This window comes from Neomonachus schauinslandi, chromosome 12 (assembly GCF_002201575.2).
Source record: "Neomonachus schauinslandi chromosome 12, ASM220157v2, whole genome shotgun sequence".
Lineage (NCBI taxonomy): Eukaryota > Metazoa > Chordata > Mammalia > Carnivora > Phocidae > Neomonachus > Neomonachus schauinslandi.
In genome coordinates, this window is record NC_058414.1 from 94,490,697 (window position 1) to 94,562,785 (window position 72,089).

The window sequence follows — 72,089 nt, forward strand, 5'->3', positions numbered from 1 at the left end:
GATTTCTTCCTGATTAGCGTCGGCAGATCTTTCCCATGTTCTGCAATAGTTCTCTCCTTCTATGCTTTCTAACTTACCCAGGACCCGTTTGTTTGTACACACACCCCACATCTATCCATCTTCCCAGATAATATGGAAGTTGATATATTTCTGCTTTCCACTTTCTTGTCGCCAGAGGTTTGTAGCATGAACAGAAGGGCAAGGGTCACCTGAGCCTACTGCTGTCCTTGCTGGGGGCTAGTCCCTCCACTGTCTGGGGCACTGAGGCTAGGCCTACTCCACCCACGGGGGGGGAACACGCCCGAGGGGTTCCATCCACCACCGTGCAGGGAAGACAGCAGCTCCAGCATCCTTTTCTGCCTCCACCAAATCCTGAAGCAGCTTTGCTGCTTTTGTACTTGTGTTTAATCTCACCCAATGCGTTCATTCTTCGAGAACATGAGAGGCATTAATGCTAGTTCTTGGATTTGTGGTTTCCACTTCTTTCTTGCATCTGGGGTGGGGGTGGGGTCAGGCGACGCCGCATACCTGCCACACATCAGTCACCTGTCAGCCTCGAAACCCCCGTGTTCAGCTCATTACTTAGCATTTTTCATTCATGTGGTCAGATTGGTGGAGAGGGCAACTCCAGGATCTAGCCTCATTTCACACAATCTTTACCTGGAAACTCTTCAGGATTGTGGTGAGGATCACATGACTGAACATGAAATCTTCAAGAGATGCATAAGCTGCTAGCGTATGTTTACTTTTATGTGAGCAGTTCCTAATATATTCTAGACTTTATAGGTTATACCACGTGTAAATGTATTGAGCTGTTGTTCTAGGAATACTGTTTTCACTATACTCTTCTGTGTCTTGGTATAAAAGCAGTGCGTACCTTTGGATCTGACTTTGCATATTAAAGCAAGTGCTGTGTCCTCCTCAGCTTTTTAAGCATAGGTGCGCAGTCAGTTCTTGCCCTTGGGGACAGGACACGGAGGGTATCTTCTCTTGGTTTTTAGAGAATGCCCCTCCCCTTGGCAGACAGAGTATTTCATGTCGCCAGCAGGAATTTGAAGTTAGCAAACCTGCTGGGTCACTCCAGTAGCATTTGACCATTTGCTGGCAGAAAACTTCCCTAAAAACCTCTAAGGGGATGCCAGGTGATGGAGGAAGGAATCTGAGCTGAGGGCCTGGGCTTAAAGTAATAGGGCCTTCTTAGACTTTAGAGCTGACCTGGTCCGCCAGCTTCCGCTCAGTTTTTGGCTAAGCGCCCCTGGCGGAACATTCCTTAACGTGAAGTTAACTGTGGGGTTAACACTGGTATACTCGACCACCCTTTCTTTTTTATGGTTTTGGATGTGTACTCACTTATGTATTCATTAATTTATATGGTGTGCAAATATCTCTTGCTCCCTACTGTGTTTCACACAGCGGGCACTGAGAGTAAGGCAGCAAACAGGACAGGCAAGATCAAGGCATTCATGCAGCTTTATGTTCTGGCGGGCTGGGCGGGTACTAGCAAGTGCACAGGTGGGATATGATGTACAGATTGTGATCACTGATGTTTGGGCCATAAATGGGGAAGAGTGACACTGGCAGGTCAGTCCTAGATTCAACAGGGTCATCAGAGAGGACTCGTCTGAGGAGGGGGTTTGAGCTGAAGCTGAGCAAGGAGAATGAATGGGCTTTTCAAGAGCTGAGGGAAGATCCAGAGTAGGAAGAGAAATTTGGAAACCAGGGTTTAAAAACAACTTTGCCATCAAACTGCCAATGTTATTTTTTTGAATAACTGGATTTGCAAATCTCTTGAAATTTTATAAGACAAGAAACCTAATGTTACACTTACGGTCTTTGAATTTGGGGGGATTTCTAAAATACTTTAAGATGTGTGTGGTTGATGTATCAGCTACAGCTCCTCCTGAAATACCCAAACTAGAAAATGCCTAAGTACTCAACAAAAGGACACAGTTAAACAAAATATGGCACATCTACTGTAAGTAAAAACTCTCATTAAAAAGCTTATTTCTAAAAAATAGAAAAATGGTTTTAAACAAATACAGAATAGCAGTACACAATCACAACTAGCAAAAATGATGGATGTGATGGAAGTTACAGAAAGGTTACAGAAGGTCAAGATTTTGTTGGGGACATAATGAGAAACTAAACATACTCAGATACTCCAATGTCATATTGTTATTTCAGTGAAAGTTTTACAAATAAGGAATGCCGATAACGTGGAAGAGTTATTTTCATACATTACCTGAACATTCCCAGCAATTCTGTTGGGTCATTCAAGTATAGACTAAACACTACTATAATAAACTATATAAACTATAGTTAAACACCACTGTAAGCCCAGTGCCCAAAATAGTGTCTGGAACTTAACAGGCACTTAATACATTTTATCTATCTATCTACCTACCTATCTATCTATCTACCTATCATCTATTTAATTTTTATTTATTTTGAGAGAGAGAGGGGGTGTGCGTGCAGGGGGGGGGGGGCGGGGGGAGGGGGGAGAGAGAATCTTAAGCAGGCTCCACATCCAGCAAGAGTCTGTTGTGGGGCTTGATCTCATGACTGAGATCATGACCTGAGTTGGAATCAAGAGTTGGAGCCAGCCAGAAGCCCCAAAATACATTTTAGATGAATGAAAGAATGGACAGGTACTAGAAAGAGGGAAGGAAAATTGATATGTTAAGGAAATTTGCTTCTTTATCCATTTTGTTGCCAAATTAATAAAACAATAGAAGATGTGAGGTTAAAGAAAGACATCAGGGTGTAATTTAAGGACATTTTTTTCTATTGTTTAAGATTTTATTTAAAAAAGGCAGAAAAGTAATATAAAAAAGTTTTTTCAGGTTATAATTACAGAAAATTTGGAGATTACAGAAATGTTTAAAGATGAAAATAATAATCACCTATCCCTAGAGATACACTATTAATACTTTATTTCCTTCTAGTGTTTTTTCTACTTATATATGTACATGTTTTAACAAATTTGGCATCATTTGAATATAGCTTTATATCTTAATTCTGTCTATTGTATTATGAGTATTTTCTCATTCCTTTAAGTAGTAAGTCTTTAAGGACCTGAAGAATAAGATATACCATAATAATTTAAGCAGTGTTCCATTTATTAGACACTTAGAGTTTTCCCAGTGTTTTACTTAATAGTGAAAATACCATTAAAAATATTTGCTACTAAATATCTGCCTCATGGCCCAATTTCTGCTGTCCAACCCTTCCATCTTCCCTTCCCCCATAGGCACTGATTTGGAGAATCCCTCCTAGTAAACTTCCTGTACACTGTGTCGGTCTTTGAGTTGGGTTCATGAGGAACCCAGTTCTGGGGAATTTGGTAATGTTTAGCAGAAATTACATTTGCAGTTCTCCTTTGACTCACCAATTCCATTTCCAGTGATATGGCAAAAATATGAAGACATATGCACATAGGCATTTATTGTAGTATAGATGTAATAGAATACTGGAAAAAAATTTAAATATTAAAAACTCGAATGTCTGTCATTAAAAATTAACTGGATAAACTACATTGCATCTATACATTTCAGTGTAATAAAATATGTAGTGCATATCTGTAGGCTATTATGGAGCCATATCCAGAAAATTATGTGTTTTTTTTAAAGATTTTATTTATTTATTTGAGAGGGGGAGAGAGCAGAGTGAGAGAGTGAGAGTGAGAGCGAGAGAGAGAGAAAGAGAGAGAGAGCACGAGCTGGGGGGAGGCGAAGAAGGAGAGGGAGAAGCAGATTCCCTGCTGAGCAGGGAGCCTGACACGGGGCTCCATCGGAGGAACCCGGGATCATGACCTGAGCCGAAGGCAGATGCTCAACTGACTGAGCCACCCAGGCGCCCCCAGAAAGTAATGTTAAGTAAAAAAGCAAGGTGGAGAAAGTATGTGTAGTATACTATTATCTTTTTCAAGTGTGTATGTATGCGTTCATATATAAACCAACAGTGGAGTAAAGGTATTTTTTTTTTTAAAAGGGAGAGAAGAAAATTATATAAAGGGAACGGGATAGAATACTGGCTTCTTAAGGTTTTACTTTAGATACACATAGCTATGTTACATAATTATAAAATAATTATTAATTCACAAAAGCAACTCCCAAAAGCAAAAGTAAAATATCCAAATGAATCTACATGTGTATCCACTCAGTGGTATAACCACAAAGAGAAGGGCTAGTCTAAATGTCGTTAAAGGATGGTAATTTGACTTTATATACCTCATAAAATATATCATAAGGATGGAAGGAACTGGACATAATCTTTAACTGTGCGGTAGTACTGTTATTTCGCAACTGTTATGTGTGTGTTGTGGCATAAAGCCAATGAGTCATTAAGTTGCTTTCTTTCAGAGCTAGGCTTTTTCATCATGGGAAAAAAGGAGACAGATACACGGTTGCTGAAATGAAATAAAACCCTGTAGCCCAGAATTTGAATTTGAAGCATCAGTACGAACTCTTGATGTGTTTATCTTTAAAAATACTTACTTCTTAGCTCTGCCCACTCAAAAGGCCTGGAAACAATGATCAACCCAGGAGCAGTGAGCACCTCAACAGACTTTGGCTCCTAAACACCATTTAACACTCAAAGAAGGGCAGGCTCCTTGGAGAAATGGCTGATCTTGGGTCTGCGGCAGGAATGTGTAACGTGAGACCGAAACAAGGAAGTCCACTAAGGTTGGGTCAAAAATTTCAGGAGTTCAGGAGACGTTTTGTGAATAGGCTCACGATGGCCAAACATCAGATGACCAACAAAGCTACTTCATCAGTAGCACTGATAAAGATAATAAATGAAACACATTTATTATGTGAGTATTTCAATCCATGAGTTCACAATGGAGACCTCTGGAAGATTCTAGGTATCCCCTCGAACCAGTGCTTCGAAAACTGGTTAAAAAGGGGAAGAGAGGGAGAATCCCGCATTTATCCTGCCTTCCCTACACAGACTGAACCACAGGGCGAGCAAATAGTGGAGGAAGGGAGGTTCATTTTTATAGGAGTATTCCAAATGCTAAATGAAAGAACTGCTAACTTTTAAACCTACCATTTTATAACCACTAATGAATTAACGGATCTAGGGCTAGGCAATGATGATTAATGACTGCTAATATCACGGTGAGAGAAACAGACATTGTGTCCCATCCTACGGGTAGAAGCCGGAAGGCAGGCAGGCAGAGAGAAGGAGCCGGGGTCTCTGTCTCGCTCTTCAGGCTGTGTTTCTGACAATCACTGTGTCTCCTCTGAGACCCCAGGTCCCACAGACAGGCCTTCCATCTGGGGTCCCATCTCCTGCTAGACAGTCCTAGCACGGCACCAGCGTCCACCCTGTGACTCACCCCTGGGCTCCAGGGACATTACCACCTCCCTCTGTCGGTTGAGCTGTTGCTAAGCCCTCAGTTACCGTGTGGTCTCTCATACAGGTTTTCAGCTCTTGCATCACCTGCTTAGTCAGTTCCTCGTATTAAGTCTCTCTGTTGAAACACCAGTTAGTCCTGACTGATAAGCCTTCCCTGATGACCCTAAATACCCTCCACTCCTTTCCCTGTTACTCTGTCCACTTATCTTGCTTTACTTTCCTGTTAATTCTTATCAACACCTGCTAGAGTTTCTATTTATAGGTTCCCTCAGTTGCTTAATTCTGCACTGGAATATAATAGAGCAGGTAGCTGGGCTTGGACTGCTGAATGGGGCCTGGCACACGGTAGTGCTCACACAAATAAATCAATGTTCTTTCATCTGTTTGAGAGACACCCATACACACTCTCACCAACCCAGGCACTAGACACGGGAGACAGAGAAGTGAATAAGATAAGCTTTTCTATTTGGCCACAGGACAGAGTAGCAGTCAGAACCCAGCCCCCTTTGGGTCTTGGTGCATTTTAATTATCCTGTTTTTGGTTTGTGGTGGTTCCAAAATAGAGTGGAGAATCACGTGTATTGAAATGGAAGCTCAGGGGCACCTGGGTGGCTCAGTTAGTTGAGCATATGATTGAGAGAACCAAGCAGGCTCCACGCTGAGCGCAGATTCCGACGCCGGGCTTGATCCCACAACCCTGAGATTACAACCTGAGCTGAAACCAAGAGCTGGACACTCAACTGACTGAGCCACCCAGGTGCCCCTGAGTGTCTGACTCTTGATCTCAGTTCAGGTCTTGATCTCAGGGTTGTGAGTTTAAGCCCTGTGTTGGGCTCCACGCTAGGTATGGAACCTACTTAAAAGAAAAGGGGGGGGGGGCGCCTGGGTCGCTCAGTTGGTTAAGCATCTGCCTTCGGCTCTGGTCATGATCTTGGGGTCCTAGGATCAAGCCCATGTCGGGCTCCCTGCTCTGTGGGGAGCCTACTTCTCCCTCTCCCTTTGCCCCTCTCCTGGCTCGTGCTCGCTCTCTCTCTCAAATAAATGAAATCTTTAAAAAAAAAAAGGGAAGCTCATCGAAGAGGGAGCTCGATCTACTGTTAACGCGTGTTGGACTCCCTGTTGGGAAATACCACTCACCTGACGTGGAGCGGGATCTTGGGTATCTTCTTAGAGACCTTGAACCGGCCTGTGTCCCCATAGATGTCGGTGAAGTACACTCCAGCCACACTTGTCACCTGGTTCCCGGGGAACCTGGACAGCATGTTGTCAGGACCATGCTGACTGGCCCAATGCCAGGCTTGGCCCCCGATGAGCAAGCCGCCTCCACATTTCACAAACTGGATCAGCTCTGCAGTCATCGTATCATTGTAGGCATCGATGCAGTAAACCCCCACGGGGGCCCCCACTTCTGGCTGAACTTGTGCCTGAACCCCACAGCCCTGCAGGATACTTACTAGTGACGTCAGGGATGGGTGCACTCCAGTGGGAGCCCCAGGTGAGGGACAGAGCCAACCCACCGCGTTACGAAGAAATGGAGCCAAGCCAGCATTCAGCAGGTAGCCCTCATGGGACACCACCACCAGGCGGCCTCGGCCATAGGAGGAGGCAGCAATGAGGACCTGGCCCTTGTCATTCACCATCACTGGGAAGGAGGCCTCTCCAGTAAGAAGCAGTTCACATGGGATGGGGCCTTTGGGGACATTCCAGCTGGTCACTCCATGCATGAGGGCTTCGAAAGCACGGGCGGGAGTTGTCGCCATGGTTCAACTAGCTGCTGCAGAGAAAATCAAAGACTCAGCTTGGTCAGAACTGATGAAGGACCGAGTGAAAACACACCAACTAAATGCATGTGAACAAAAACCATTTACTGGGTTCCCCACTGTGCCAACCACTGGGGGTGCAGCAAGGAACACAGCAGACAAGGGCCCCATTTTCATGAGTCTGATGTTTCAGAAGGGAAAGGACAGTAATAGGTAGAGAAACAAATAAATGAAATGCAGCAGTTAATAACTGTTATGAAAGTAAACTAGCGATGTGTTATCAAGCAACTGGAGAATTTAGATTGCATGACAGGAAAGGCCTAGATACGGACGTGACCGTGAAGCTGGAACTGACATTGCAACTGAGCTCTGAAGTGCTGCAGGGGAAGAGCACACCCAGCCCAAAGAAGCACCGGGCAGGGAGGCTGGAGAGTACCAGGCGGGTCGGAGCAGGACCTGAGTGGCCGAGGGAGGGGCTGGGTCCTGCAGGGCCTGGCATGAGGTGAGAGCCGGTGTGCAGGAGTTGGCTTAGTATTGGACTGCATCTCTGTCGCCGAAAAGGTCAGGTGGCCTTTCAGAAACTGCATTTTTGGGGATAGTTTTGACAAAATGAGTTGATACACCTGCCCTAACCTATGGGTAGCAATCTGTGGTTTCCAGAGGTCTTTTAAAATTCAGTGTGCCTAAAATTGAGCTCATTATTCCCTTAAAGCAGCTCCTCTTGGATAAATGACTTAAGCCTCAGTTTCCCCATTTATAAAAAGAGAATAATACACCCCTTGGAGGACTGTTTTTGAAGATTAAGAGAATGCAGAGAAAAACACCCTGTTGTGAGTACACAGTGAGCTCTGAGGAAACACGAGGGTCTGCCCCTATGCTGACCTTTCTAGCTTCCCCAAGTGACAAGGGCCATGCCCTGGGTCCCCTGTCCACTCCCCTCCTCCCACCTCTGACTTCAGCAGCCGCCATGGAGGAATTTCCGGAACGCTCGGATGCCCGCTCACTTGGGCAGGTGCACAGGGGCAGCCCTGAAGTGGCAGAGAGCCAACACCCGGGGAAGTGGGGAGCGTCAGGGACACATGCCATGGTGGCGGACCTCACGTGCGTTCTGGAGTTCCTCACAGGAGGAGCTGAGCTCCAGCTGCCTACGGTGGTAGACAGCTCAGCCATGTGCCCTTCACTGCCTTTCCCTTCTTCCTGGTCTCTCCCTCCCCAAGTCCTCAACCGGGCATTCTGGGCTCACTTCCCAAACACACTACCTGCCTCAAGTTCTTGGAGCAGGCTTTACTTTGGGGAAGAAGCTAAGACACCAAAGCTCACCTCTACCTTTGCCTCCTTTCTTCCTCTCTCCTGTTTCCATACACAGCCAGCCACCTACCTCACTTTGTTCATCGTCTGTCGCTGGGGTCTCTCAAACATCAGTGCCCTCAGTCTGTAGTCACATCTACACTAAACGGATCTGGCTTTAGTCCCAGGATGGATTCTCACCTACAATCTTCCTCAAGCCATCCCACCCACTTCTCTTCGTAATAAAACCCTTCAATTGCATCCACTCCCCATAAGGTAAAAGCTGAGTGCCTCCAGGGTCTGGGCTCTCTGCCGTTTTCCAGACTTTTTTCCTGCTACATTCTCCACAAACCTCTCTAGCAGGCTTGGCATCCCTGAGCCTGCCCGGTATTTCCTGTACAAGGCCAGCTCTTTTCCACCCCCTAACTTCTCTTCCCATCTAACCACTTGTTTCTCAGCAATGCTCCCCGGAAAGTGAATTCATAAAAGAGAACCAACACCCACATGGAGCATCATGGGGCATGTGGGTGATCTCAGCTTTCTGGTGTAGCAGTGGGAAAAAGCAGCGAAAGAGGTCAGGACGCCTGAGGTCAAGATCATGGTAACTACCTTTGAAAGAAGTCTTTTACTAATCTGGACCTCTATAGTTTAACGGGAAAACAGACCAAAAAACCCAGGAGATGAGTAATAGTTCCTCCGAACTCTGACTTCCACTCTCTAGAAGTAGGTGCCCACGAACGTAGACACGCACACATCCGTGCACACACCCATCAAATTCCTGACTCACAAGTCCAAAGAGGCAAAGAAACGTGTTTGGAGACAAACACCAAGTAGCACCAGACTGGCTAAACGAAACGAAATCCTGGACCTAATAAGAGAGAAACACGCCGACTGAGGGCACGCTCTTGGGCATGCTCTGGCACCCCGGGGCGCGCCAGCGTGCCCAGGTGCTCGGTCCCCGCCCCAACCGCAATGCTCTCGGATGGGCAAACTCACGATCAGTAGTCGGATGTTCAGCACTGGCTCGGGGCGTGTGGATTTTTGCAGTGGCGCAGCGGGCGGTCCAGGGGCTGGGCGGAGGGGTTGGGCCGGGCGCAGTTGGGGTGGGCCGGGTGCCTGGTTGGAGGGGGCGCGTGGGGCAGGGCGCGTCGCGGCGCGCGGTCTGGAGATGGAGCTGGCGGGCGCAGCAGGAGGCCTGGGGTGCCCTGTAGACGCGGCTCGGCGGCAGTCCGGAGGGCGGAGCGCGGCGGGAGGTCCAGAGGCCGGCGGGGCGGGGCGCGGGGGCTATTGGGGCGGTTCGGGGCGGGGCGGGGCGGGGCGGGGCGGGCAGGGAGCACAGGGCGGGGCTCTACGCCCAGGAGTCGCCTCCGCGAGGCTCCTTCCGACGGGTTGCACTTGGGGCGGTGACGCGACTCGCGGGGCTCCTTCGGGGTGCGCGGCTAGTCCTCCCAGGAGGCGAGGGTCCTCAATCTGCAGGGGTCGGGGCCGAAAGCGGCTCTCTCAGGCCCTCCGAGGGTTCCGAGGTACGAGAGGGAGGTTTGCAAAGTTGCTGTCACACTTGGTGCTGAAAGCAAACGCCAAGTTCCCAGTAAACCAGATTCGGGGTAAATAACGCCCAACTGCAACGTAAGCCGCGGCCGACGGTTCGTCGAGTGGAATCGCGCCCCTCCCCTCAGGTCGTGGGGTGCAGCCCCGGAGAACCGCGGCTCCTGCGTTGCAGGGCTGCCCCCTGGTGGTCAGCACCCGCCCGTGCACCCCGTGCGGACGGAGATTCAAAGCTGTCCAGGGAGCTCAAGCTAGAGAACTGGGTCTGGGAGTATAATAGAAATCTGTGCCAGAGATATTCTTGCTCCCGGAATTTCCTTTAAGTTTATTCAGCGCAACACTCCTTCCTATCAAAGTGAAATTTCCTTCTCCTAGAAAGCGACTCAGCCATCACTTGCCTAGAAAAGAATTTCATAACCTCCAGATTATACCAAATCCTCCTCCTGATTACACCAAATGCCTCTGCTTCTTATTCGTACCCAGGTTGTGATGCGGCACTTACTTGTATGACCACCGATTATCGTTGGTTTCTCTCATAGTCTCTCTTGCTGTGAGTGTAGTGTCTGTCTCCGCTGTACCCATCATTACCTAGTTTCATTTCTGTCACGTAGTAGGCTTTAGTTTCTTAATACATAAAAGTGTGTGACTGAATACATAAGCATATAGTGAATGTTCAAGAGATGTCTGCTGAATCAGTAAATAACTGAGTCTTGAAGGACTAGTGGAAATCTGTTTGGCAGAGGACCAAAGTGCAGTCAGGTTTCAGAAAGAAAAAGCAAGGAGAAACCTACACAATGAAGGCAATTTGGAGAAGACCGATCGGAATTTCTGGGAACTTCAGGATAGAAGCCTAATGCGAGCTGAGGTTAGTTGAATTCTTAGATTATAGGCGAGGAAACAAACCTTTGGGAAGCAAAGTGGAGTGGGTCGCTGAGGGAGTGTGTCAGGAGAGTTCCATGTCCAACGCTAAGTTTAGGGAGGGACTCTACAGTTTTAACCAGACTCTACCTACATCACTGTCTTTATGGTAAAGTACCACTATTCTAGAAAGACTCCTGAGAGTATTTTGGTGTTGATCTAATAGAAGAAAGGGTTTTAAACAAAGATGATTTTTCCAGGGCCAGAGAGCAAAAGGTACCTGTGGTCATCGAAGTATCTGCCATTTGGGAGCAGGAGTTGGCCGAAGAATGGAAACAAAACAACATAGGAAACTGCATGAAGGTACATTTGTTTATTTATTTATTTACTTATTTTAAATTTTTTATTTAAATTCAGTTCAGTTAGCATATCCTATATGATTAGTTTCAGGGGTAGAATTCAGTGATTCATCAGTTGCATATAACACCCAGTGCTCATTACATCACATGCCCTCCTTAATGCCCATCACCCAGTTACCCCATCCCCCCACCCACCTCCCCTCCAGCAACCCTCAGTCTGTTCCCTACAGTTAAGAGTCTCTTATGGTTTGCCTCCCTCACTGTCTTTATCTTATTTTATTTTTCCTTCCCTTCCAGTGGGTTCACCTATTTTGTTTCTTAAATTCCACATAGGAGTGAACTTGTAGGGTATTTGTCTTTCTCTGACTGACTTATTTCACTTAGCATAATACCTTCTGGTTCCATCCACATCGTTGCCAATGGCAAGATTTCATTCTTTTTGGTGACTGAGTCATATTCCATTGTATTTATATACACATACCACATCTTCTTTATCCATTCATCTGTCAATGGACATCTGGGTTCTTTCCATATTTTGGCTATTGAGGACATTGCTGCTATTTTTTTAAAGGTCCATTTAAAATGTGGCAAATGAAATGTGGCCCAGCATGGGCCTAACTAAAGGGTGTGAAGGTGCAGATCCCCAGGCCCTTCCTACAACCTGGGAGAAAACAGAGACTCCTCCATGAAAGTCAACATATTCTCATTGGGCAGGAGTTCTGTGAGGTGCTCTGGGAGATGGAAATGATACTAGAGTCAATAAATCTAAGAAGATAGTAGACGTGAAAGAACCATAATACCATTAGGATTTATGTAGGTGTCCAAGTCAGCTGCAAAATAAGTGCCAGGGAAGAAAAAGGAAGAAGCAGTGGTTTCTAGTCATCAGAGATGAACTTACAGGGAAGGGGACGCTAAAACTTAGCTTTGAAAAAACATAAATATTGTGTGTGGGCAGAGAAGAGTGGAGGGCATTACACCATGAGACCACATCATGGTCCACAGCATGGAGATGTCAGTGTGAAAGCTTGATTTGAGAAAGACATGAAAATGTTCCCTGTGACCGAAGCTTGTTAACAGCACTTGCAGGAGCGAATTTGGATGGCATCCAAGGAGTTGGGATTGGAGTTTATAGTCTGGAGGAAGGTTTTTAAGAAATGCCAGGTAGTAAACAATGAGATTCCCTCTTCAGCGTCTATATCCTACCCCACCTTCTACTGCCCTTTCTAAGCAGATCCCAGTTTTGTTCAGGTAACCTACCTGTCCCTTATGAGATCCAGTTCCAAGGGTAGGTATATATTAGCTGACGCCAAGCATGCTACTGTCTATCCTTTGTACTGCAATGACTGGCTCTTTCTGGGTTGTACATAATTAATATGCATGAACAATATGATACTTAATTGTCGGGTCTAAGCAAGAGGCATACACAAATCACAGCTGTTACTGTTACCAGTGGTACATCAGCCCATTTTTGTTAAACAGGAAAATCCTTACAGCAATTCTACTTTCTCACTAAGCCAAATGCAGGAGTTACTTCATACATAGGCTTTCTAATTATGGGCTAGCATTAAGAGTCACTGACTTCCTTCTTCAATTATTTTTAGTTATGAGTTATACTTAATGTGGCCCCATGTATTCTTTCCCTGAAGGGCCTCAAGAATCTGGAAAGGATTAGCCACAGTCTAATTTAGGAATAGGGATGGTTGAATCCACCTATGTGCATTTACTGGTATGAGTCACTGGGGAGGTTTACTTAGTCTTTATTTAAGATGATCCAAAACAGGTGCCTACAGCTGTCTTAAGAATAAGTACTGTGGTGGCCATGAAAATGCTCCGCTCAGATCTCCAACTGCAGGGAGTGGGTATGAACTTGACAGACAGCCCCAGCTGATGCCTCTGGAATCCTGGGGCCAGGGCCATGCTGCAATTCTCTTGGCTTCTCCTGACTGGTGATTAAGGGGACTAATGGGACTAAGGCAGGCCCATTCCTGGGAGACATGGGACTCTTCTGATGGGCGACTGGCTCGAGGACTCCCGCTGGCCTTGACGAGACTTTCTGAGACCTGCCCTGCAATGTAAGCCTTTCTTCCTTTGCTCTCTCCTTCCTGAGGATTACACCTACCTTGAGGTCTGTTGGCCCTCCCAGCCTCTGGTCCCTCTCTGTTTTCTCTCACAGATGTTTCCCTTAATAAATCTCTTGCACGTCTGATCTCATCTTGGCTTCTGCTTCTTGGAGGATCCAGGCTAAAACATATACTGTTACAATTATATCTCCTAAAGTTCAAACACTCAAGTGCATTTATTAAATTTGTGTTATAATGGGAGTGAAGAGGAAAGGCATTAACTTGAGAGTGTTTAGGAAAGCCTCACCCACTACATTTTTCATTCTTTAGTACATTTATGATAACCTTTGTTCAAATTATATCATGGTCTTTCTCTAGGGCAAGTTCCTGCCTGCCTATTTATTTAAAGCAATGAAGCTGGAGTTTGCTGCCACTCTTGACAGGTGGCCAGTGCTTAATCAGAGTCAGAAAAGCTTTCATAGTCTCCTTTGGTGTATTTGTGAAATTAACCTGGAACTCTGTTTTCTTTTTGGATCATAAGTGTATGGAACACATATGGTAGGAGTGGGTAATATTGCAATAAGGAACAAGCGAGGAGTCTTCTTCTGTTTCCAAACTTGTCCCAACTCCAGGTCAGATATAAAGTTTGGTTTTGTACTGAAGAGTTCAGTTGTCCGGGAGCCAGGGCAGCTAACTTAGCCAAGGCTGAATGTGGATGTTTTTCCTCTGGCTCTGAAATATCAGACCCATTGGGTAGGCACACAACAGATCCATTTTCTATAATTGCACCCACACCAGTGTGGTTTATATGTCTTCACACACAAACCCACAAATGTTGTCAGGATGTCAGAGGGGCTAGTGTATGGGAGTTGGGAGTGAGTGAAGGCCAATCTCTCTACAACAAAATTCCTACAGAGTCTCAAAGCTCCTAGTCCTATGGGACCAGCAACATTATTTTTTTATGTTTTTCTACAAATATAAACAATTATTTCCAAATTGATTATTCCAGAGTTATCTAACATCACGGTCTTTCTTCTCAAGACTTTTCATTTTATGTTGAGACTTGTGATCCAAGTGTCTTTTAATTTTAATCGAGGTCGAATAGATATTATGCAGCTTAATGGGGGAAGAGGGAAAATGGAGTAAGAAGCCAAGAATACCTGAGGCTGTTTCCTATGACTCCCTGCACATTTGTCCTGATGAACATCGATATGATAACTTCCATTGCTGTGCAAATTTAGTCAATTGTTTCCAAATCAATTTTCTCCATATGAATGTGATTCCAAATTCCACTTGTTACTGGATCCATCAGGCCATCGACAGGGGCCCAGAACTTAGGGGCATGTCTTCATTCAATACCTTTGGTAGAGGTCACAGAAACCACTAAGATGAGCCCCTCTTACTCCTAAATTCCAGAGGGAGAAACTCCTGTGAAGTGCACCTTGATTTTGAAGTTTGAGGAGAGATATTCACAAGTTGTGAGTTTCCATTAGGTCAGTGGATCCTATCATAAGGTTAAGGTCAGAAATCAACACTTACATCCAAGAGCGTAGCTACTGACTCTTAGAGGGATGGAACTCTTGTCTGTCTTGCGGCTCTCAATATGCCAACTATAGTTTTACCTGTCTTTGCCTTGAATTGTCTGCTTGGTTTGCTCCATCATTTTCTTCAAGGATTTGCCAAATGTCCCCTTATCAGAGAGGCTTTCCTGGACCTAACTACATAAAATGGCAAACATACTCTTTGTCCAGTACCCACCCCCCCGCTCACCAGAACGCTTACTTTCCTAACTTTATTTTGTTTTATATTCCTTCATAGCACTTATCATACTTGATATATGTTTATTTGATCATTTTATTTTATTTTATTTGTTTTTGTAACAAATGGTGTCTTATTTTTTTACATTAAAATTTTTTTTTTTTTGAAAGAGAGTTAAGTGTGTGTGTGCGCGCATCAGAGGGGAGGGGGGATGGGCAAAGGGAGAAAATCGTAAGCAGGCTCCATGCCCAGCACAGAGCCCAACCCAGGGCTCGATCTCACGATCCTGAGATCATGACCTGAGCCAAACGCTTAACCAACTGGGCCACCCAGGCACCCCTATTTGTTCATTTTAATGTTCAAACTGGAATATTTATGAGGGCAGGTGCTTTATTATGTTTATTGTGTATTTCCAGACCCTATAACAGTAACTAGCATTGTAGTAGGTGTTCAATAAATGTTAATTGAATGAATTTATAGGTGACCCAATGACCTGATTGGAAGGGGATGCCCAGATGATTTTAAGAATGTTTAGGAAACTTTTCCATGAACATTTCTTAAAAGAGGGCAGATAAAACACGAAGGATTTTAATTTAACTTGGGAAAGTATTTTTCTAGTGGCTTCATCTAGTTTTGTGCTAAAAAATATTTAAGATTCAGTGAGGCCCCAGATCTTTACTACCTTACTCTCTGTCCCACACGAGACTGTAAATTCAAAAAGGGGTGTTTGAGCGCAGGAGAAAATGGCTTCCGCTACTCCTTTCAGAAAAGCATTATGTATCTAATGTAAAGGCATCTTTAGTTTCCACTTTAAATTCCAGTTTTTCTCTGTGTGACTCAATTAGCAAGTGCATTTACACAGATTGTGAAGGTATATTATTGTTACGTTATTCCTGCTAGGTAAAAGCAAACTGCTGCCCTAAAGCCTACTTTCTATTCCTCCTGGAACGGCTCAGGGCATCTACATTCAGAAGGGGGGATGTTTCAGACAATAAGGAAGTGACCCGTTAGCATTGACTTGTGGTCCCAACTTCATTTTGAGTTATAACCAAGTTATAACATCCTGTCTAGGGCAGCATTAAGGAGTCATCCTTTGCAAGGGTCACTCTTGGGTACCCTGTGATATTAATTTTTTTCCCAATTTATCCCCATGTTCAGTCAAGAGGAATGCATATTTTAATATTGTGTAAGAGGAACAATGGCTCTTCATCCATTCTTTTGGGCTGAGGAAGAAAACAAAAGCACCTGTTGACATGCAGGCACTTGTCTGACACACTCACAGCTAGGCACTGTTTTTCCCCTTTGTACATGAACAATTTCATAGAACAACCACATCAAACAAGAGCACTCTGAGAGCATGATCAAGCAAGGCAAGAACAAGATCCCTGGGCAACCACACAATACCAAATATCCCTCTTTCTTGTCTAAAATGAGGACCTGCTACTTTTTCAGAAACCAATTATAGCTCTATGGGCACTTCAGTCATCCCCACCAATAGATGATGTTTACTGAGACAATCATAGAATTACCCTTGCTTCCTTAGACTCTCCCCAAAATTATCCACCCAAAGCCCAAATTCTCTAGTAGTGTCTTTTAACACCCTTTTACTGAGATGCCCAGTTTCCTGCAGTGTTTACTCTCACTGGGATCCAACTTGTTCAACTATGGGTGTGTTGCTGGTGGTCTTTGGCTGGAGCGCATGAATACCATCATCTGTCATACCTGAGCGTATTCTCTCCTCCCCATCCCATTAAACACTCTTCTTGATCCAGTACCAGAGATCCACTAGGCATTATCCAAAGGTCACTCCAACCCTACTGACACGAGTCAGCTGTTCGCCTTTTTATAGTTTAATCTCAGTTTCCTAGGAGCATTGAGACTTAAGTCTGCTCTAGGCTTTGACTGTTTGTTACCAATGGACAAGCTCACAGTGCCACAAGTCTTGTGAATAAATGTCAAAAGCCTTGGTTGAGGCTTAGTATTGTTTCCTTGGTAACAGTTTGGTCTCAAGGCTGCTCTGACAGCAAGAACAAAAGGAGAAACTCCATGTTAAAAAACAAAACAAAAAGTTGGAGTTGCCTCTCTCCATCCTGCTGGAGGCTGAGGGAAGAGTTTGTGAACTCTTTCAGGCACTTGGCTCTTATTTAAAGCACAGACGCTTTTCAGATAACAGGATGGGGCAGAGGTATAGCCTGTTATATATACTTGGCCCTGGGTTCCAGGTTGTACTGAGGAAGGGAGGGATGTCTTCTGTGTCTGTGGGGTCTGTGATTTCATTGTTTTCATGTTCTGCATTTGATCATTTTGCCCTCCTAGCTCCCACCCTCACTGTCTCCCTCTCACCTGTATTATTTCAGATCTCAAAATTATACTAAATAATTTTGGCAGTCTGTGAAAGTGAATTTTATGTCAAAATTTAGGCAGTTCATGCAAAGAAATTTTTAGTACCTACATGTATGTATTCCTTAATTATGTATATTTGAGTTCCTGTATAGTTCAGATGAACAGAAGTAACGTTTTAATGGCCCTCATGTACACATATTTGTGTTAACATAATCCTTGGCTCCTGGTACTGCCATCACTGGTCAATGCATGTTTTTTTTTTTTTAATTTACTCATTCATTTATTCTATTTTTTCCTAATATGCTGAATACTATAAAACTAATCATCCAACATGAGGATAGAACATTGACAGTAACTTAATCTACACAACCTTTCCTCACAAAGAAATGCTTCTTTATAGCATTCAAATGTATAAGAATCCACATGTATAAATAGCATTTCTATAGCTCTCTTGAATTAGATGTGGAGTGTATGTGTGTGTGTGTGTGTGTGTGTGTGTGTGTGTAGTTAGAAGATGTCTGAAAAGTAGAGGATCAATCATCATTCCTTCTCTACGACACTTGGAAGATTGATTTCAATGATGAGGGTCAAAGAAGGAAATCCTTTTCAAAATGGAAGCTGAGCAGGGGTCCAAAAGCTTTGAAGGAATAAAGAACACAGATGTGATGTAGTCTTGGAAGAAGGGGTAGCATGGGTTACTTTTGTCAGCAAAAATAGTCAACATCTAAGGCTATAGCTGGTTATCTGTTGGCTTGCTAGGCATATATATTAGATGAGGTTGGGACATCAGGTGGGGACATTGGTTTAGGGACTAAATATATCAGACTGATCTGTAAGGCCAATATGTAAGGATGTAAGGCCAATATTCCTTAGGAAGCTCTATCTGGCCTTGGGAGTTAGAAAATAGAAGAAAGTAAACTAGCAGAGAAAGAAGAGCCACCAAGAGACTAGGAATAGCAAGACACAAGAAATTTGGGAGCCTGAAGATCTCCCCTTTAGAGTTGACTGCTTCTCCAAAATATGGTGGGGGAAGCGGCGGGGGGGAACAGCAGAAAGCAGATTATGATGTTCAAGCAAAGTGGCAAGGAATATAACAAGGAGACTGATGGATGAAATCCTCTGACACCATCTGGTCTCATATAGGACTAAAACTTTCTAAAATTGTCAGATGAATAGGAATACAGGCAAACTTACAAACCGATATGATCTTGAACTACTTCCTGGAATAGGGACAAATATCATACACCTTCTTGGGAAGGAACACTGGTTGGCCATCTTCATGCAACACCTGATGAGTGTTCCCTCACTCAACAAATATTGAAAATCTGCTAGAGAGTAAGCTTAATCTCAGATACATGGTGAGATCAGGGGCAGGCTTTGCTTTTTGTGGAACACCTGTGGAAACGAGAAGGTGAGGTGTGAATAGCTCGAAGATATTTAGTATGGCTAGAACCAGAGAGTAATGGGGAGATACGATGAACCTGGACACATCAGGTGGATCCAAGTATCAGAGGGCATCATAAGCCATTTTAAGGGTTTTGGTTGGGGCATATCTTAGTCAATATGAGGTCACTGAAGAATTTTTATTTGAGTTTATTAAAAATTTTTCAAATACATGCACAAGGTAAAAAATTAAATAGTACAGAAGGACTTGAAATGAAAAACACAGTTTCCCACCCCACCCCTTTTAACCCTAGACCCATTCCCTAGAGGCAATGCATTTAACAATTTCTATTTTTAGATCTTCTGTTGACTAACTTGCTAACATTAAATAATATGTCTGAACAATAATTCTTGACTTATTAACTTTAGACAATCTTTAATAATTCCCCATTACAAAAGATAAGGATTTAACTTACACTATCCCCACCTTTCCTATGCCTATCCTTTCCCAAATTTTTGATAGATACGCCATTTTTAAGACTTCTATTGATTTAATTTATAACTTTGGACAATATACTATCCTCCGGTTCTTGTTCCATTAGCTGCGGACTTTATCTTCTCATTCCCACTGTGAATATCTAAGTAGCCCCGCTCTTCCTGACACCTCTCTTCCGCCAACCAATTCTCAACCTCTTTCTGCTCTCTTGTTTCTTAATTCGTCAGAATTAATTATTTTCAGTTTCATTCCTGAATAAAACAGTAAGCCTTTCATGTTTTGTCTCTAGGCTGATCAGAACACTGAATACCAACAAACAGCATCTGCATTACTTTGGCTAAGTAAATCATGTTTACTGAGAGCTGAGTAGAAGCTAGGCCATTTTCTCCCGTACATATCCAGTGTTCATGAAGCCCGTGCCTCTTGTAAGGAGATGTACCTACCGCCAATGTCCAATTGAGTCTCTTCTTATATCCTGTGAGTTTTTGTTGTTGTTTCACATTTGGACCCAAATGTCTTGACTTATTTCTGTTTTCTTTTTGCTGACTAAAGAATGTATGTCCTCCATATACTCATACATTCCAGCTTCTCAATGAAACTATCTATGGAACAGAATGCATACTTTCCCCAAAGAGCCCGAGACTGTGTACTCTCATCTGAAATGGGTCTGCTAGAGTGACACCTCCTGGGTGTGATCCATTGTTTTCTGGATTCTGTTTTTTCCTCTTTCCCAGTTTTCCTCATCATTTTGTCGGAGAACTTCCTCGAGGTACTTTCTCAGAAAGGGTGCAAAGTAGGTAGACTTTCTGAAAACTTGCATGTCAGAAAAGGTCTTTATTTTGACACTACTCTTGACAGTTTGGCTTGCTATGTTATTCTGAGTACAAAAATTTTCTGTAAGTGAAGAAATTGCTCCACTGGCTTCTAGCATTCAGTATTGCTAATGAAAAATCTGCTGCCAGTCTATTTCTTATTCCTGTTTTAGTTGAGCTAATTGTGATGACTTAACTTTATTTTCTCTTTGGGCACTTTTAACATCTTCCCTGTATCCTTAATATTCCAAAATTTCACAAGATTGTGTGTAGACGTAGGTTGTATTGGGGCTCCTCAATCTGGAGACGTGGGTCTTTCTGTTCTTCATTTTTTGTCCTTTTTATTTCTTCACCTATATTTTTTTATGTTCTCTTTTCCAGAAAGTCCTAATGCTTAGATATTGATTGTCTAGATCTTTTCATTTCTTTATTTTTTTCTGCTATTTCTTTTTGTTCTATATCTAAGGAGTTTCCCTCAACTATATTTTCCAGCCTGTCCACTGAATATTTTGGGCAGTTTTATTTCACTTTCAAGGGCTCTTTTATTCTCAGTTTTTCATTTCTGTGTAGCATTCTGTACTCATCTTACAAATACACCTCAAATCTCTCTGAAGATACAGATTTTAAAGTTATTCTTTCCATGTTCACTTTGTTTCCTCTAGAGCTTGTTGTATTTTTCAAGTGTCCTAATTCTAACTGATTATTTTTCTTAAATGCTCCTCCCCTGGTCCTCCTCCTCCACCCCCCCGATGCCCAAAGACGGGATTCCTAGCTGACTGTTTTCATTTAAGAATCAATATAACTGTTAACTGTTACAGGAGTTGGTGTGGGTGTCCTCTGCCAGTGTATGCTTGGATCTGTTTCTCCAATAAGCCTCTTCCAGGACTAGAAGCACTAGGGTTACTTGAGGAGGGGTTTCAACATTCAGAGGATTAGCCGATAGGCTAGGGGTCACTTATTTCCACAAAAAGAGAAATTTTATTCTGGGGCACCAACTCCTACCTCTCCTCAGGCAGTTTATTCAATTTCTATACAAACAACAACAAGAACAATAGATTTGTAATGGATACCAATTATAGACTGCCTGTATTCTATGCACAATGGTTGGGGCAGAATAGGATGGGATTCAATTTTACAACTGGTATAACTCTTTGTAGACTTTTCAGGTGCTCATGTTTCTTTGGAATTATGTTATTCAGATCAGCTTCTATTCTGTCTGAAAGATACCTTCACTCTTTCATTCATTCTCATGCTTCATCCACTTTCTCTCTTCCAGAAATGTGTTGAGATCTTCTTCAGTTATAATCAAATCTGTTTAGTTTTCTTTGCTGAGATGTGTCAATTCCCTCTTGCATTTCTTGACTTCAATTTCAGTGGGGCCTAGGGAGGGAGGGGAGGTAAACTTATATGCTCAGTTCGTCATCTTATATTCGAAGTCCCACTGGAAGCTTTCAGACAGGGGAGTGACATGAATAGCTTCCTATTTTAAGACGGTCCCCAGGGCCATAATGCTAAAAATGAACTAAAGAGGGCCAGGATGGATACAAATATTATTCTAGAAGACTAAGAATCTGATTTCCTTGCTGAGAACATGCAATGTCTGGGACTTTTGGGAGTCAGGCACTTTACCAAAATAACCCATCATTCAAAACCCAGTACCCTACTAGAATGCTTTCATGGTGCCCTAGAGATGATAAATGAAACCTGAATAAACTGGGATCTGAGAGACCTGGATGATGCTAAATGGGTCACTGTCTTTGGGATGTACCTTAGGAGCCTACCTCAAGTTCTTCCTTTTAACTGGCATTTGGGAGAAACAAAGGGACTTTCTGTTCTGATAAAATTGGATGAGGAGTGAGTACAAGCAGGCAAAGTGCTGGCAAGTAGGGACATAAAGGTCCTTCTGTTTGCTGGCCGGTTTCTTCATTTACTCATTTATTTGCATATTCAAAGCACTGTAGTTATTAACACCCATTCTGTAATCAGAGTGCCCAGGTTTAAATCCCAGGTCTACCATTTATTAGCAGTGTAGACTTAGGCAATTTACTTGATCTCTGTAAAATTCAGTTCACTTCTTCCTAAAAGGGGAGCGATAAATTTCCATCTCATAAGATTATTGTGAAGATTAAATTAAACAATCTATATAAAAGAACAAGTACAGTATTTGGCACATACTATCTAATTGATAGACTTCTAACTAATCAATAGAATTTTTTTCAAATGTTGAATGAATATCCAACATCATCTATGTTTAAAGCATCTAGATGATAGATATTCATGAAATAAGGGAAAAGACTTCTAGGATTAAGAAATGACATAATAAAGGAACCCATAGAAAAACACTCTCTAGGTCAAATCTTGTCTCTGCATCCACCCAATTCTTAATAAGGCAAATAAAATAGTGTACTGAAACAACTACATCCAAATAAATATAAGCGGTCTAAAGGAAAACTGGCTGGATGTGTGCATTAATCCCAGAGCCTCAACTCTAGTTAAAATTACACGGAAATGGGAGGTTTTGAATAGGATTAGAAGAAAACTTGAGAAAATCTTTGCATTGTAATTAAATAAAATTTGGGTCAGTCGTATCCAGTTATCTGGTTCTGAAGTCAAGATTCTCTCTGCGTGTGGACTTTATCTGCCAAACTAGTAAGGAATTCTGGGCAGTGATAGGAATCTGATAGGAACACCATCCCTAAGTCGGATGCCCATTGTTTGCTAAAGACAAACGCCCTCATGGATTTGTTCTGATTTTTCAAGTGACTTCCACTCTTGATTTAATCGAAGAAGGAATTTTACCTGAAAGATGGAATTGAATAAAGAGACCAAACCCCAAGTAGCTAGTAAGACCCCCACTATGAATTTAGAGCCCGTGGATCCTGTAGATCCTAGAGCTCATAAAGCAATGGACCCCAGTCCTTTGAGAGGCCGGTGTTTAGAGTGTAGGATGGGATGGGATGGATCATACCGCATCTGTAAATGCCATGTAAAAGGGTAGTCTAGTTCTGAAATGATTAATTAATGCCAATTAGTAATGAAGGCACCTGGCACTTTCTCAATACCTACCAACTGCCAGGCACTGTTCTAATTCCTTTTAGAGGGACTAAAATTTAATCCTCACAATAATTCTATGAAATAGATCCCATTTTATGAGGAACTTGCCCAGAGTCATGTGACTAACAGGTGGAAGAGCCAGGCTTTGGATGCGGGGAGTCTACTCTTAGAGATGATGGTCTTAACCTCTAGGCTATGGCGAGAGAAGGGGAGTACTCAGCTCACTATTCTGGGGGCCAGCAGAACATAGAAGAATCCCTACGTTCACAAACCTCTTCAGAACTGTCAGTCTGAGTCTTCACGACAACCCTGTGAGGCAGGGATTTTTGTCCTCATCTCACACACAAGGAAATGTGAGTAGAGACACAATGACTTCCCCAAGAGCTAACGCTAGCCATGGGCTCTTTCTACTACACCAGACTGCTTTCCAAACTCTTTGAAAACTACCTTAGACACAGAATATCAAGGAACTGTCTGCTTATCCTGGTAAATTTGTGTTTCAGTGGATTCTATGGTCAGGTGTTTGGAACAACTGGTCAAAAACAAAAGCCCAGAGAGTCCTCAGGATGTCAGGATAAGAACCACCCGCAAGGGCCATGGCCCATAGTGGTGAACCAAGGGCTGGCATAGAGGCAGATGCCAAAGCTCTCAGAACCAGGCCAAAATAGGGCCAGGGGGGAATATGATAGCTGAGAGCAGAGGAATGAGACTCATAAACAGAAGGCCTTGCTCCTAAGGAATTCTGATTCCCCTTTTTGCTGTGTTCTTAACCCACTTCCTAGAGCTAGAACTACTAGGTATTAAGATATGGGGGCAATGAGCCAAGAGCACAAGGCTAGAACCCTAAGAGACAGAGGTCGAGGAATGAATCCCCATCTCTGCCTACCTCCCCAAACCTCTCTACCTGCCACCTCGCTGGGCACTCCTTACATCTGTGTGAGGAGGTATAATTTCATAATATTTTCCTTCCATTCAGGCAGATAGGCCAGGCTGGTAGCCACTTCCTTCTGGATAGGCCAGGCCCAGGCCTCAAAGAACGGAGCCAGATTCTTCTGCACTTGGTGGGAGAACATCTTCACCCACAGATTCATTTTGTCAACATTATCTGTGGGCAAGTTGGTCTGGTTCCTATACTCAGTGAAGAGACGGATGAATGGCTCCCAACCAAAGGCCTCCTGTAGCTGGGGAGAGAAAGGGGCAGCAGGAGGAGACATTTAATCCACAGAAAGACCCCAAAAACACTATAATAAATTAATGTAATGTATTTAACCCCCAAAAACATTAGTTTCATTTCTGTCACTGGCCCTCTCTGCAGTTCTAGCTGCTGGCCTCATGGGCTACTCTCTCTGTCTTATCTTAATGGGGCCTCTGAGCTAGCGAGGTGCTCAGCATGGAGCAGACACTCAATAAAGGATGGCTGTGGTAATCACGGTCATGATTATTATCAGTATTTACCACCTACGTCATTAGGTGGTAGCTCACTCCATCGTGGAAGTGTCGAGAGGATATCACACAAGGGTTTAAAGCTGACTGAAGTGAAAAAAATCCTTGAATCTTTCACAGCTGCAAAGTTAAACCCCCAAAACAGGAGAACTATCCCCCTCTCCCTTACCCGGACATAACCTGCATCAGTCACAGGTCTGTGCCAATCTGTAAGGCTACTGACATGGCCTTTAGGAAAAAAAAGTAAGTCCGGTAGAAACAGAAGATGATGTATAGTCTAGGTGGTTGGAAAGAAGTTAAGTAAGGCATCATTTTAGGAAAAGGCAGCTGGCCCGAGGCCCCTGGAAAAAGCCCGTGTGAGGCTGGGTTATGGCGCTTTAAGGTTAGGATGGACAGTAGCAGTTCTCTGAAACACCCTCAGCTGGATTTCACAGCTGAACAACTTTTGTCCCTGGGGTGAAGTGGCCCCAGCGACGAGGTTAGAGTCTCCGGGCAGTTTCGCTATCGTTCTCGGGGCAGTGGGTACACACAGAGAGGAAGTCGGGCACGTGGAAGAACCTGGCTGGAGACTGAGTTCCGGAATCCCAGGTGGTGAGACTCTGCATGGTGGCCTGGGAGCCGCTCCAGGGACTCGGGGGAGGGAACTTGGATGCTGGACAATAGTTCAAAGGCAGAGGCAACCTCACGTGCAGGCCACTGAGGCATCTTGGATTGCCTCTGAGGGAGAAACTGAGGCAGTTTCTAAGGAAAATGATGGGTCCCCTCCCATAACGTGTGTGTGTGGGGGGGTGGGCATGGTGTTTGGTGTTAGATAGCTATTCCGTGACATGGTTTGGCTTCAGTCTCAGGTATGTCCGGCTTCAGAGCAAGCCATGGTAACTGAAGAGTACTGTCCTCGCCTCTGCCTTGGTGCTTTCTATCTACTCTCATGAATCTCCTCAAAATCATGGCGTGAGGGTGCAGCTGAGGCAATTAAGTCCGCTTTGGGGTCACTAGGGTGTCCCCTCTCGAGGTTGCACGGGCGGTCCCCCCGCGGGGTTTCCCATCCCCCTCCCTTCTTGCCCAGTACCTGTAGGTACGTTTCCAGCGCAGTCCACGCATTCCAGTTTTTCACATTGGGACCCTTGCCCAGGTAGATTCGGACTCTCTTCTCCCGAACTGGAGGCCACAGAGCAATATTCGCCCGGCCTCGAGGGATGCCCAAGACCGTTTCGTGCACGTAAACACACCACAGATTGCAGGTAGCCTCGGTGGTGTGCGGGGGGAACTCCCACTCTTGCCGCTGCTGGTTGCGGCCAAGCTCGTGGACGGGGCCCCACAGCCCCTTGGTTCTGATGAGCTTCTCATTGATGAGCTCCTGCACAGATTCCAGATGGCACATGATGGGGTACCCGGCATGCATCCAGCCTGGGAACGCAGGAGGGAGGGAAGAGGGGTTAGAACGCTCCCCACCCGTCTTTACCAGGACTTCCAGAACCCCGTAAGGCTCAGAAGGGCAATCCACACGAGGCCCACCAGGGCTCTCCCCCACCCTCACTCTGGCCTGACAGTAACGGGTCTGACGCACGTTACAAACAGCCCTTCATGTTACTCTCCAGCTTTTTCACTTCTGTGCGGGTGTCCTGTCATGTGAATCTGTCTCATCATATTCTTTTCTCAAAATGGAGAACTCTTGGATGGTGGTTTCCCCTTCTCATTATTTAGAAATGGTGTTCCCCACGTTGAGGCTACTTTATAGTAATCATCTCCGTAAGGCAAGAAAACTGGGGTCTAAAGAAATTTCCATCGTTCTTTCATTTCTACACACCCCCTGATTTGTAAGGCTCTTGACCCACTGGCAGAGATCTCTTCATTCCGTGTCCTCAACGTTGTTAAATTCCTTCTCCCAACAACTGTGACCCTGGGGGGAGACTCCCCACCACTTTTACTTTCTCCTTGAAGCCCCCAGTGGGACTCCTGTGAAAGCCTAGCACTTTGTTCCTGCGTTCTTCTGGCTGTTGGAGGACAAGTCTTGACATGCCGACTTAGACTGTTCATTATTTCACATGCTGCTCACATACAGTTCCACAGCCCTCTTTTCTCATGTCCCATAATCCCATCATATTTCCTTATGCCATCAAAATACCACTTTAGAAATTTTCCTCAGTGTCTGTCCATATATTACTTAACCATTCCATACTGTTGGGTACTTAGGTAGTTTCCAATTGTTTTGTTGGGGGATTTGGCTGAGTCTATTTTTTTAAATACATATCTCCCCCCTTTCGTTTAAATAGCAAGACTTACATCTTGTATGTCTTGCTAGAAAAACGTTTTTACCATGCTGGCTGCCCACTGCTTGTCTGTTGAAAGAAAGGAAGGCTGTCAGGGGCGGCATGCACAGAGCACCCACCAACTGAGATCTGCACGTCAGCAACGATCCTCTGAGGCAGACGCAGAGGGAAGGGCTCAGCCCCCAGCCGTGCCACAGCCTGCATCACCTCGTCCCAGAGGCGAAGCAGCGGCTCAGGGTTCTCCAGCGTGCGGAGATTGGCGGTTGGCACTGTCAGGATGATGTTGTCCGTAGCCAGCTCTCCCCAGGGACCTGGATTCTCCTGGATGCACCTCTTCCACTCCTCCTGGGAGGTCTCCCCTGGGAAGAGAGGCCATGGGGCTTGAAACTCGCTTTCCCAAATCCCTTATGTTAAAACATCCAACTTGAACCCCGGGAGGGAAAGACCGAGGTCATGAGTGACCATATCTCCCCTTTGATCCTTCTAGGAAGTCTCCAAGAATGTGGTTTGGTCTTCATCTCCTTGGCCCCAGTGCTGAATCTAAGGAAACTTAGCTTCCTCCCCTCTACCAGCCCAGAGTTTCTCTCCTCCTACACCAAACAGCCCCAGATGATCTCCTGACCCAGCTCTCCCACTCCCCACGGCTCCCACTCACCCAGCTTGTAGTATGGGGCATGCACGGCCCCCTTAACAGTTACGGGCACAGAGCCCAGTTTGCTGCTCTGAGGCACGATGATATAGAGCAGGCCGCCCCAGAGGCAGGTGATCGACTTGGTGGGCTTGTCCAAGCAGCACCGGTTAATCACGAGTGGGCCTCGGAACAGCTTGCTGGCTCTGGTCAGGTCATCCGTGTGGCAGCCGATCTGTATCTGGAGCAGAGAGATCCCCCTAAGAGTCGCCTTGGGGTGTGTGCAGGTGGAGAGGGAGGGCTCCCACGAGGTGGGGACAGGAAAGGCCACTGGGCCATGACCCCATGCAAGCCCATGCCATTCCATCATTCCTCGGGGCTGTGTGGACCGAATCGTGTTTTACGTAAACGTCCTCCCTGGGGTGTCAGCTCCACACAGGGTCATGTTTAGACACTGAAGTGAGGGGCACCCATAGGTGCAGCCCATAGGCTAATGCTGAGGAGGGCTGACTCCCACAAAGGCCCCTGGGTGTCTCTGGAACCCACAGAATCCTGGGTTGCCTATTTCGTTGTGGTGACTCTGCCTTGGGAACGGGGCAGAGGGGACTTGCTGACTTGGGACTTTTGCTGACTGGGGAGGAGGTGCAGGGGGAGGCAGCGTGACCAGCTCATGAACTGGAGGGTGGATTCAGTTCCTCCCGTTCTCCAGGGCTCCTCTCCTGGGCCAATGGAGCGGCTCCTGTACTGAGTGGAGTCCTGGGATCGTTCTCCCAGGTTTATGCTAAACAAGTCCCAGAACAAGGGCACAGAACAGACCCTACCTGTCACAACGACTCTTCAGGGCGACAAAGCAGGATGGCTACTTAATTTTCGAACAGAGTGTGTGTGTGTATGAAAGTGACAGCTAGGGGCGCCTGGGCGGCTCAGTCGTTGAGCGTCTGCCTTTGGCTCAGGTCAGGATCCCAGGGTCCTGGGATCGAGCCCCGCATCGGGCTCCCTGCTCAGCGGGAAGCCTGCTTCTCCCTCTCCCACTCCCCCCGCTTGTGTTCCCTCTCTCGCTGTGTCTCTACCTCTCTCTGTCAAATAAATAAATAAAATCTTAAAAAAAAAAAAAAAAAGAAAATGACAGCTGAAGGGGGACCAGGGGAGCCAGGAACAGTCCTCAGTGTCACAGGAAAGAGGCAGAAAGACCCTGCGCTCCAATGGGAGATTGGATGAGCACAGAAAGGGAACTGAGATTGATTGAACACTTCTGCATGCCCGGGTGCCCTCCATTTGGTGCCTTTTGTTTTTTTAGTTTTAAAAAATTTTTATTATTATTTTTTAAAGTAGGCTCCATGCCCAACGTGGGGCTTGAACTCACGACCCTGAGATTAAGAATCGCAGGCTCTACTGACTGAGCCAGCCAGGCGCCCCTGTTTGGTGCCTTTCTTATTCCCCACTCTGGGACATAAGTGAAGAGCACAAAATTTAAGAGCCAGGAGTTGGTTAGGTTTGAGTCCTGGGCTCTGAAATGAATCAGATCTATTGGCTGATTGACTGGAGTATCGTGGACACACAGTGTTACATTAGTTTTAGGTGTACTAGATCGATATTTTCAGTCCACCTGCACCCGCAACTCAGTTGCCTCATCCTTAAAATGGGATAAAAGTACATGCCCCACATTGCCAATAGGGTTTTTACGAGGATCAAATAAGATGGCAACTGTGAGAGCCAGAACATCTGGGTCTGTGTCATGTGGAGATGGGGCACGGCCTTACCTTCAGATCAGCAGAGGCAGCAGCTTCAGGCAGTGAGACCTCTATAATCTGCCTTCCAGGAATGTAGAGCCCAGTGCTCATCCAGCAATATCTGGTGCCTGCCAGAGCACAGGAAGGACAGACTTTACCCCTCCTCCGTGATGCCATCTCCGTCCGGCGAATCCACGGCCCCTTCGGGAACTCTGCACGGCTCTCTCCCTTCATGCTGCCCTGACTCAGCTCTTGCAAATGTTACTTAAAACCCCCACCCCCATCTCCTTGAAGTGCATGGCCAAGGGTGGAGATGGCCTTCTGAAGCCATCAGACCCCGTTCCCACAGGACCCCACGCTGGGCGCTCCGCCCCCATTCCGTACCTGGATTGTTGCAGTTGACCTCAACAGTGATAGGAGACTCCGAGGGGCGCAGATAGGGGCTGCTGTACATGTCTTCGATTTCTGGCACTAACAGAGAGAGGTCACTTCCAGAGTGGGCCAGGCCAGTGGCCAGGGAAAGCATAGCACCCCTGCAGCAGTCATTGATAACGGGGTTCTCTCGGGTTGCAACTGGGAGCCGATAGCGACTCAGCAGCTTCCTCAGGAGCCGATGCACAGACATGTAGGCAGGGATCTCTTCAGCGGGGATCTGGAGGAAAGCTGCACCGTCCGGCCCCAGCTTGGCCAACCAGCCCTTTTCCACGTTCCCTCTCTTCCTGCCCATTATAACTTGGAACTCGGCCAGAGTGGAGCGGAAGTGATAGGTCCTTATCCCTGCTTTAGGCGTACGGAAGGGCCCTGGATTGAGGCTTTGGCTTGTGATGCTGATGCCAAAGGGGTTGAGGAGGAGGTTTCCTGGGAACCGAGCCAAAGGGGACACTCCAGGGTTCTTGAAGGCCCACCACCAGGCTTGGGCGCCAACAAACAGTCCCCCGCCCTCGGCTACAAACTCCTGCAGCTCTTTGACCCCCACATCACTCACGGGTTCAAAGCAGTAGACACTCGCATCACTGGTCAGATGGGGCTCAATGCTGGTGTCTATGCCCCCCACCGCGAGCAGGCCGCTCAGTGTCCTCAGTTCTGTCTGCACCACGATCTTGCCTCGGCGGCCCCCGTCCAGCCAGCGCACGGCATTGAGCAGAAAGGGGCCGAGTTTGCTCACGGTGAATAATACCTTGTGGCCGGTCACGACCACCCGGCCCCGGCCATAGCGGGCCGCCGCTATGACACAGCCATGGTAGGAATCTAACCCCAGGGGAAAGGCTAGAGCCCCGTGCACTAGCAGCTGGGAGGGGAAGCAATCCGAGTTGCTGATGTCCAGCTCTGAAATCCCGTGCAGGAGCTCCTCTCTGTCCTCGGAGAGGTCATCTTCACAGCTGCAAAAGCCACAGGTGTTCTCTATTAAAGGAGTGACCACATCAAGCTCTGAGAACGGCGCCCCACATACGGCAAGCATCAGCTTTACTGACGTGATGGCCGTTGGCTCTTGCAGGAGAGCCGGGAGAACAAAGTAGACATATCTGACCTCACTGGGTGTGCAGGCTGGTCTGAGGGAAGGCAGAGGGACATTCATTCTGCTCTGCTCATTCTTGGAATGCAAATCCTTCAAAGGAAGCTCTGCCATGTTTACCCGATATCGTGTCTTAACTATTCTAGATTTAAGTGTTTATTTCAGCCTGTTGGGCATTACATAAATAACTGAATGGGCAATTGTGTTTTCATTCTTATAAAGAGTCTTATTTATACATTTCATGCAGCCAATTTTCAAGTAAAGTCAGCGGAGGGCTGAGTTGGTGGCACCGTTGAAGACTCACTCTTATCTCAAAAGGTGGGGCAGGGGAGCTGGCTGGCTTCAACTCTAGTAGAGACCCTCTTGTTACCTGAACCCAAAAGGATTGACTGTCTGCACCCAACACTCCACCCATTCCTTGCTGGCTTACAGGAGCCAAATATCCATGCTACAAGGTGTTTCTCAGTCTATCCGGACCTGTCTGTGGCCATCAAACCCCTGTAAGACCTCAGGACACCCATATCCCCCAAACGGGAGATGCAGTCCTGGGTACCTAGTGGGATCATTAGGGGGGAAAGGTAGAGTGACTTCTAAAAGCTGGAGACCCCAGAGCTGGTTATGCCACTTTTGTTAGGTAAAGGTTGGCAACCATACGGTCAGAAGGCAGTGCACGCAAACACTGAAAAACGGGGGTCAGGTAGACGTCACTGTGTGTTTGTGTGGTGCTCTCTCTCTGTGGCTGCAAAAACTCCAGGTAACTGATGGGAGACTGTTGTGCTCTTAGTAGGTACGATCCTTTCCTCAAGACAAAGGTATCACCTTACTAGTGACTCTCCTGCTCCTCGAAGCACTAACCACTGAAATAATTCAACTAGCTCTTCTCGCTCTGATTCCAAGTTTACCAAACCGCCTTGTGATGATAATCTTGCTTCTGATGATCATCTGCCTACACAAGGAAGTCAGGGGCCAGGCCAAGCAGAATGTTCTAGTTCTGTGACATATCTATTTCTCAAGGAATAGCTTGCACAGTCTATCTTTAATTTGGTGATTCTACAATTAACAATATTAATTTTAAATGTTTTACACAAATAATGAATCAATGGAACACTACATCAAAAACTAATGATGTAATGTGTGGTGATTAACATAACATAATAATAATAAAAAAATAAATAAATAAGAGTTTTTGTTACTTTATACCTGTATACAAAATTAAATGAAAAATGTGTTTTGATTCTAATAAGGAGTTCTGTTTATAAATTTCATGCAATTAATTGTTTGACAAGTGAAGTCAGTGAAAAGGTAAGCTACTGTGTTTTAGATTAATACATTGGCATCAGGGTTTATACATTAGCTATTATGATTAGGTGGGTGATACTGAATGTGCAAACTTGAGGCCCAGACACTGAATCACTAGCATCTCATCTAGACAATGACAATGACCCTAGGTGAGGTCCTGCTCATGCTTAGCCGGAGGAGGGGGGGAACCCTCAGGCATCTGTTATTTCTAATAACCATGACTTGTGTGCTGGGGAAGATAAATTTTTGTTCATAAACTGAAAAAATCTGAACTGGATTTTTACTTTTCTTTCCCATTCTCTTCTGAAATGAAACAAAAGCTTTAAAATCAGAATAAATCCATGATTGCACTGAGTTGTGTAAAGGGCACAATCAGTAAACTGGGCTAGTGAGAAATTTATTGAAAATATAAATCAAATGGAATCAAACTGATCAGAAACCCATGAGCACAGAAAACTCTGTAACTGCATATATGTGAGAGAAAAAGATCAAGAAAAAAAGAATAGGGATTTTGAGAAAATACGGAGATAATTATTACTGAGAAAATACACTTCAGTAACCAATAATGATCAATCTAGAATTCCAATGCCATTTAACATTTACATAAACAAGAATCGCCAAATATTTGATGACAAGTAACAGCACGAAAGAGAAGCACCAAACTAACCTGAGAAAACCAACACCCAAGGAAGTAATAGTGATAAATGGAGTTTATCGGTTGTTGTACATCCTGTGGGTTTGGACAAAGGTGTAATGACATGTATCTATAATTATGGTATCACACAGAGTATTTTCACTGCCCTAAAAATACTCTTGGTCTGCCTATTCATCTTCTCATCCCACCCCTGGCAACCACTGAGGTTTTTACTGTCACCATAGTTTTGCCTTTTCCAGATGTCATCTGGTTGGAATCATGCATTGATCATGCATTTAAGGTTCCTCCTGTCTGTTCATGGCTTATTAGCTCATTTCTTTTCAGCATTGAATAATATTCCATTGTCTGAATGTACCACAATTTACTTATCTATTCACCTCCTGAAGGACATCTAGGTTGCTTCCATGTTTTTGCAATTATGAACAAAGCTGCTACAAATACAAACATCTGTGTGCAGGTTTTTGTGTGGATGTAACTCCTTTGCATAAATAGCAAGGAGTGTGATTGCTGGATCCTATAGTAAGAGCAGTTTAGTTTAAGCTCAACCGTCTTCCAAACTGGCTGTACCGCTTTGCATTCCCATCAGCAATGAATCAAGAGTTCCTGATGCTCCAAGTCCTCATCAGCATTTGGTGGTGTCAGTGTTTTGGATTTTCAGTTTAGTGACATCTCATTGTATTTTGCATTTCCCTGATGACACATAATGTGAAGCGTCTTTTCATATGATTATCTAACATCTGTACATCTTGTTGGTGAGGTGTCTGTTAAGGTGTTTGGACCGTTTTTAAAATTGGATTGTTTTCTTACTGTTATTTTAAGAGTTCTTTGTATATTTTGGATAATAATCCTTTATCAGATATGTCTTCTGCAAATATTTCCTCCCAGTCTGTGGCTTGCCTTCTTATTCTCTTGACATGGTCTTTTGCAGAGCAGAAGTTTTTAATTCTAATGAAGCCCAGCCTATCAATTATCTCTTTCATGGATCCTTGGTATTGTATCTAAAAAGTCATAGCCGTATTCAAGGTCATCTAGGCTTACTTCCTGTTATCTACTAGGGGTTTTATAGTTGTTTTACATTTAGGTCTGTGATCTGTTTTGAGTTATTTTATGAAAGCTGTAAGGTCTGTGTCTAGATTCATTTTTTGGCTTGTGGATGTCCAGTTCCATCATCATTTTTGAAGACTTTCTTCTCTCCATGGTATGGCCTTTCCTCCTTTGTCAAAGATCATATGACCATAGTTATGTAGGTCTCTTTCTGGGCTCTCCATTCTGTTCAATTAGTCTGTCCTTTCACAAATACCACTCTTGATTATGGTAGCTATATGGTTAGCCTTAGCTAGTGTCAGTCCCCCAACTTCGTTCTCCTCCAATATTGTGTTGAACACGCCATTTTGAAAAATCAACTTCATTGACATGTGGTAAAATTCATTTACAATGTACATCCTGATGAGATTTTGTTACATTTATACGCTTGTATAATCACAATAAAAATATATAACATTTCCGTTGCCACAGAAAGCTACCTTTTGCCCCATTTCAGTCATTCCAGTCCCCAGGCAACCACTAACGTGCTTGCTTTCAGTGTAGATGAGATCTGCCTTTTCTAAAGTTTCATATACATGGAATCATAAAGTATAGACTCTCTCGTGTTTGGCTTCTCCCACTCAGAATACATTTTTGAGAGCCATCCATGTTATTGAGCCTATCAGTAATCCATTCCTTTTTATTGCTGAGTAGTATGCCACTGGGTAGATATCTCACATTTTGTTCATCCATTCATCTGTTGTGAACATTTAGGTAGCTTCCAGTTTGGGGTTTGCTGCCATGAACATTCACGCACAAAATTTTTGTGTGGACATGTTTTCCTTTCTTCTGGATAAATACTTAGGAATGAGATGGCTGAGTGGTATGGCAAGAGGAGGTTTAAATTTATAAGAAATTGCCAAACTGTTTTCCAAAGTAATTGTATCATTGTACATTCCCAACAGTAACAGGAGAGTTCCAGTTGCACATTCTTGCCAACACTTTCTGAGTCTTTTTAGGAACTGTTCTAGTGGGGGGTGTATGGTATCTAATTGTGATTTTAATTTGCATTTCTCTGACGACCAACGATGTTGAGAATCTTTTCATGGGCTTATTGGCCTTTTATCGTTTATCTTCTGTGAAGTATGTTAAAATATTTTATCCTTTTATTTTTTTTACTGGATTGTTGATCTTCTTATTGAGATGTAAGAATTCTCTATGTATTCTGAATGCAAGTCCATTGTCAGATTAAGCACTGTAAATAATTTTTCCAGTTTTTCCACAAGCTACAGAGCTTGTGCCTTTTTGTTTTCTTAATACTGTCTATTGAACTGCAGAAGTTATTTAAAAATTTTTTGATGAAGCTCAATTTATCAGTCTTTTCCTCTTATGGCCTATGTACTTTTTGTGTCCTATCTAGGCCATCTTTGCCTACCCTAAGATCACGGATAATCTCTCCTGTGCTTTCATTTACAAGTTTTTAACAAACAAAAAATAGAAGTTTTTTAATTTTAGCCTTCTGCATTTAGGTTCAGATCTTTTCAATAATTTGTTTTGTATGGAGTGGGATAAGCATCAGGATTCACTTGTTCTCCGTAAGGGTGTCCATTTATTCCAGAACCATATGTTGAAAAGATTATCTTTTCCTCATTGAATTACCTTGGCACCTTTGCCAGAAACTAATTGAGCATGGATCTGTGAGTCTATTTCTGAACCACATAGACTGTTTCACTGATCTGTATGCCTGTCCTCATGGCAATACCACAGTATTTTGATTACTTTAGCTTTCTAATAAGTATTGAAATTAGATTATGTTAGTTCCTTTCTTTTTTTTTTTTTTTAAAGATTTTATTTATTTATTTGAGAGAGAGAGAATGAGAGAGAGAGAACACATGAGAGGGGATAGGGTCAGAGGGAGAAGCAGACTCCCCGCCGAGCAGGGAGCCCGATGCGGGACTCGATCCAGGGACTCCAGGATCATGACCTGAGCCGAAGGCAGTCGCTTAACCAACTGAGCCACCCAGGCGCCCTATGTTAGTTCCTTTCATGTGCATTAATTTTAGAGTCCATTTGAACTTTGGTTGGGATTGCGTTCAATCTATGTCATCTGGGGGAAAACTGACATCTTAAAAATATTGAGTGTTCTGATTCATCAATGTGGTGTATTTCTCCATTTCTTTAGGTCTTAATTTCTGTCAGTGACATTTTATAGTTTTCAGGATGTGGGTCTCATAATAAATTTTATTAACTTGATTCATTAGTATTTCACAATTTTGTGTCCTGTTTTAACTGATATTGTATTTTTAATTTCAATTACCAATTTCTGGCTGCTAGTATATAAAAATTAATTTTTGTATATGACCTTGTATCCTGCAACCTTGCTAATTCAATTATTATAGTGCTTTTTTGTAGTTTTAAAGAATCTTTTACATAGATGATCATGTTTTTTGCAAATCAGCATAGGTTTACTTCTTAACTTTTCATACCTGTGCCTTTTTTTTACTTGCCTTACTGCACTGGCTGGGACCTTTAGTACAATGTTGAATAACAGCAATGAGAGCAGGTATCCTTCCTTGTCTTATTTTCAATCTTGGGGTATTTCACCATTAAGCACGTTCTTAGCTATAGCTTTTTTAAAGATGACTCATCATATGGTAGAAGTTCCTTTTTATTTCTAAATAAAATATTATGATTTGGTATTGAATTCTGTCAAATGCTTGCATGTGTTTGTGTATGCGCCTTCATATATTGAATTATATGGTTTTCTCATTCATTCTGTTAATTTGGTGAATTACTTCCATGTAAGAATGTTAAATCAGCCATGCATTCCTAGGATAAGCCATACTTGGTCATGATGTAGTATCCTTTTTATATATTACTTTTATTCTTTTTACAATATTTTATTAAGAATTTTTGCATCTTTGTTCATGAGGGATATTGTTCTGTAGTTTTATGGGAATGTTTTTCTCTGGCTTAGAGAAATATTGGTTTAATAAATCAAGTTGCAAAAATTTTCCTCCTCTTCTATTTTCTTGAAGGGTTTATGTAGGATTAGTGTATTATTTGTTCTTTGAATGCTTGATAAAATTCATCAGTGAGACTATTTGGATCTGAAGTTTTCCTTATTGGGATTTTTTTTTTTTGCATTATTGTTGATGTTAAATAAAATTTTTATTTTAAAATAAAAAACCATAAAAATTGCATATATAGTACCGAGTTCTATAAGCCCTTCACCCAGTTTTCCTAATGTTAACATATTAACAATCATGGTATGTTTGCCAAAACTAAGAAGTTAAAACTGGTAAAATGCTATTAACTCCAGACTTTATACAAATTTCATCAGTTTTCCCACCAACATTTTCTAGGATCCAATCCAGGAAACCACATTGTATTTAGTATTGGGATGTTTTAAATTGTAGTTCCAACTCATTTAACACCTATTTTCTGTTTCTTCTTGCGTCAATTTTTAGCAGTTTGCCTCTCTCTGGAAATTTGCCCATTTCATTTGTCAAATTCATTGGCATACAGTTGTAATATTCTTTTATTATCCTTTTAATGCCTGTAGGATCTGTATTAATCATCCATATTCCATTCCTAGAATTTATCATTTGTATTATCTCTCTTGTTTTTGTGATCAATATATAGAGAGAGATTTATCATTTTTATTGATTTTTTTTCAACTAACCAGCTTTTGATTTTACTGATTTTACCTATTGTTTTTCTATTTCCTGTTTCATTGAATTCAGCTCTCACCTTTATTATCTTCTTATTCCTTCCACATATTTTGGATGAGGTTTTCATTTTTTGTTTAGCTTCTTGATGTGGAAAACTTAGGTCATTGAATTTAAACTTTAATCTTTTCTTTTTTTTTTTAAAGATTTTATTTATTTATTTGAGAGAGAGAGAGAATGAGAGACAGAGAGCATGAGAGGAAAGAGGGTCAGAGGGAGAAGCAGACTCCCTGCTGAGCAGGGAGCCCGATGCGGGACTCGATCCCGGGACTCCAGGATCATGACCTGAGCCGAAGGCAGTCGCTTAACCAACTGAGCCACCCAGGCGCCCAACTTTAATCTTTTCTAATAAGAGCATTTAAAGGCATACCTTTCTCTCTAAGCACTACTTTAACGGCATTACGCAAATTTTGACATGTTGTGTTTTCATTTTTATTCAGGTCAAAATATTTTCTAATTTCCTTTGTAATTCTTTTTTGACTTGCAGGGTATTTATGTATTTTTTAACTTACAAATATCTAGATATTCCAGATAGGTTTATGGTATTGATTTCTAGTGTAATACTACTGTGATCAGAACATACTATGTATGATTTTAATCCTTTTAATCTTATTGAGACATTTTATGGCTCAGCATATGGTCTATCTTCATGAATGTTTCATGTACACTTAAAAAGAATGTGTACTCTGCTGTTGTAACCATGCTAATAATTTATACATTCAAAAAGTAAAATTAAATATATAAATATGGGTAAAACCCCACATTAAATAAAAGTAGGGCCAAATGAAAAACAAACAGACAATCCAAGTACCTTTTGAACACAGTACTCGGACTTTCTATGTTCAGGGCAGTATATTCTGAGGACAAAACTAAATACAGAGAAATCTTTAAAACTTATTATTTATGCTGTTGGTAGTAGTATGAGGACAGTAATCATGAAATTATTTTGTGTGCACTGTAGGACTGAGCAAATGAGTAAATATTTCCTGGCTGTCTTCTGAGGAGCCCAGGAATGAAGACAGTCCAAAAGCAATGAGCACACTGAGGTGATCCTGGTTTCTAAATACTATTCACCACTGAAAGGAGCTAGGAATCTTTGAAGATATGGCTGAATCCAGGTTTTGGACTAGAAAAGGACAAGATAAACTTGCAACACCTTGTTGTACCAGACATTGAGTAAATACTAAAAAATGATTGGTCATGTCAAATCATTTGGGCAGTCAGCTTAATAGGGCTTTCACTTGCCAAATTTGTGACAAGATGACCTTCAAAAAACATTGACTATAAATGAATTATAACACATTTGATTTTTTTTTAAAAGGTCCATGACGTGAGTACAGAGTGAGACTAAAACAAAATTTTAAAACCACCACAAAATAAACAACAAATGTTGTGGGGGTGCGGAAGGAAAGCTCTTCCTGACAGAAGGATCTCAACCCATTCTGGGAGCAGAAAACCTACAAGCAGAACTACACCCAGCTAGAAGGTCAGGTTGCTACAGGTGCACAGAAGAGAGGCATCCATATCAGAATGGGAGGCGTTGGAGGAGGTGACATTTCACATGAATCTTTAAGAAAGGAACAGGAGCTACCCAAGAGCAGTAGAAGTAACTGATTTTTTAAGTATTGACTCAGGCACAGATCATCAACTAATGCTAAAACCAGTGGGTAGAAGGTTGTTGGTGAACAGGACGTTACTACTCTCAAATTGTCACACCATAGATTAAACTAGTTACAAAGGGGGAAAGGCTCTTACAATAGGAAAATCTGACTAACTCCAATTTAACTAAATGGCTAACTCTATCATTACCGGTAACAGTAAAACTGACATCACATGCCTTCCCGATTTGATACAGTGTAATGAACACAATTTCACCTATTAGTATTCTTGCCAAAAATGTCATGAGAAAGCAATTAGACAAATCCAAACTGAGGGGCATTCCACAAAACAACTGGGCTAGATGCTTCAAAAACACTAAGGTCCTGAAAGATAAGAAAAGCTGGCAAATGTTTTGGTTGGATCCTATATTTTTTTAAAAATCTAAAAAAGGCATTGTTGAGCAATTGCAGACATCTGAACATGGACATTAAATAATAGTATTGTATCAATGGCACATTTTTTGAGATCATTGTATTATGGTTATGCTGGAAAAAGCCCTTGTTTTTAGGAGATACATGCTGAAGTATTTAGATGTGAAGTGTTACTTTGTCTATATCTTACTCTCAAATGGTTAGGCAAAATAATTATTCCTATGTGTTTACATAGTATATGTGAGAAAATCTAACCACTGAGGTATCTAGGTGAAGGGTGTGGTTATCATTACATTATTCTTGCAACGCTCCCATAAATGTGAAAAATTTTAAATAAAGATCTGGGGAAAAAAATGAAAGAGAACTGCAGGAAGAATAGAAAAATCATGTGTAATTTCTAAACAGTGAAAAGAGAAAAAGAAACTCAACCAACGGAGCAAAAGGCAGAAAGGGAAAATTTTAGTATATGTGCTGCTGAAGCGAGCACTGGAAAGGGAAAATTTTAAAAGAAACAACAAGAAAGTATAACAGAAAATATCGAGTACGATTGATAGCAACTAGAGCATCAATTTTCTCCATTATATAAATGGATTATTTCCCTTGTAAATGGCAGAGGCTCTCTGTTAGGTTAAAAAATCAGATTTATAGTAAGAGACAAATCTTTTGGAAAAGATACAGAAAGACAGAGTAAAAGGATCAACAAAGAAGCAAAACAACAACAAAAAATAGGAATAGCTATTACCGTATTAGACAAAATAGAGTTCAAGGTGAAAAATACTAGTTGCAAGAAAGGATATGCTAGACCGACAAAACATACACACCATGAAAAAATTCATGAGTTTTTAGGATACCAAAATATAGCTTTGAAATATGGAAAATAAGAACCAATTCAATTCTAAAATCACAGTGGGAGTACAGAACAATTGTTTAGAACTCTCTTTTAGATCAAGTATATAAAAATTAAGTAATTTATGGAAAATATGAATAATCCAGTTGATCTAAAGGGTAAGTTTAGACATACGTACATAACAGAGAATTTACAGAATGCTCTCAAAAAACGATACTGTTACTGATATTTTGCTAGGTCAGAAAAAATAATGCTATTGAAAGTATGTGATAACAGCATTGTGGTTATATTTAAATATCAGACCTTAATCTTTTAGAGATACACTATTTTATGGATGGAATGATGCACTGTCAGGGACTTGCTCAAAACAAACTAGAAGAGGGAGGGAAAGGGCAGGTGATGAGTTGAGACCAGTTAGCAGGAGTTGGTAATTGTGGCACCTGGGTGATGGGTACATGTTTGTTCACCATTCTAATTTCTATTTCTGTATATGTTTGAAGATTTCCAAAATAAGTTTCTAAAAGGAAACTGACAAGTATTTAAAATGAATAGGTATATATCTAGCCTGTGTAGGTTTTAGTGAAAGGATATTCATTATATCTTTATGTATAGGAGAAAAATTAGAAAATAACTTTATTGTGTACTAATAGGTGAATGGTTAAGTAACTTATGGAACAATCCAACTGTGGAATGCTATACAGCTATTCTGAAAGATGATGTACGTTTATCAGGTGCACAGGAAAAATGTTCAAGATACAGTAAGTGAAAAATCAAGTTGCAGATCTCTCTCTCTCTGTTTCTCTTTCTTCTTCCCCAGCTCTACCACCCCCTCCCCCGTATGTACACACACACACACACACACACACACGCGCGCGCGCACATGGAAGAAAAGTCAGAAAAGATAGAGTCCAAACTCTGGGGAAAAGAACGAATTAGTTGGGGCAGAGGGAGAAGTGGAGATGAAGATCTTTTACTTTTTACTTTGCATACTTCTGGATTATTTCAGTTATTTTTCAACAAGCATGTATTTTGAAACTGAAGAGAGGAAAATGTTCATAAAAAGAGAAAGAGATCTGAATTGTGATTTAGCAATTAACTCTTCTAAAGTGCCATGTCTTCCCACTTGGATTCGTTCTCTAAAACATCTTGTTTATTTTTTGAGAACCAACTAATGCAATTGCATAACTAAGCATGAAGTGAGAATGGTGGAGTAGGAGTTAGGTCCTTATGTTTACCCCCACCACGCCTGGCCATGATCCTGACATAAAATTCCATAGTTAGCATTCTGAAAATTCCTAACATGTAACAAGCAATGACCTCCAGCGATTTGTGGATCCTTGTTATAAATAAGCTTATTAATTAATATCCGCTCAGGTTTTTTGTTTTCCAAACTACTTGGCAAGTAATAGTTATGATTATCTCCCATAAACTGACAGTTTTCTTTCTTCATTTCAGCTAATTAATTTCAAGTAGATTACTCAATTTTCAAAATTCTGAAATTTTAATGATCTGGAATTCAAAGACTTTTTTGTGTGTAATATCCTTTCATGATCTTTCAAAATGAAGGGAATATAAATCGTTATCAGTGTGTAATGTTTGTCAATTCAGGTTTCACAAGGGTGTTTTCAAGTCAAGGAATTTGGAGCATGCAGACACTTCAGGGTATGACCATTTGTACAACATTCTTTTCAATGCATCTCTGATGACTTTGACTTTATATATGGGGATCACTGTAGACTGAAAACCATTCTCAATGGCCTACAACCTAAAGGAGGACAAGGATGTTCTACTCCAGCACTTTCTATTCAGAGGCAAAAAGAGGTAGAAGGATATGCCAAGGTCATGCTGCATTTACTGGCAGTAAGATCCCGGGGTTCCAGTGAAACTCAATATCACAGCCCCTTCCTACAACAGTTGTTCGGTTTTTGTAATTCCTTCCAGGTCTTGTTACTGGAGATGTTTATGTGCTTTTAATTCTCAGGTCTTTGGAAATCATTTTCTTGGCATAAGAAATAATGCCTGGGATATAGAATATAATCCATAAATGCTGGCTATATAAATGGATGAATGAACAACAGAGTTGGAACTCTTTAATAGAAGCCTGAGGTTTGGATAAAAATGAGACAAGGGATTTCTATCCCAAAGAGGAACTAGGCAAACTATTCTGGTTGATTCTCCTAAAACCTCCCTAAGATTGATCATCTAATGATGCATTTTATCTGCATCACATGTCTTATTGGTGGAGCCAGTTCAATCTCTAGTACCTGTTTTATTAAATGTATAAATGTTAAATTTATAAAATGTGGCAGTTGATCATGATGATGCTGTCTCAGTTTGGTGGAGGAAGTAGGTAAAAACATGAGTTAAAATGCCAATACTTCATACAACTGGGACAACATACATGATCTGGAGTAAGGCACCATAATGATGGATGCTAGGTAAGTTTCACTGGTTGGGAATAATATTCATGACATCATACTCATATACCATAGTGTGGAGGCTGGATGTGAAAATAATTAAAGTGTTTTAGGTATTTGAGCGTGTTTCTTAATTCACTGAATCCTCACAACCATCCTGAAAGGCAGCTATTATTAATCCCACTTCAGAGATGAGGCTTGAGAGGCTGACTATGACACCAGGTTATAGAGCGTGCACCAGACAGAGCTTGGGAACTTACTGAAGTCTTCCTTCTCTAAAATTTGGGCCTTTTCCAGGTTATATGAATCCTGAGTCCTGCAGTGAGACTGTGAGTAGTTTATGACAATGGACACAGTGTTTTGTCAAATGAAATACTTAATAGAAGGTGAGTCTCCTTCTGCACATAAAGTACACCACCACTGGCCTCAGAACTAGAGGCACAGTAGAGACACTGAGGATGAAGATGATAAGAGAGGAGAAATTGCTCAGGGAACAGACTACAGGTGGCTTGGTCTTACAGAGGGCATGGAGACTAGCATTCTTTTTTTTTTTTTTTTTAAGATTTTATTTATTTATTTGACACAGAGAGAGACAGCGAGAGAGGGAACACAAGCAGAGAGAGTGGGAGAGGGAGAAGCAGGCTTCCCGCCGAGCAGGGAGCCCGACGTGGGGCTCGATCCCAGGACCCTGGGATCATGACCTGAGCCGAAGGCAGACGCTTAACCGACTGAGCCACCCAGGCACCCGGAGACTAGCATTCTAAATGCAGATGATGATGCTTTCCAGGCAGGAAGGGAGGGCAGTGACTAGGAGGCTCATGTCCTGACACCTGTGGGTATTCTCACCAGGCTAAAAGTAGATCATCTGGTTTTATTGCTTAGGGATTTGTTTTTCTGATCATAAAGTAGATGTCCTCTGATAAAAATTTGATTCATCTTGATAAGACCTGCCACAGTTTACTCTTAGAAGGGCGAGAGGATCCCAAGATCTTACTTAGAATTTAGTAAGAAATGTGCAAGTAATAAGATTAAAGTTATCTTAATTCACATTCCCATGTTTAAATGAGGGCTTAAAAATAAATAAATCCTTTGAGTAACTAAATCCATAGGGGTTTTCAATCTGAACTTTGCTGAGCATGTGATGGAAATAATCTTCCTTCTTGAATTCTAATAGAAGCATCCTGGTGTCTTGCATTGTCTAATGTTTCTAAAACATTTTGCAGATATTCTGTATAGTACTACCAATCACAACAAGAGTGGAGAAAGATCCAAATGCTCAACAGCAGGCAAATGATTAAATAAATGAGGCATTCTCATGAAGTGAATCAAATATAACTTTGAAGATTATATAGAATGAAAAATATTTGTGAGTGGAATTCAAAATAGTATGTATACTAAGATGATAACTATGTAAAATTATGGATGAGTGGGGAAAATAATATGCAAAGATGAAAAGAGTTGTGTTGTAGGTTTATGACCTATTACTTTTTAAAGTGAATATTTAAAAATATAGGAGATATTGAAAAATATTGAAAAAGTGGCTTAAAAGAGTATCCCATGAAGAAGATTCATAATTCAAATGTACTGGCAATTGGCAATACATACACACATAGAAATATTTATATGTGTATCAGAGATGTTAAAAAGGTAAGTGAATCATTTGGAGAGTTAAATTTGGTTTTCTGTTTATGTCATAAAAGTATTTATGCATTGACAGATGTGGAAGGTCTTTAATGTGACTTGTGAATTATTTTTCTTGTCTTTTAATGTTCTTACATGTGAAGTGAGGTAATGAAATATATACCTTATTAATAAAATTTGGTAGAAAGTTTGGAAAATAAAAGTTAAAAAGTAAAAATCATCTACCATTATTCCATGACCCAGAGTTCTACCCATTACTGATATTTTGACCTTTTCTTTCTATAATATTTTCTACACATAGCTATATTTTTTGAACAAAAGTGGGAACATAATGAAAAACAGGTTAGTATCCTTCTTTATTTCATTTAATAATACCCCCTAAAAGATTTTCTCCATGCCCTTAATTATTCTTAGAAACATAGTTTTAATGGTTGGTAAATCTGTAATTTATTTAGCCATACTACTCTTCCCTATTACAAATAATGCTGAATTGCATATCCTTGTACATGAATCTGATTATATCTGATTCTTTTTTAAAGTCCTATTAAAAGACATATTAGGGGCGCCTGGGTGGCTCAATTGGTTAAGCGACTGCCTTCAGCTCACGTCATGATCCTGGAGTCCCGGGATCGAGTCCCACATTGGGCTCCCTGCTCAGTGGGGAGTCTTCTTCTCCCTCTGCCCTTTCCCCCTCTCATGCTCTCTCTCTCTCTCTCTCTCTAATAAATAAATAAAAAAAATCTTTAAAAAAAAAGACGTATTAAAGGTTCATTAAGGCCTAATTCACATAAAATAAAATTCACTTGATTTAGGTTTATAATTAATGGATTTTGATATACCGTTTGGCAACCACCACAACATCAGGTGGGAGAAAGATCACTTAATGTCTACCTTTCGGCATTGGCTACGTGAGAGTGAATTTTTTTTTTTAAGATTTTATTTATTCATTTGAGAGAGACAGAAAGAGAGAGCACAAGCTACGGGGAAGGGCAGAGGGAGAGGGAGAAGCAGGCTCCCCGCTGAGCAAGGAGCTGGTGCAGGGCTGGATCCCCGGACCCTGGGATCATGACCTGAGCCAAAGGCAGACACTTAACCGACTGAGCCACCCAGGCGCCCCTGTGAGAGTGAATATTAAGTAAACTATGGGGTGAGGAGGAGAGGGTTTTTTGTTCTCTTTTTCCATACCAATCTCAACCCATGCATTTAATCAGTATTTCACATCTTTCTTTCTCTCTCTCTCTCTCTCTCTCTCATACCCACACACACACATCCTCTTGTGCCTTTTACTTTCTCCTCCATACTTCTGTCAGCCAGTCAGCTCAGGAAAATCACTACTGTCATCTTCAATCCATCCACAAGTTAAAAAATGACCCACCTAACATATGAGCAAAGCTATGCTATACCTACCTGCAAAAGCAAGCGTTGTGACACAGTCTTACCTAGTAAATAACCAATACTGATAACCCACAATCTCCACAACAGAGTCTGCATACTTCCCTTATTAACTCTGATTTGTTTCCCAAGCATTAATCTTCAAGTTGATTTTATATGTGCGCATACACATATATCAGTACACACACACACACACACACACACACGTACAGCCTAACCCCCTCAACCCCACAAGCTGAGAATCATTGATGATGAGAGATGAGTAGGCATAGCCAAAGAAAAAAGAGGTACGGTTTTGGTAGAGAAAAACATCTGTGAAGGCAAGTAAGGGGGATTAGGTTGTTTAGAAACAGAATTATGGTCAAGTCTTACCTCCCTATTCCTTAGGATGAAAATCATTGGTAAGCTGAAAATTTGATCAATTTGGTCAGTCATTATGCCTCAGAATGACTGTGTCTTTCCTCATGGCACATGTGGGGTTTTGTTTCAAATGTTCCATGCCAAGAAGAGGCCATGGCCCATGCCCTATGTGTCCGTACTAACCCTCGTATGCCTTCCTCACCCAATCCTACTTTACTCTGCTCCTGCCAGTCAGAAATCCCAGTGCTCTCTGCTCCAAAGATGCTTCGAGTTTTAATGTACAACAGGGTGTGGCCTGGTAAGCTTCTTATACTCCTGGGACTACTCCAGCCTCTAATCTCCCCCATTCACCCATCCAATCACCGGCCAACAAATGTTTCCTGAGCACCTACTAACCTGCTCTACGTTCAGCACTATATGAGATGCTGGAGCACAGTGTGAACAGAACAGACTGGGCAGTGCTCTTAAAGAACTTCCATGTAGCCTGTCTCTGTACCCATCGCCTGCCTCCCTCGTTCTTCAACATCAGGTGTTTTGCCTGCAGACATAAAATCCTCCCCTAACTCTTAGATTTAGCACAAACAACTCATGCTATCTTTTCTTCTAGATCACCTTCTGAATCATCTAGTTCTTACTTCCATCCCAGTCCCATCTGGCTGGACATTTCAAAGCCTTTCCCACAGCTCTTTAGACTTTGTCTTATGGGGTCCCTCATGTCTGTTTTCCGTTTCCTCACATTTAGCTAGACACCAGGGAAATAATGGTCACTAAGAAGTTTTCTCTGCTCAAAGAGCTAAGTGGTCTGGTCTGGGGAGGCAGTAGCAATGGGGACCTTGATTGGTTTAGGGTGATCTGTTTGATAGAGGGTAAATCTGCTTGATTTAGGGTGAATCTATGCCTAAGTGCCAAGTTCTCTTCTGTTAGCCTGGGAGCAACCGAAAGACAAGAACCGTGTCTTTTTTAACGTGGGACCAAATCCCCACTGGGGTAATGCACTCACCTAACTAAGACTGGAATCTTGGGCATCTTCTTGGAGACTTTGAAGAAACTTGTGTCCCCTTTGTTGTCGGTGAAGTACACGCCGGCCACACTGGTCACGAGGTTGCCAGGGAACGTGAAAAGCACCCTTTCATCATCGCCCTGGTTAGCCCAGTCCCAGGCCTGGCCTCCAATGAGCAAACCCCCTCCACGTTTCATAAACTTGACCAACTTTTCCGTCATGGTTTCATTGTAGGCATCAATGCAGTAAACCCCCAGGGAGTCTTTCACTTCTGGCTCAATCTTCGCCTCCACCCCAGAACCCTCAAGGATTTTGGCCAGGGGTGCCAGGGATGGGTGTACACCAATGGGAGCCCCTGGGGAAGAACAGAGCCAACCTACTGCATTGAGGAGAAAGGGAGCGAGCTGGGCTTCTACCAAGTAGTCCTCATGGGACACCACCACCAGGCGGCCTCGGCCATAGGAGGAGGCAGCAATGAGGACCTGGCCCATGTCATTCACCATCACTGGGAAGGAGGCCTCTCCAATTAGAAGCAGTTCACATGGGATGGCATCTTCGGGGACATCCCAGCTTGTCACTCCATTCATAAGGGCCTCAAAGGCAGCAGAGGGAGTCGCCATGGCTGGATTGACTTCTGTAAAGAGGAAAGCAAAGACTCAGTTTGGCAAAGAATAGATAAACAAATAAATAAAGGAGCCAAACAGTTCACTCCTCCCCTAGCAGGCACAGTTCTTCCCACGACGCAGATGAGACAGACTAAATTGACTCAGGGACTCACCAGGGGTGTCAAGGTATCCAACCCAGGAGACCCCATCACACCCTTCCTGGTCCTCCTAAATTCTTGTGGCCAAACCAAAAGAGCTTGACACTTTTCCATTGCAGAAGGAAGCAAACCTTCGAAGTGGAGAATGTGGGCAGAATAGTGTCCCCAAAGAAATATCTGTAAGTCCTAACTCCCAGTACCTGTGAATGTGACCTTATTTGGAAATAGGGTCCTTGCAGTACAATCAAGTTAAGATGAGGTCATGCTGGATTTGAGCGAGCCCTAATTTAATGACTGGTGTCTTTTAAGAAACATCTGGATGCAGACACAGACACACAGGGGAGAATGCTAAGAGAAACTGGAGCGATGCATCTATATGCCAAGGGAGGCTAGAGGTTGCTGGTGAGCACCAGAAGCTCTGGAAGAGGCATAGGACAGATTTTCCTTCAGAACTTCCAGAAAGAATCACCTTGCTAACACCTGGACTTCAAACTTCTATGCCCCCAGACCTGTGAGAGAACATATTTCTGCTGTTTTAGGTCACCCAGTTTGTGGTGATGTGGGACAACAGCCACCAGAAAACTAATCCAGTGGTGCCGCATGCTGCCCCCTGCCCCACTCAGCTCCCACACTGATCTTATTAATCCCAGCTTGGGGATCCCAGAATTTCAGTCTGGAAAGTCTGGGTCCTCAGAGAAGCTTCTTTGGTCGCAGTCATAGGCTGGGGAAGTGGAAAGCATAAGTCCTCTGTGGCTTGAATCCAGGTCCCAGACAACCAGGAACTATGGCAGATTCTTACTTGTACCTGGACACAGTGGAGAAAGGTGTGTATGTCTGTGGATGCATACTCACACAAACCCTCTGCTTCTTCACCGTGAGCTCCCTGCTTAGGATGCTTGACGTCTGACCTCCACTATATACACTTTACTGAAGCAGTTGCCCCAAGAGCAGCTGTGTTTTCATAATCAGGACATCCAGGGGTTGGCATTCTCACTGCCCACTCGGTGGCACCAGCCAATGCTGCTCCCCTGGTCCCTGAGGCTTTCACCGCAGGTAATGTTATGGCCAGAGCCAACCTCATCATCTTCAACCTGCTGACCCATTCACTTTCTATCCTGCCCTCACCTCTTCTGAAAATGCAGATGTTCCTTATGTTTTTATCCTTGGTCCTTAACATCTTTCTGTTTCCCTTGTCAGAGAATATGCTCACTCTCAAGGTAATATGGCAAAGCAGTTACAAGCTCAGGCCCTGGAGTTAGGCTATCTGGACCTGAATCTTAGCTCTGTTTGCTTACTAACTGTGAGATGGGGTGACACATCTCAGACTTGACTTCCTCATTCATTAAGTAGGGACGAGAGTGTCTAGCATATAAGGTTGTCCCAAGGATTAAAGGAAATAACAAGTTAGGTGTCTTTCAGTTACTTATTATATATATGTGTATATGTGTTTATTTATATGTATGTTTACTTATAATTATTTGGTTAAGAGTAAGCTATTTAACTTGCAAATGTGCATAAGAGAGAATTGTTATTTTTTAAAAAGATTTATTTATTTTAGAGAGACTGAGTGAGCGAGTGGGGGAGGGGTAGAGGGAGAGAATCCTCAAGCAGACTCCCAGCTGAGTGTGAAGCCTAATGTGGGGTTCGATCCCATGACCCATGAGATCATGACCTAGGGCCAAAATCAAGAGCTACCCAGGCGCCCCATAGAGAATTCTTAGAAAGTGAACAAAAACCAAACCTAATGTCAGATTTTATAAAAACTGAACTAAGCATTTAATGATTCTGATTTTATAGTTTTCACATTTTGGAGCCAACACTAACACTAATATTAATTATTATTACATTTAGTTCTCAAGTGTTTCCACGGGCCCTTGAGAAAGTCCCGGGCACAGGCACTGTGTGCGCACAGATGAAAAGGCCCTGGTTCTGAGATAACGAATAAACTCAAGATCCTCCTGAAAGAGCACACTCTACCATCTGCAGGGGTCTCTAAAATTAAGAAGTCTTAAATTTAGTCTTTTCCCTCGAAACTAGCTCCTCTTAGGCACATTACATGGGCTCAATGTCCCTAGCTGCTAAGGAGGGTGACATTTACCTCAGAGAATCTTTGAGATGCTAGAATCAGCAGGCAGCTGGTTCACAAGAGCTTGTCCTTTCCCTGCTCTTCCTGGTGTCCACAAATAGCCAGGACAGCAAACCGCAAAGAGTCACAGTTGTGCCCCTTCTCCCTCCTGTCTGCTATCCAGCTGGTCACAGTCCTGTCAATGTCATCGTTCAAGGTTTCCAACCATAGTGCCAGGAACCTAGTTCAGATGCTCAGTAATTCATTCCTCGACTAAACTGACCCAGTTTCTGAGTCACCAGGGTCTGTTCTTCTAAAAGCCACTGATAGCATTATTTCCCAGAAGAGAACCCCCTCCCAGAGCTTTGCTTTTTCCCACAGGGTTAAATCTGACACCTTCATCCTGGGGTTTGAGGTCTCCAGGGCTGGCTGCTCCTTACAGTTTCCAGCCACCTAACCTCTCTGCAGCTTCCAGAACACTTGGCATCCCTGGACATGCCCTGCTTTCATTTTAGAGTCTCTTTCCATTCTTTTCCCTTCCTGTTCCCTCTCCCACCTCTTTCTATCTGTTGAAATCCTACCCTTCTAAGAGAAGATATTCACAGAAGAGGAAATTTAAATGGCCAAGTAGTCTATGAAAATACTCTCAATCTCACTAGTCAAGGCAATTGAAAATAGAATGCATGATGTTGCCCACAAGATTGTCAAAAAGGAAGAAGGCAAAGGAGGAGGAGAAGGTGAAGAAGATGAAGGCAGATAATAATGCCCAATGTCCAAAAGGCTAGGAGGACATGACCACAATTTGCTGGAAGGGCTGAGAAGCTGAGAGCAATCTGACGGTGGCAGCTCCATTTCAGAGGTGAGCCTATCCTCAGACCAGCAATCCCTCTTCTGATGACCTTTCTTACAGAAACAAGAGCAGCAGTATTAAAGATATAATATGTACAAGGATGCTCACTGCCATACAGAACTACAAATGGAGACAGATAAATGCAAACCTAGAAATGGAGATAGATAAATGACAGGGAATGTTTTCCAGAACCATCTATGACTTCTGTGGATGCAGCTCTCTAACCCAAAGCCACACCTATCCCATTTCTGCATGCTACCCCACCTTACAGCCTGGTATTACAACATAAGACCCTGGGGCATGGCCCCCAGCCAGCCACGGGATGCACACCCCCTAAAGAGCTGCCCATCAGACCCCTTCTCTCTGGGCCCTGGTCACTGCCAGGGCTGGTACTCCAGAAACACTCAGAGCAGAGAACTCACGTTTTTGTCTCCCTAGCTGTATTTCAAGCTAGTTCATGGGAGAACAGTCTGTGGAGAAGTGACAAAGGGATGGGCAGGTGGCCTGGAGATTTGAAAAGTAGGGGACCAGAACGAAGAGGGCTTTTCCTGTGGAGTTGCCTCCTCCTACCTGCTGGGGTTTGGTAGGGAACACTCAGGCTCCCCTCTGATCAGCCAGTTTCCCCTGTCCTGCACCACGAGTGGGACTGGGATAGAGCCTCAGCCTGATACCAACGCTGGGTGTGTGGCAAGCCAACGTCTGAGAGGGAGAGTGTTTGGATAAAGGATGATAATCTATATTATAGAATATCATGTCACTATTACAAAGAATGAGTTAAATCTGTTTTGCATATGTAGAAAACCCTAGATATACTTTAAGTGGAAACCTCAAATCACTGTAATATATAGCACACAAACCCATTTTTGTAGGGATGAAGATAATAACAGTAGTACTAGTAATTTTAGTAGGAGTAATCACAACACACTGCTTTCCAGGTTCCAAGCATTATTATGTTTCTTTCATAAAGTATTTAATCCTGACAACAAACCTGTGAGGTATATACGATCACTATCCATTTTATAGGTAGGCAACAACAAACAAAACAAAAAATGTGATGGCCAGAGAATGTGTTACTTGCTCAAGTCACACAAGTGTGAGTGGTGGATCCAGGATTCAAACCCAGGGAATCTTGTACTGAGTCCACATTCTTAAGTGCCAGAAATATATAAGCCTGGTTAAGGACCAGGATTTTCTATACAAGAGAAAAATCTATGGGGGCCACATTTTAACATGCCAACATTAACTGCATTAGGGAGGGAAGAGGTGAACAGTATTCTTTCTCCCTATACAAGTCTTCATCCTTTGAATTGTATGTATTACTGTTACAGTTAAAAGTAACACAGGTAATATAACTTCAAACAAGCAAGTAAACACACATTAAATGCTTGGGTATATATATTACTGGATTGCTTACCTGATCATATCTCACCTAAAATGTATTTTTTCATCTCCCAATCGGCTGAGCATTTACCTACTAAAAAAATCTGATTCCCTCCTCTATGAGGTTCTTTGAATTTTGCAGCTGGTTCTGTTCCCACTTTAACCAGCTATATCCATGACTCCAACACCTGACTTTTAAACCGAAAGCTTCCTGTTTATGCCTGTTTATGCTCTCCTAGCTTGGGGACTGCAGAGGGACACAGCCTGGGTGGGGGCAGGGTGGGGGAATCCCTTTTATTTCTCTCCCTAAGTTTTTCATCCTTGGTTCTCCTTCTGTGGCTTCTGCTCTCTCTCCTCTGGGCCAACTCGGCCCTGTTTCAGCTTGCTGGAACCCCAGGCACCTCTAAAGCAGGCTCAACCTGTAACTCAGGCAGAGAGCTTTACGAGTCCCCTACCCCTACCACAGAGGCCCCATGCAACCTAAATGGGGCTTCCCTTTAAGAGATGTATTTGGAAGGGAAGGAGGGTAGCAGGCCTGTCTTGGATACTGCACCACAAACTGCATTATAGTTTGATTTCAGATCCAAGTAGGGTAAGTGTCTGAGATCAGGGCTATGTGGGTTCTTTGGATTCTCCAGGAGAATGAAGAGGTGCTCCGTGGGTGGATAACGGGAGTGATGGATGGTGTCAAGGGCAGACCGAGATCACTTCTTCGGCAAACAGCTCCCCTGGCCTTGGCAAATGATTAATAGCACAGACATTCAGTCCTATGGGTCTTCTCTTCTTCCTGCCATTTTCTTCCATGAACCCCTTGTTTCTTTTTCCTTATACATCCAATACCCTGTCCAATGTCCATCAACTTCTACTAAGCTAGAATTGGGGTGGGTTCACCCTTCTTTTGTATTCTGTCCTACATATTCCCAGATCAATTTTATTTATTTTTCATTGAAAAATGGTTTAATATATTTAAAAAGAATATGAAATACATGTATTAGAACGTTAATTTTAAAAATTAAACAGATTCCTATATACCTACTACCCAGCTTAAAAAACAGACCATTACCATTATTTTTAAAGGCCTTCTTGTCCTCTCTAATACTTCCCCCATTCCCAAAAAAGTAAGCACGATTTAAAATGCTGCTTTTCTATTCCCCTATTCCTATCTTACTACACTCCCTTCTCAATTCCTGAGTTCCCCAGGGGCTCTCTTTCTCTCACTCATATTTGCTCATTTCTCTGACAAGGAAACTCCCAAGAGAACAGCATCACAGGGAGCACAAGCCCGGGGGTGTTGACCAGCCTGCCTCCCAGAGCACAGCGTTCTGTGAAACAGACAACGGGGGACACAGGTCGTTCTTAAATTTGAGGGGCTGTCCGTACTGAGTTCTGGTGCGGAATCCTCTCGGTTCCTCCCCAGGCCCTCACCCCAGCCAGACTTGTACACAGGCCCAGAGCCAGTCGCCAAGAGCTGTTGGTGACGTCCGAGGAGGAATGGAGAGGGGCTGGGGGGCGGGGGGGAGGGCAATAGGGGGAAGGAAGGGAGCTGAGCAGAAAAGCTCTGCCTGGCAGGGAATGCTCCAGACCTGTTGGCACGGTTTGGGTGAGGTAGGGGTACACAGACCACTGGCGCCTCTTGCACTTACCGCCCCCCCCCCCAACACACACACCGGTCCCCCGGAGGCTAGTGAGAGTGGGTAAGGGAACTCAGTCCCAGAACCGGTGTTTGCAAAGATCAAAGGGCAGTAGGACAGAAGTGATGCTCTGTCACCAGCCACCTGTGTGACCCTGGGCAAGCCCTGTCTCGTCCCTGGTCTGGGGCATTCTCATCCGACGAAGCTGCGGAGGAGATGCTGTTCTCCCGTCGAGCCTGTGCGTATCTCGACCACACAAAGCACGCAAACACAAACATCAGATGTCAGAACCCGGAGAGGGGCAGCAATGCGGCAGCGGCGACGCGGAGCCCAGAGCAGAGAAAAATCAGCAACAGAGGCTAGGACACAATCAGCGAGGGACCTGTCCCAGATCCGGGGGCCCCTCCCGCAGGTCCCGCAGATTCCGCAGGTCCGCCCGCGCCCCCTCGGGCCCCCTCGGCCTCCGGCACCGCCCTCCCCCAGAGCCAGGCCGAGTTCCTCGCCAGCCGCCCCTTCTCCCGCCTGCGGGGCTTCGGCAGGGGGCCACTCACCGGGTCGCGGCGGCAGCCGGACGGGGGCAGGGCTGGGTGCAGAGGGGACGCACGGTGCGGCGGGGAAGGGGCTTCCCTGCAGGCAGCGCCGCGGCGGGCGGGCGAGCGAGCTGGTAGCGGGGAGGAGGCGCAGCCGGGATGGAGGGGGGGGAGGAGGGGTTCCCAAAGAGTCTCCTCCTCCCCACTTCCTCCCGGGCGCGAGAGCGAGCCCGAGGGGCGGCGCTTGGCAGGGGACAGCGCTTCTTTGTGTCGCCGGCCCTGCTGGCTCGGCATTGCGGTGGCCCCCATCCTGGCAGAGTGGACGGCCGTTCTATTAGAGACATAAACTTCTCTGACTATTCGTTACTAAGGGAAAGGCTGAATAAATGATAGGACACCTTCGGTGCGATATTATTCAATTCTTAGGAAGGTCTTAGATCTCCATTTGGTTGGGGGGATGTACTTGACATACTGCGGAGGGGGGGTAAAAATTGTACAAAACTGTTAGCTGTGCTTTCATTTTTATAATTAAAAAAAATAGCCCTTTACGTATTTGTACTATGATGGGAGAAGGGAAGACTACATCTCTACCTGTTAATGTTGTTTGACCTGAGGAAGAGCGCAGGGCAACTTTTATATAGCTCTGCATTGTTTGCATTATCTATGTTTCTTTTGTAAGTTATGAATATATTATATTTCAAACGGACAAGAGGTAGCTAGAGTCTACCTTTCTATGTGCATTTCAGTTCCTATTTCTTTCTTGAAGTCTTTTCTGATCACCAGTTGACAGCGGTCCTCCCTTCTGTGAACTGTGAGTTCTCCTTTGTCCAGTGACTTCACCGTCCTCAGGAGCTAGTTCTAGCGTGTGAAATGCAGTTAAAAACTCAAGACTGTCGGGGCACCTGGGTGGCTCAGTTGGTTAAGCGACGGCCTTCGGCTCAGGTCATGATCCTGGAGTCCCGGGATCGAGTCCCGCATCGGGCTCCCTGCTCGGCGGGGGGTCTGCTTCTCCCTCTGACCCTCCCCCCTCTCATGTACTAGCTCTCTCTCATTCTCTCTCTCTCAAATAAATAAATAAAATCTTAAAACAAACAAACAAACAAAAAAAAACTCAAGACTGTCACCAGATGTCCCGGATTCAGATCTCAGTGCTACAATCTACAGGCTGACCTCAGTTTTACTTGTACAATAGGAATGATAAAATTAGTACCTATATTACAGATTTATTGTAAGGCTGAAATTAAGTGAGTGAATACTTGTAAAGTTCTTAGATCAATGACTGGCATGCAGTAAGACTGTACCAGTGCCTGTTAAATAAAATAAATATTCAGGCTGCCCTAAGATTCAATACTTCATGTTCCAGGAAAATGCATACCTTTTAATATACTGACTAGAGTTTTGGTCCAAATCCAAGTCATATTTCCTTTCCCGAGTCCCCTTCAACCTCCTTTTCCTCTTTCCTTTCTTCTTTAAATCTTTCCCCAAATTGAATCATATAATTAATAGCCAGTAAGGAATATGGGTAGGTGAGCGCAGTGGCATAAAACACAGAAGGAACGCCAGGAACAGAAATCAAGAGAACCTCAATTCAGGATCCTGCCCAGTGGAGGACCACCTGAGCGACAGTGAGCACGTCCTTTATCCCCGACAGGGCTCAAGTTTCTGAGCTAATAAACAAGGAGGGCTGGAGACTTGCTTGCTAAGTCCCTTTCCAGTCTGAAATGACAAGACTAATAGCACCGCAAGGCAAACCCCCCAAGTACTGAGTTGCATGGAAAAATTTAAAATGCAAAACAAAAACGCACATATTGTTTACATAAAAATAAATAATAAAAGGACAAAAATATACGTGAGAAGGATAGACCCTAACTTACATCTGAGGATGGACATGAGATTTCATGGGGAAAAGATTTTAACTGTCAGGTTTTGTTTCTTAAAAAGGAGGAGACACACACACATATACACACACGAGGGGAGGGGGGAGACACACATCCACATCCACGGGGTGGGGGGCGGGGAGAGCAAGTGCGCTGAAGCAAAGGTAATAAAATGTCCGCATCTGACAATTCTGTTATATTATTTTCTGTACGTATCTGCAGCTTCGAAACATTTCATCATGAGAAGTGTTGTAATAGGGCGGAAATTCCTGGAGAAGAATGAAGCACGAAAGAAATAAGAGCCAGAGTGGTAGAAAAAAGCAGAACCAGACACAGAGATGGAGAGACCGCAGGGAGTCCCCTTTGGAAGACATCTGCCTCCTTAGGCCCAAGCGGTCTCAGGCCCAGACCCTGACTACCTTCGCAGCCCCGCAGGCGCCCCCTCCCCCGCGCTCCCCCGGACTCTGGCCGGGTCGCTCCTTCTCCCACCCCAGCCGCGCGAGCTTGGTCGGTGCGCCGGGGCCTGCTCCGGTTCCAGAACCATCTTTGGACGATACTTACCCGTTATCCAGCAATTTTCACACCGGGCTAACCGGAGGGGGAAAGGACTGATCTGCAGAGACGTGACAAGGAGACAGGGCAGTCAGCCTGCAGATTCGGTAATTGGCGGAGGTGGCGGCGGGAGGCGTGCAGCGGGGAGATGGCCTGCAGTGCAGAGGGCGAGGGGGGGGGGTACCACCCGGGAGCTGATTGGCGGCTGCGGCGGGGGGGCGGAGCCTGGCTGGCCGCCCCCAGACCTCAGAGGCCCTGCTTTGTGTTGAGACGATGCAGCCCCAAATCCTGGATGGAGTCCCGGCAGGGCTCCGAGTGCGACAGGGCGATTGGTTAAAAAACAAATCCGTAAGACTTTACCAAGGGAGGGGTTGATAAATATAGATTTGTATATAAAACGATACATAACTATTTACAAGGAAGAGTTAAATATACATATATGTGCCAGGAGTTAGGCTGTATCTATATTAATATTTTTAATGAACGTTTAACATGGTATTAAAAATAGAGCTTGCATTTTTTGTAGGAAAAACTTTTTAAATATTTATATATGCTTATATAAACACAAATTATATGGAAAACATACATCAAACAATTAGAATCAGTCACTTCAGACAGTTAACAGATTACTTTTAAGTATGTTTTCTTCATACACCTCATTAACATTTCGGTAGAAATATATTATTTTGTGAAAAAAATTGATAAATTTAATGAACTAAAACAGATAAAATATCCTTGCTCAAATAGCTGGTAGTGACACAACCATAAATATGATTTTTCCCTATGTGGGGGATTCTTGAACTCTGTCCCTAGTCCTGTCTCATTTTAGTCAGTAAGAGCAGGATATAACACTTGACTTTTGAGCCATAACCTGACTATATGGTCCCGCCTTGAATCCATGTCTGCTCATCTAGCTTGGTGAGCTCAAATTTAGAAGCTGGACCAAAAACCAGCTTGTTCCCTTTTATGGCTGGTCCCAAAGGCCTGAAAGATTTGTGTGGCATCTGTACATTCTGCTGTTTCCTCACCCTTCACCCATCACTGCACTGGCCCCTATTCTCTGGGTGCCTAAGGAGAAGGTGTCCCTGATCAAACCGTTCTCAGGAAGTGACCAGTAAAAAGCTTTCTCCCCTACCACAAAACAGTGTCCAGGCTGACCTTTGACAGGAATGTGGTTTCAGTGGTAAAGGAGATAGATTCCTACATCCTGTATCACTTTGAGGTTTCATTACAACTCCCCAAACTAGAGTAAACATAAGTCAAGAACTGTGTTTTGTTCTTCTTTAGATTCTCCACTTCATGTGGCCACAAACAGGCGCTTGGTAATGTCTGCTTGATGGATGGATGGACAAGATACATGACTGTGGGGTGAGGAAGGCAATCTTAGCACACTCCTCAACAAGACAAAGAGTAGCTTAACAGTGAATCAAATCACAGCTTTCCTATGTCGTAAGTTTTCTCATCTTCATGTTCTTTTCTTTTAATCTTCTCCCATAAACCTTTTGTTTTCTTCCTATATCTGCTAAAATTTCAGCTAGTTCTAATCTCTCCCTCTGTTTCAGACTTCACATCACTTGCTCCGTTTTAAATCCTATATCCTTCTAGAGTTTCTGTTTTTCTTTCCAGTTTCTACCTTGAGACTGCCATGAAATCCTGAATACCTTATTTGAAATATTACATTCAGTAAATACTCAGCTAAATTGGAATGAATGAACAATTTATTAAAAACCCATACTATAAAATATTATGCAGTTCTGAAAAAGGATAAGCTCAAGTCATACCTTGAGGAATGCTCTCAATATATATTTTCAGCAAAAAATTTGTAATGCTCCTAGTATGTGTTTATGTTTATTTAAGCAGGAAAAATAAGGACATATTTGGCTACCTCAGGAAGTGGAGAGGGTTGACAAGTAATTTTTTTCTTTAGACATTTATTTTTATTTTTTTAAACTTTTTTTAAAAAAGATTTTATTTATTTATTTGAGAGAGAGAGAATGAGAGAGAGAGAGAGCATGAGAGGGGCAAGAGTCAGAGGGAGAAGCAGACTCCCTGCTGAGCAAGGAGTCTGATGTGGCACTCGACCCTGGGACTCCAGGATCTTGACCTGAGCCAAAGGCAGTCGCTTAACCAACTGAGCCATCCAGGCACCTTTCTTTAGCACTTTGTATTTTTAAAATGTTACAAACATAACCTAATATATATATATGGACTATTCAGTAATACCACTCTTAGGTATATACCCAAGAGAAATGTATATACATGTCACCAAAAGACATGTACTATAATGTTCAAGGCAGCACCATCCATAATAATCTAAAACTGGATACTACCCTCCCTTCTTTCTTACCCCTAGTTCTGCCCTGGCACTATCTTCTATTACAAGTGTCTTAAAGATGTTATCTTCAGATAAATTTGAGAATTTATTTTCAAAAGATCTTTAAGGAAATTCCAAAGGATGTATCTCAAGAAGAAATAAAATAATCTGAGATAAGTTATTTGAAATGTAAGACAAAATGGTAAGAGACTTCTAAATCTGGCACTGAGAGAATACCTTATTTAGAACAACCCTTCCACTGAAAATTCACAGCAATAAAAGTTGGACAAAATATAGGAAACAATGGAAGACTTGGAAGAGCAAACAACACAAGGAGAATTTGAGAAGCTATAATCCCAAGGGAAGAAATACACAGGACATGAGCTCTACATCCACTGGGGATTTTCAAGTTCACAATGCAGAAAAAGTGAGGCCAAGCAGAAAGTGTCAGTCTTACTGATTCAAGATTCTCAAACCAACTGAACTCAGAGGGCAAAATTTCAGACAAGAAGCTATCTCTGAGAGTGAATATAAAAAATCTGTATACAAATTCCCCTTAATTTGTCACTGGCTGACTCTTAAACTATGCACACACAGGAAGGGACCACCTCCTCCAAAAAAATCCACCAAAGCTTGTTGAAAATAGCAGCTAAAATGTCAAACAGGTGACAGTTATTTCAGTAGCTGTACTATTCTGGGAATAAAGCAGTGGAGGTCAAGTCCCACAAAAGCAATACACTCTTAATCAACACACTCTTTCAGTTGAGACATGAGAGGATCCATGGCATATCAAAAGAATGACACCTTTGGAGTCAGGATTATGGTCTTGGGTAAAGGAAAAACTTAAAATGCACCAATTTTAAGAAAGCTTAAAACTAACCTTTAATGGCATGAAAGTACTCTTCTGGTGCCTTATCATTTCTCACCCCCACCCCCAAAATCCTCTTTGAAAAACAATAACATCAACCATAACTTTATGGTTTAGGGGGAGGCTAAAAATCAGATTACATTGCCAAGAACTCAGAAGAAACAACAAATAATAGAAACAGACTCACAGGTGGTTTGGACATTTGCATTCTTAGGGACTGACTTTAAAATAACTGAGTCAATATGTTAAAAAATTACAGAAGCAAGGCTGGAGAATTTCAGTATTGTAAAACTCATATATAGAAAACCATAAAGACTCCATCAAAAAACTGTTAGAACTAATAAACAAATTCAGTATATTCAGTATGGTTGCAGGATACATAATCAACATACAAAAATTAGTTGTGTTTTTATAAACTAACCAGGAAGTATCTGAAAAGGAAATTAAGAAAATAATCCCATTTACAATAGCATTAAAAACAATAAAATACTTAGGAACCAATTTAACCAAGGAGGTAAAAGATGACATTTATAAAACATTGAAGAAAGAAATTGAAGACACAAATAAATGAAAAGATATTCCATGTTCATAGATTGGAAGAATCAATAATGTTAAAATGTCCATACTAACCAAAATTATCTACAGATTTAATACAATCCCTATCAAAATTCCAACGGCATTTTTTACAAAACTAGAAAAAAAAAACCAATTCTAAAATTCATATGAACCACAAAAGAATTCAAATTGCCAAGGCAGTCTTCAGCTAGAAGAATAAAATTTGAGGCATTACAAATGCCCGATTGCAAACTATACTACAAAGCTACAGTAATCAAAATACGATGGTACTTGCAATGGGAAAAAATAGAGAGCCCAGAAATAAACCCACACATTTACATTCAACTCACTGTCAACAAAGGTACAAAGAACACACGATGGGGAAAGGATAGACTCTTCAATAAATGGTGTTGGAATAACTGGATATCCACATGTGGAAAAATACTGTATATGAAAATCAACTCAAAATGTAATTAAGATTTAAATGTTAAGACCTGAAATTGTAAAGCTACTAGAAGAAAATATAGGGAAAAAACTTCTTGGCATTGGTCTGGGCAATAAATATTTGGATATAACCCCAAAACACAGGCAACAAGAGCAAAAGTAAACAAATAGGACTACTTCAAACTAAAAAGCATCTGCATAGCAAAAGAAACAATCAACAGAGTGAAGGGACAACCTATGGAATGGGAGAAAATATTTGTAAACCATATGTCCCCAATAAGGGGTTAATACAAAAAATATATAAGGAATTCAAACAACTCCACTAGCAAGAAAATAAATAATCCAATTAAAAAATGAGCAAAGGACCTAAGTGGACATTTCTCAAAAGAAGACATACAAATGGCCAATAGGTATATGAAAAAGTACTCAAATCCACTAATCACCAGGGAAATACAAATCTAAACCATGACATATCACCTCACACCTGTTAGAAGGACTACTATCAAAAAGATAACAAGTATTGGTGAGGATATGGGGAAAAGGAAACATTTGCACACTGTTGGTGTGAATGTACATTGGTAAAGTCATTAGAACCCAGGAACCCAATTTCTGGGTATATATTCAAAGGAAATGAAATCAATATCTGGAAGTGATATTTGCACTCCTATGTTCATTGCAGTATTATTCACAGTAGTCAAGATATGGCAAATGACTTAAGTGGTTATCCAATGAATGAATGGATAAATAAATTGTTGTATGTATATTCAATGGAATTTATTTAGTCATAAATAAATAGAAGAAAAGTAATAAAAAAGTCATAAAAAGAAGAAAACCTGGCCGTTTGTGACAACGTGGATGAACTTTGATGGCATTATGCTAAGTTTCAAAATAATTCAAAGACAAATACTGTGTGATCTCATTTATATGTAGAATTTAAAATAGTCAAACTCAGAAGTAGAAAGTAGCATGTGCTGGGAGGTGGGAGAAATGGGGAGATATATAGATCAAAGGTTGCAAAATTTCAGGTATGTAAGATAAATAAGTTCTGGAGATCTAATGTATAGCACAAGGACTATAGTTAATAATACTGTATTACATACTTGAAATTTGCTAAGAGAATAGATCTCAATTGTTCACACACACACACACACAAAAGGTTAACTATGTGAGGTGATCAATATATTAATTAGCTTGATGTGGTAATCATTTCACAATGTACACATATATCTAAACATCACATTGTACATTTTATATATATGCAAATTTTCTCAATTATACCCTAATAAATGTTATGATTTAATGTGTTATACAACTAGAATATTCCTAAAACATGCAACCGAACACATTACAACATATAACTTCGAAATAAGAGGAGCAGAAAAATGGGGAACGAAGGAGTAAAAGAGGGGAGGGGAATGAAAGAGACAGATAAAGCACAAAAAATAATAAGCAAAAAAAAAAGAGAGAGAGATAGAAATAAATCTTTTTGCACTACTAATCACAATATATATAACTGGAATAAATTATTCAGTGGTAAGTTATAAATTGTCAAACAATAATTTTATTTTTTTTGGGCGCCTGGGTGGCTCAGTTGGTTGAGCGACTGCCTTCGGCTCAGGTCATGATCCTGGAGTCCCTGGATGGAGTCCCGCATCGGGCTCCCTGCTCGGCAGGGAGTCTGCTTCTCCCTCTGACCCTCTTCCCTCTCATACTCTCTCTCATTCTCTCTCTCAAATAAATAAATAAAATCTTTAAAAAAAAATTTATTTTTTTTATTTACTTATTTTTAAAGATTTATTTATTTGGGGAGGAGAGGGGCCAAGGGAGAGGGAGAGACTCTCAAACAGAATCTCCACTGAGCATGGAGTCTGATACCAGGCTCAATCTCATGACTCCGAGATCATGACCTGAGCCAAAATCAAGAGTCAGATGCCCAACCAACTGAACCACCCAGGCACCTCTCAAACAATAATTTTAAAACCAGCATTTAAAAAATACTGATAAGTTTATGACCTATATATGACCTAAAACATAGTTTTAGAAAGATTTAAAGTCAAAGGATGAAAGAAAGATAAATCTTTCTCGGAGGTAAACACCAATCAGGGTAAACATTAGTAAAAGAAACCTTGATTTGATAGGTGAACAAATTAAGAATTTAAGCCAAAAAGCATTAATAGGTAGCCATAATATTGAATCCTTACATTATGTTAAAAATTTCAATTTACTCCAATTCACTAATAACAGAGCCTCAAAATATATAAAGTAAAAATATACAGATCTACAATGAGAAATTTCAAAATCTACCATCATAGTGAGAGATGGTAACATACTTTTTGTTTGGTAATCAACAATTCAAACAGATAAAAAACTGGTAAGGATATGGCAGATCTGGATTGTATAATTACCACACTTGTTTTTTTTTTTTTTTAAAGATTTTATTTATTTATTTGAGAGAGAGAGAATGAGAGACAGAGAGCATGAGAGGGAGGAAGGTCAGAGGGAGAAGCAGACTCCCTGCCGAGCAGGGACCCCGATGCGGGACTCAATCCGGGGACTCCAGGATCATGACCTGAGCCGAAGGCAGTCGCTTAACCAACTGAGCCACCCAGGCGCCCCTACCACACTTGTTAATATAATTAGACACTATACATTATCTTCAAGTGCACAAATGAAACTGATCATGTGCTAGATCATAAAGCTAGGTTCAATAAATCCAAAGGAATTGATATCATACATTCTCTGACTATATTATGAATTAGGTAACATTTACTGCAAGATAATAAAAGAAACCTCATGTGAGTAACTGGAAATTAAAATACACTGTTCTAAAAAAATGCATGGCTTAAATAAGAAATCATAATGAAAATTATAGATACAGCTACATGATAGCAAAATATTTGTATCAAAACTTGAGAGATATAGCTAAAAATCAGTGACACAAATTTAAGAGCTTAATGTGCTAAACATATGAGCCAAGCATATACCTTAAAAGCTTAGAAAATAACAAAAAATTAAAGAAGAACTAATAAATAACAATGAAAAAAAAGCTAAGTTTCATGTATGTGTGTGTATGGGTGTAAGTATATAAAAGAGCTAATAAAGTAGTCCAAATTCTGGCAAAATTAGTCAAAACAAAATGAGAAAGTATATTTACACACATTAATAATAAAAACAGGTCATAATAATAGATGATGAAACTAAACATAATGAGAGAATATTATGAACCATTTTATTCTATTAAGTTTGATTATATATATATATATAACAGTTAAATATCTTAGAAAATAAATTCATGAAAATTGACTCATAAGAAAACCTAAATAGTCCTATAATCCTTAAAGTAATTGAACCAACAATTTTAATATCTTCTGATAAAGTAAACTCCACAACCTGGGGTTTTGCTGGTGATTTGAGGAAATAGTCAAGGACCAGATAATTCCAACCTAGCCCAAATTCTTCCATAGAATAGCAATAGTGAGAATACTATCCATCTTATTTTATGAGATGATATCAACAAATAATAAAGTAAGAACCAAAGAGGATAATTACATGCCAATCCCAATTCACATATATAAATGCAAATATCTAATGCTTATCTTTATATAAAAGTTATTGCATATTTACCATAGACAGTTTATTCCAGGAAAGTAAAGCTGATTAAATATTAAAGATTGAATACTACACTTCATCATATTAACATATTTAAATGGAAAAAACATACGAGAAAATCAATAGCTACAGAAGAAGCATTCAATAAAACATCTACTTATAATAAAAGTGCTTCCCAGAAGAAGAATCTATCATGGGACAAGGCATTTACAAACTAACCATTCCAAATGCAATATTTAAAGTTGACATAATGAAATCTTTCTCTTTCTTAAGGATAAAACAAGATGCCCTTCTCACCTTTATTCAACTTTATACTGAAGGTCCTAGCCATTGCAGTGAGACAGGAAAAAGAAATTAAAGGTATAAGGATTGGAAAGGAAGAAACAATACTGTCGATTTTCAGATGATATGATAGCCTGTGTAGCAAATCTGAAAGATTGTACAGGTAAATTTAGAATTATTAATGGAGTTTGTCATGTTTGATATAGTCAATATATAAAAGGCAATGGAATTTCTATACAACAGAAACAATAAGCTATAAAATATAATTTTATAAAAGAAAACATTTATGATAGCAGTAAAAACATAGTGTATTTGGAAATAAATTTAATAAACATAAGCAGAAGGAAAACAATGAAAAATATTTTTTTTTTTAAAGATTTTATTTATTTATTTGAGACAGAGAGAATGAGAGGGAGGAGGGTCAGAGGGAGAAGCAGACTCCCTGCCGAGCAGGGAGCCCGATGCGGGACTCGATCCCGGGACTCCAGGATCATGACCTGAGCCGAAGGCAGTCGCTTAACCAACTGAGCCACCCAGGCGCCCCAACAATGAAAAATATTACAAAACATTAAAAAACATTAAAGTTGAGCTAAATAAATAGGTTTATATACCAAGTTCATAGATGGAAAAATGCAACATCTTAAAGGGACTTGTCTCTCCAAATTGATATATAAAATTAATGCAATATCAACCAAAATTCCAGTGGGTTTATTTGCTTGTTTGTTCCTTGTTTTGGAGAATTTGATAAGTTTATGTAAATATTTATATGGAGGCACCTAGTTGGCTCAGTTGGTTGAGTGTCTGACTTTGGGTTTTGGGTTGGGTCAAGATCACAGGACCACAGGATCAAACCCCACATCAGGCTCCATGCTCAGTGCAGAGTCTGCTTGAGATTCTCTCTCTCCCTTTCCCTCTACCTCTCTCCTTGCCCGTATGCTCTCTTTCTCTAAAACAAATAAATAAAATCTTTAAAAAATTTATTTATATGGAAGATCAAAGATACAAGAATTGCTAAAAACTCTTGAAGAAAAATTTTTAAAATGGTAAGATCTTGAGATAACTACAGGATTAGGAAACTTAAAACAAATTCATGCTTATATGAAAAACTGAATTCTTGCAGATCACTGGTGCTGAGACAACTGATTATCCATATGGAATAAACAATATAACAATCAGTTTCCAGGTGGATTAAGACAAATTGCCAAATGCAAAACTATAAATGCTTTTAGAGGTAAATATAGTAAAATTACTGTTTTGAGAAACCAATTTTCTTTTTATAAAAGAAAATATTGGTAACTTGAAATTAAAATTCAAAACTTAGTTCGCTGAGAGATATGGACATACAGAGAAAGAAAAGCTAAGCACCAAATTGAAAGCAGATATTTGCAGCATGTACAGCTGACGAAGAATTGATTACCTATACTATACATTATATAAGGAAAGCATTCCAATGAGTCAATAAGAAAAAGGCAAACAACCCAATATGAAAATGAGTAAAAGACAGGAACCAGGATTTCAGAGAGAAAGCACAATAGTTCACCAATGTTTGAAAAGATGGTCACTTCATTAGTTATTGGAGAAATGCTAATTAAAATCACAGTGAAACACTATTCATGCCCACCAGACAGGCTAAAAATGAAATTTGATAATACCAAGTTATAACAAGTATGTGGAGTAACAGAAACTCTTGTCTATTGCTAGAGGGAGTAAAAACCAGTTCAATACTTTGAAAACAGGTTGGAAATAACCTAATAAAGTTGCACATACACCAATCTTATAACCTGGTAATTCTGCACCTGGGTGTGCAATCCAGGGAACCAGAGTGAGCCTGTGCATGTACAAGAATGTTAGAGAACAACATGATTTGTTAATATCCCCTGTAGAAGGCAGCCTTTAAAACCTCCAGATGTCCATGGTTTTGTGTAAGCCCTTTCTCTTGAGTGTGGGCTACAATTAGTGATTCACTTCTAATAAATAGAAGATCACATGTCACTTTTGAGATTAGGTTACAAAAAGAATCTGGCCTTCATCTTTTTCTCTCCTTTTCTCAGGGAGCCTTTATCCCGGGGGGAAGCAAGCTGCCATGTTGTGACTAGTTCCTAAACACAAGCCCATTTGGCAAAGAACTGATGTGTCCAACCAAAGCCAGTGAGGCCAAGAGGCTTGCCAACAGTCACTTGAGGGAGCTTGGAAGGGGTTCCCTCTATCCTCAGCCTCGAGAAGACTGTGGTACCAGACGATATCGCTTATAGCCGGTGAGAGATACTGTGTCAGACACTCCCTGCTAAGCTCTTTCCGGATTCCTGGCCCACAGAAACTGTTAGATAATAGGTTTTTATTTTAAGCTGCTAAGTGTTGGGGTAATTTGTTACACAGCAATAGATAACTAATACATTTCCCAGACTAGTAACAACCTAAATGTAGAATGGATAAATTATAGTATACTCATACCATAAGCAGTGAAAATGAAGGAATCATCAAGGGTGAATCTCAAAAACTTGAGTATGTACAGTATAATGCCATTAATATGAAAATTAAAAAAATTAGGGAAAGCAAACATGTACATACATGTTTTTGGAATACACGCACAAATCACAAAGCTATAAAGAAAAGCAAGGAAATGATTAATCCAAAAATCAGCTGTCACCTCTCACGGAAGGGAAAGGGTGGGCTTTAGGGGGACACGCAGGGGGCTTCTGTGGTACTGCAGTGCCATTTTTTCGATCTAGGAGATGGTCAGGCATTCTGTTCATTATTCTTTAGACCATTCTAGACGTTTTATATACCCCTTTATAATAAACACACACAAAAAAAACCAAAGCAAAAAAGAAAGCAAGGTATTGAAATGAAGTCAATGGACAAATAAATAATTTGGAATATCAAAGAAAGGATGGATGGATGGATGGGTGGTTTGCTAGATGGATCGTTTGGTCTTTTATGTCTAATCGAACTTGAACTTCTTTCAAGAAGTTTCATGATTGGGGGCGCCTGGGTGGCTCAGTCGGTAAGCGTCTGCCTTCCGAAAGCTCAGGTCATGATCCCAGGGTCCTGGGATCGAGCCCGCATTGGGCTCCCTGCTCTGCGGGAAGCCTGATTCTCCCTCTCCCACTCTCCCTGTTTGTGTTCCCTCTCTCACTGTGTCTCTGTCAAATAAATAAATAAAATCTTTTTTAAAAAAAGAATTTCATGATTATCTGGTTCATAAATCTTTTTCTCCTATACTTAAGACCTTCTCCGTTCATTGCAGGTTTACCCAACTCATTGGCCAGCTCGAGCTGTTTACCTGGGAACTGTATAATCCAGTACTTACAGCTGCAGGCCAAACACATTCCAGACTAACGTTCCGCCCCCTTCACGGCACCTACTCTTACCACCACCCCTCCCGCACCCCGCACCTCCCTCCCCCAGCGCAGACACACTCAGAGCCTTTGGGCGCCTAGAGCACTGGAGTAGGCTTTCGAGGGGTGGGGTGGGGGGTGGGAGTGGTCCTGCAGAGGCCAGCAACAGCCAGATAATTTAAAAGCAACGCCCCAGGAGATGGGGTAACATTACCTCCGGGGTTCGTTTTAGCTCAAATCTCAATGGCTCCTTGTAGAGCACACGCACAAAAAAAGCACAAGAAAATGAGGAGGGGGAAGGTCATCGCCTCCTGACAAGCAAGGGAGACAAACACTGCGGCAAGAAGAAAATAGAGACCGAGTTGCAGGGAGACAGCAGAGAAGAATCCGAGAGGTAAACCGCAAGGAATTATGTTAAACACGTCTGCCACCCTCCCCTTACGGACAAGTAGAGGCCCCACACACCAGTCCCCATCCTTCCCTACCCGACAGCACGCACAGTCTCCACGGGCATTCCCTCTGTCTCCCCGTGCCCCCATCCCACCCCACCCCCGGGCCACAGCGCTCCGGGCTGTGGCCTGTGTCGCTTCCAGGCCTCTTTGGGTCCAGAATCCATCGCTGACCCCCACTTACCGTTTGCCCCGCTTTCCCTGCAGCGCGGGTTCGGGGCGGAGAGGACCGGCTCGGAGGGGGCAGCGGCAGTTCCCCAAGGGAAGGAGCTTCTCAGGTGAGAAGGGACTGGGCGGCCGCCGAGACTGGGGACGTGGAAAGTCTCAGGCAGACAGGGGGGCGCGCGGGGGGCGGGGGGGGCGTCCCGGGAGCTGATTGGTGGCCGCGGCGCTGGGGCGGAGCCTGGCCCGAAGTCCCCGGACCGTAGAGGCCTCCCTTTGTATCAATTTCTGCAGGAAGATGCGGCCCCAAATCCGGCATGGGGACCCCAGCACCCGTCCAGGGAGCGCGGCAGGGCAGTTTGTTAAAAAATAAATCTAAGACAATTTATGAACAAGTGAGCAATTGATATACAATAATATATTTTTATATAAGATAATGCGCAATTATCTCTAAGGAAGAGTTAAATCTTGGGGTCCTAGATACATTTTTAATTAAAAGCGTCAAGTTGCATTAGAATGGAGCATACGGTTACATTCTTATAAGAAGAAAACAATCTTGCAAGGCTTATATACGGGGCAGGGCTAAGAGTGAAGGAGTTGGCTATTGATACTTATCTTCATAACCACTGAATTATTTTAAAATAGCACATGTATAGTTTTATAAGTTAAATAAAAAACAGGAAGGTGTTAAAAATATTACTAACTAACAAATAGGTGGCAGATATTGGGCATGAGAGAAAGAAAGGTGTGGCTATTATAAACCTAGACTATGAAGCCTCTGGCACATCGCCTCCTTACCATCCGGGGAGTGCATTCCCTTCCTATGGCTGCGATAACAAGTGTCCACAAATTTAGTGACTTGAAACAATACATTTATTATCATACACATCTGTAGCTCAGAAGCCCACTGGCTGAGATCAAGGTGTAGACAGGGCTGTGTTCCTTCTGGAGGCCCTCAGGGAGACTTCATTTCCTTGACTTTTTCAGCTCCTGGAGGCTGCCCAAATTCTTTGGCTTTTGGGTTCCATCTTCAAAGCCAGCCATCTCATTACCTGGACCTCTATGCCTGTCCTCATATTTCTCTTGCTTCTCTTTCACTTATCTCTGAGCGACTTTGACCTGTTAGCTCCCTTTCCGCCCTGGATCCCACAGGCCACCCTCAGTTCTGAATCCCACTTCCCTTTTTATGCTTATTTCTCTTTCTGTTCATCTTCTCTTCTGCATTGGTTCGTCTTTGTCCCGCCAGATAATTTCCTTCTTTACAGGTAGAAAGTGCAGTGGGTAGAGCACCTTATGAACAGAACACTTGGTTGTGCCCTTTTACTGCCACTTAAAACTCTGCTGCTTTTCAGGGCTGTGGAAACACACGCGATACCGTGTGAGACAGGGCGTTCTTAACTGACGGCTGTCAGTCCGAGTGCCCCGCCTCTCCGCGCGTTCCTGTCCAGACCCTCACCCAGGGACTGACTTTCCTTCCCAGGCCCAGAGCCAGTCCTCAAAGAGCATGTGGGTGACGTCAGAGGAGGAGGGGCGACGGGGCTGGGGTGCGGGGAGGCAGCTGTGGGAGGAGAGAAATTGAGCAAAACAGCCAAGCCCCCGATTGGCAGGGAATTTGCTGGCTGAGGTCGGTGATGTCTGCCTGTGCTTGGGTGGAGGAGGTTTGCAGGCTGCAATGGCCCTGTCTCCTCCCAGATCCCCCCTCCGCCCCCTCCCCACACACATTAGGAGCCAAGCCTAGGGCCGTGATTTCGGCCTCCCAGATTCTGTACTGAACAGACTGGCCTCAGTGGGCATAGAAATGTCAAGGTCATGGGGCGCCTGGGTGGCTCAGTTGGTTAAGCGACTGCCTTCGGCTCGGGTCATGATCCTGGAGTCCCGGGATCGAGTCCCGCAACGGGCTCCCTGCTCGGCGGGGGGTCTGCTTCTCCCTCTGCCCTCTTCCCTCTCGTGCTCGCTCTCTCTCTCTCAAATAAATAAATAAAATCTTTAAAAAAAAAAAAAAAAAAAAAAAGAAATGTCAAGGTCATGCTCCATCTCCACCTGGGCTAACCCTTTCTGCTGTCTGAATTCAGTATTCCTTTTTCGAGAAAGAAGGAGCTTGGAGGAGATGTTTTAGCTCCCAAACTCTATGATCAATTGCACAGCAAAATGGTGGGTTTTTTGAGTGTCAGGGGAGTGAGTGGGGGAGGGCAGGCATGTGTGCTCTTGACTCTCCCTTTCTGAGAGGAGGAGGAATATGGCAAGAGAGAAATACAGCTGTGTTGGCAGAGAGAATGAGAAAGAGAGCTCAATGCCAAGGCACCCCGGGTCCTTTAGGAACACTCAGTCTGCCTCCACAGAAGACCCCAGACACCCCACTCAGCTGCACAAACGTGCCCAGACATTGGCTCTGTCTTTCATCCTAGGAGGACTTTCTAGTCAGAAACTACCCTTCTGTGTCTGGGAAGCCAGTTGCTCATTTCTAGAAACCTCTGAGAGCTGAACCCCATGTCTGCCCTCCACTCTGGTGGGGCAGTTCTGAGGGAGGCTAGGTTTCTGCAGGGAGGCAAGGAGAGGACAGGTGGCTTGCAGATTTCCAGGGAGAAGGGGTTGTACCAGTGAACAGAAAGGCTGACCCTCTCCTGAGTCAGAAAATTCTTCTTGCCTTTGAACTGATCCTCCTGTCCTTTTTCCCCAGATCTTGAGCCTGTTGGCCTTCAGACTGGAATTCCACCATCAGCTCTCCTGTCTGCAGCTGGCTGATTGCAGAGTCTGAGACTTGCTGGCCTCCCAGATCCCCTGAGCCAACTCTTTGTAATAAATCAATGTCCTCTATCCCTATCTGTACAGATACACCTATCTGTAGCCCCTCACTGGTGCTTTTCTTTATTTACCAGGCAGGCCTCCGTCCTGGTGTGTTTTCCTAAGCTTTTTTCCTCCCCACCACCCCTAAAAGCTCTATGTTGCATAACATAGGGACTTCTACGGTGGGAGGGGGACATTTAAGTACACTTAATGTAACTCTTCACTATAGTCTGGGATAAAAGCCTTGAGGAAAATAAATCAGCTACCAGAGAACCTTTACGGTTGATTCCATCCCTCCCCATTTTCTCCCTCATGTCCTTATGTGTCCCTCTCTGTGGGCTTTAATAGGGACTAAAATCAGTTTTTTAAGTGGAATTATTACAAACACGAGTGCAAAGAAGAACATGTTTAAAGCTTATGCTTGGAACATTTTGTGTTTAGAAATGAATAGTTGAGAAATAAATATAATCAAAATAGGAAATAAATATAATAAATAAATATAAATTGAGAAATAAATATAATCATTGAGAAATAAATATAATCAAAATAGGAACAGTGGGAGGATGGGGGAAACTGAG

At 42.6% G+C, this 72,089-nt stretch overlaps 2 protein-coding genes across 2 annotated transcripts in view; both read right to left on the bottom strand.

Moving 5' to 3' along the window:
• The window catches only part of LOC110582916 (TRPM8 channel-associated factor 2-like), an 18,890-nt gene extending 11,766 nt beyond the window's left edge, over nt 1-7,124 (bottom strand). Inside the window, exon 1 of the mRNA XM_021692958.2 lies at nt 6,502-7,124. Within this exon, the coding sequence (XP_021548633.2) occupies nt 6,502-7,124 (623 nt within the window). The remainder of the gene's footprint in view (nt 1-6,501) is intronic.
• An 11,741-nt stretch (nt 7,125-18,865) lies between these two features.
• Nucleotides 18,866-47,687, bottom strand: TCAF1 (TRPM8 channel associated factor 1). The gene is made up of 8 exons (XM_021692860.1): nt 47,059-47,687; nt 29,535-30,529; nt 29,181-29,278; nt 27,448-27,661; nt 26,912-27,151; nt 25,592-25,929; nt 24,010-24,260; nt 18,866-21,405 (listed from the first exon to the last, which is right to left on the bottom strand). Exons 1-8 carry the CDS (start codon nt 47,676-47,678, stop codon nt 21,396-21,398), a joined length of 2,766 nt encoding a protein of 921 aa, XP_021548535.1. The 5' UTR covers nt 47,679-47,687; the 3' UTR covers nt 18,866-21,395.
• Between the last annotated feature and the right edge of the window lie 24,402 nt (nt 47,688-72,089).

Coding starts and splice junctions, on each gene's coding strand:
- TCAF1 (XM_021692860.1), bottom strand. CDS start 47,678: ATGGCGACTCCCTCTGCTGCCTTTGAGGCCCTTATGAATGGAGTGACA. Junction 30,530..47,058: donor AAGATTCCAGTCTTAGTTAG/GTGAGTGCATTA, acceptor TGGCTTTTGCAG/CTGTGAAGATGACCTCTCCG. Junction 27,662..29,180: donor CTGCCTCTGCTGATCTGAAG/GTAAGGCCGTGC, acceptor TCTCTGCTCCAG/ATACAGATCGGCTGCCACAC.